Consider the following 60,948-nt stretch of genomic DNA (forward strand, 5'->3'; position numbering starts at 1 on the left):
TATATTAGGCAAGTCTGGAGCTCAGAGCCAGGGGTGTGCAAGAAAGGCATGTGCAGGACCCTCCATGAAGGCCAGGAGTGGGAAACCGAGGGAAAAGCCCCTGGCCAAGGGGCTGGGCGCCCAGCTCTGGGCTCTGGCACCAGCTGTTATTCACTGGACTCACCATGTGACTCTCCATAAGTCTCCAAGCCCATGCTCCCAAGGCTGGAAAGTGGAGGGTGATAAGGCTGCTGGGGCTGTGCCAAGAACCAGTGCAAGAGAGACAGTGACAGGAAGCCCTCTGCAGACCCAACAGCACCACACCGAGGAACAGCGATGAGTGGATGCCCAGAAACTTACATGGAAGCCTCAGAGCTCCCTGAATTCTGGCCTCTGGAAGCCTCTCAAAACTTTAAGAAGCAGAGCTAGTCTGGAGGAGTTGAGACCTGAATGTCAGATAGCAACCCCAGAGAGAAGACTGTGGCCTGCAAACCTGCTCATCAGAGGGCACACAGTCTGGCTCTGCCCTGACCTTGCACAGCATGCAAGGCCCATCCCACTGTGAGTATCTGTTTCCTACTCTGTGCTCTAAAAGGCTCTGGCCTGAAGAATGCAAAGGAACCTCCTCTAGTGTGTGAGGGCAGGGGTATTGCCATACTGCTTTCCCCAGCAGGAAGCCCCGAAGCTCTGACAAAGTGGAAGGTGCAGGAGCTGGGCAGCCCATCTGTGGACACAAGCACCTCTGCCTCCCTGCTGGGGCCGAGGTGACCCTTTGAAGCAAAGACAATGCCATAAAGGAAACTTGGGACCTGCAAGGCTCCAAGAAGCAGCTCCCTGCCCCAGACACAGGTCACCAGGCCACAGCACTGGCCCCTGGGGAAAGTCCAGTGACCAGCCTTTGGGAGAAAGTAGATAGCTCTGGGCTTTCTAGAGAAACTCCACCTGCACTGGGGTATTTTTATCCCCACCATCCCATACATCCATTCTAGGGGCATTAACATCACAGGTGAAATTAGCCACTCACCTTCATGTGGGTCCAGCAGGAACAACCTCAGGGACCCTTGTGGGGTGGGGAAATGGAAAGTGTCCCTCGTCCAAAGTAAGACCAGGTGTTCACTCTGCTGCAAGTCACCTCAATGAAAAATGCATTGTTTTCTAAAGAAGAAATCAACACACACATATATTTTTCTTCACTATTTGTTGTTTAGGCATTTTTTTCTCTAATGCCTGGTGATACAGTATTTGAGACTATCTTAATATATAAATACATTTTTGCATGAATATTCATGTTTTACATTAATATATGACCTCCATTTTTTACTTGGTTACTTAACAATCTACCATAAATACTTTCTCCTTTTTTAAGTTTTTAATTTATAAGGGCAGCCCCAGGCAACCAATCTCTGAAGTTGGGTGTTTAATTGTTTCTGATGTTTTGTGTACTTGCCAATGTTTGTAGGGCTGTTGGCCTCCCTGAAGCCACTTTATATCAAATAACCCTAAGTGAGGTGACCAGACAGACTGGAGTCTGCAGGACGGGCCACCTCCTCTGCCATGTGGCCTGAGGGACAGTCTCAGATCTCACCCTGGCTCCCGCAGGGCCTCACCCATGTTCTCTGATTCCCTGGCTGCGTCTCTCTCCTTCCCAGGAGCTCCCGCCTCCTCATCAGCTCCCTCTGACCCTCTCTGTCCTCGCTGCCCCAGGGAATTTTCCAGTTTTTAAATTATGGAACATTTCAAATGTACACAAAAGTAAAGAGGATAATACTACAAATGCCCAACTTCAGAAAAATTGCTTCAACTATACCTCAAACCACTTATCCATACACTGCATTACTTTGAAGAGGTCCCAGGCGTTGGCTTTCATTCATAAGTATTAGTGTAGGTCTCTCTGTACGGTAAAGCCTCTTTTATCAACATAATGCTACTATCACTTCTAAACAATTAGCAGCAATTCCTTAATATAATCAAATACCTAGGCAGCCTTCACATATCCCTGGTTGTCTTATAAATTTTTGCTGGAATCAGGACGCAGAGAGGGTCTACATGTGGCATTTGGTCAATGTGTCTCTAGCGTCTTTTAATCAATAGATCTCACCTGCCTTATATTCAACAACGTGTTTATTATACAAATTGGCTCTTGTCCTGCAGAATTTTCCACAAATTTTTCCAATTTTCCTGGATCCTGCCGATTACTCCCTTATGGTGTCATTTATCTGTTTCCTCTGTTCCTGTTCTTCCTGTCAGGAGTTAAATCAAGGTTTAGAGGCTTGTTCTGTTGAGATTTGGTGTTTTGGCAAGAATACTTCCTGTATATTTTCATAGGTAACCCAGTAGCAATTATTGTATTAAGCTGTGATTTCATCAGAGCCTTGAAAAGTTATAATATTCTGGTTTGCCTTCCATCTTTATCTTTACTTTTAGAGAAACCCTCCTTTATCAATCACTTGGTGGCTTGGACTATTTGGTACAGTTCACATAGCAGAGTCAGGCTAAGTTCTCAACCCTGGCCCACTTCTCAGGAGAATGAAGCTGCTCCCTGAGTCTTGCTAAGGGACCATGGAATGCTGTCTGAGCTGTTATTTTTCTTAGTAGTGTTATGAACTCATGAGTTCAACACATTGCATGTGTTTTCTATCCATTCCGGTTTTCATCCCTACTGATGTACACACTGTTCCATCATCTTTCCTAGTGGGAGCCTCCCAAAGTCAGTTCCTTGGCTCTCATCACATGATCCCAGGAGATTTTCGTAGCCTGCTTGCCTTTCTGGTGAGGCCAAGGTTCCAGACTCTTCTTACACATTTTCTGTTCTTTTTAATGAGAAATGGTATTTAGAGACAAAAATCTAGGTACAAAAGATGCTCATTACTATTGTGTTGGTTATGGCTTCTAGATCTTATCAGTTAAGAAATAATGTTTTAAGAGAAAGTAATTAAGAGTTCATATTGATATTCAAATGTATGCATAGAGTTTTACTTAATATTTTGGTTTTATATTTGCATCTTCTTTCTCTAACACTAAAAAATCTTGCTTTGAATGACATGAACATACTTACCAATTTAAGCTAATCCACCACATTGGCTTCTGACAAACCCCTGTTCCAGGAAGTTCTCTAAGATTTCCTATTTATCTGTTATTCTTTGAGATAGAGCGGGAGCTGACTGTAAATCCTGCCCTTAGGTCAAATAACATTGATGTTGTCACACTTCAATTGTCTTACACATCCCTCCTGAGCCACCCCTCCCCTGTGGTATATGAGCCCTGGGTCTGGGGATAGGGGCACAGGGATCCATCATCTTGTCTTGTCACCACCTAAGACATAGACATGCCTTCTGTTTATAAGTCCCTATTAAATATTTCTAAGAATAAAAACCCATACTTGCCTATTTGCTCTATCTGTCATCTATCAATATTTCTAGCAGTTTAAGATTTTATTTAAAAGTTCATAATTTTGTGTTTGGGTATATTCCCATTATGGGTTAAATCAAATTACTTATTTGAAAAGCATTTGATATAATTTCCTTTTGTGAAATCATGCCACCTATGCATTAGGTTCATTTGTTTCATTTTGCTCTCAGTTTTTAGGTGCGTCTTTTTTAAATTTTTTTATTTAATTTAGTTTTAAAATTCTGGAAGGTATGTCATGGGTCCAAGTCAAATCTACCCAAAAAAAGGGTAGATTGAGGGAGACCTAGCTCCTTTTCTTTATCCCACCAGCCTGTTTTCTTTCTTCCCCATAATCATTTTTTAATTATTCTATGGTTTTCTTTTAACATCAGGAAATCCATATAAATAGGCATATATTTATAATCTCTCCTTCAGTGAATGGTAAACACACTGTACCCATGTTTCTCCCCCTTGTGCTGGGAATTACTTCCTGCAAGGATGGAGAAATGGTGTTCATTCCTTTCTACAGCTGCGTAATGCTGCATGGCAAGGAGGTACCCAGCTTCTTGGTCCTCCACTCACCGCCTCCTCAGCCCCAAGCTCCCAAGTTCTCAATCATTTCAGACCTGCTATTGCCCTCCAACCCAACCACGAGAGAGCCAAGGCAATCACAATTATGACAAAATGACTTCATTAGCTTATTGTACCTACCCATACTAAGCACCTGCATCATCCCATTTAATATTTGCAACAGTTATATGACGTAGGTACCAAATGCAGGTTTGGAGAAATCAAGTCATATGTCCAAGGTCACACAGCTGGTGTGAGGTAGATCTGAGAGTGCAATGCTTAAGACCCTGCGGCCAAAATTCACCAACTTAGCAGCTCAGCTACAGACTCTCCTGGCTGTACCACCTGGAGTTCTGTGTGGCTCTGCCCAGCAGCACACAGAGAAGTGGAAATAGATGGCTGGACATACCTGGCACCTGTGAGCCATACCCAAAGGCTCCTGGGAGGCCAGACCTCAGAGAGCAACAAGGCAGGATGGGAACCCACCTGAGCCAGGTGCCAGAACCCCCTGCAACCAGCCCAAGCCCCACCTGTGCCTTGTTCTGTGACCTTGAACCATTTATTCAACCTCTTACGCTTCAGCTCTCTTGCCTGTAAATCACCTCAGAGATGTAGTGAGGAGAAAAGGAGGTTACAAATGAGAAAGCAACCAGAAGTGCCTGATCCACAGGAACTGCTCAGTAAATATTTGTTGAGTCAAGTTGAGTAGAAAGCCACTCTTGAACAGCAGCTCCCAGGAAATCATCCACAGCAAGTGTGGAAGAGAGTCAGTGCAGCCTGTCCAGAAACAGGCGCTCTTTCTTCTCCAAGGGTGGCCCCTGGACCAGCAGCATCAGCATCACCTGAGGACTTATTAGAAATGCACACACCCAGGCCCCACAGAGGACCCACTGAAGCAGGAACTCCGAGGGAGGGCCCCAGCAATCGGTGCTTCCTCCTTCGGGGGACTTGAGAACCACTGCTCACACTCATTCATTGCACATGAAGTGCACAGAAGAACGTGAGGCAGGCAAAGTAGATGTCGTCTTGAAATTGCTTTCTGGAAGAAGGGAGTGCATAGACAGAGCACATCCCAGGAACAAAGAAGTGGGATGGTTTCTGTTAGTGATCATGACCATGAAGAATAGAGTGAGGGGTGTGACAGAGGTCAGCTGGGGTCGGGGTGAGGGTCTCTAAATGGGATAGCCAGGAAAAGTCTCTCCGAGGAGGTGACACTTGAGCTGAGGCTTGAATGGTGAGAAGGAAGCAACCATGTCAGGGTCGGGGCAGAGCGCTCCAAGCAGAGGATCCGATAGGCAGGTGCAAAGGCCCTGGGGCAGGGTGGAGCTGCATGTAGAGAGGGGCAAGGAGCCCATAAGGCTGGAGCTGGTGACTCTTACCTTGGTCCATCTCTGAAGCTAAAACAATCCTGCACCAAACCCTGCAGCCACAGTGGGCGTGGGACAGGTAGACAGTGGTCTTCCTCTCCCTGCTCCCTGTTCTCTTTAGGGGAAAGAGAACAGGTGGCACCTGGGGTGCAGAGTAGCAACAGCACGCCTGGGCTTACATTCCAGCCCTGCCTTGAGAGTCTCTTTCCCCTCAGCCAGGCTGCTCTATGGAATCCCTCCTCTGCCTCTGCACTGGACGGGGAAGCCCCTCTTCCAAGAAGGCCCTGCTTCCACCAGCGTGTTAGTGACATGGCACCAGGGAAAAGAGTGGTCTGAGGAGAAAGGGAACCCTGACTTTGACACCAGCTCTGCTGCCAAGTATATAATTTGGGGTGAGGGACTTCACCTCTTTGACCTCATTCTGCATCTGGAAATGGAGCTAAGAATGCCTGCCTCCCAGAATGGTTGTGAAGATCCAATCTGCACTGTGTATGAGACCGCTAACCCAGCATGCAGCTTCTGGAGGTGCTTGGAAAATGGCAATGCTCACAATATTTTTCTTCATGTGCTTAAAGTCTCATTTTAAGGCCCAGTAAATTTTAGAGACAATGGTGGAGCAAATAGGAACAACAATACCCATGATCTAGGAATACACTTGTGAAAGTTTCTGCTTAACAACTGAACTCAGAGCAATCGCAGTGAAGAAATTGAAACTCTTTCGCCATGAGCAGCTCAGCTCTGATCCCAAGTCAAGTCTGGCCTAATGGACATACCAGGCAATAAGGGTGAGGGTCCGTGACCAGGAGCAGAGCCCAGCACTGTCCAGTGGAAATACAGCCCACACCACATATGTCATTTCAAATCTTCTAGAGCCACATTCCGAAAGTAGAAACGTGTGAAAGTAAATTTTAACAATATATTTTATTAAGCCCAGAATGTCCAAGGTATTATCATGTCAACGTAATCAATACAGAATATTGTTGAGATATTTTCCAAGGTTTTCTTTGTGCTAAGGAAATCCGGTGTGCATTTTACACTCACAGAACATCTTGATTCAGACCAGCCATGTTTCAAATGCTTATTAGCCACATAGGGTTGGTGGCCACTCAAGTGGACAAAGTGGCTCTAGGGCAGAGGTCGGCAAACTGCCCATGAGCCAAATCCCTGTGCTGTCTGTTCTGGACAGTCCTGTGAGCTAAGAGTGGTTGACACACTTCAATAGTTGGAGGGAAAATGTCAAAATAAGAATATTTGTAATACATGGAATTGTATGAAAATCAACTTTCTTCTTTTAAACTCTGAAGCTGAAGTTTTATTTACTGCGTTAGTCACTCCTATTTGTGTAGGGTGTCTCTAATTGCTTTCATGCTACCATGGCCTAACTGAGCATTTTTGACAAAGACCCACTGGGCTGCAAAGCTGAAAATATTTACCATCTGGCCTTTTGCAGAAAAAGTTTGTCAACCCATCCTCTAGGGAGTAGCTCCTCTTAATGCTGGGCTTCCAGACCTCTCTGAGTGTGGAGAGATGAGCAACTACACCCAGATCCACCAGGAAGCTGACCTCCCAGCTGGTTGCCATGGCTTTGTTGTGAGACTTGGTAGCACTTTAATAAACTGGATTTCCTTCACAGATTCTGTTTCTTATGTCTAAGTCTTCCATCGTAAAGTTCTAAGCAAAGAATCCTAAAGGAACAGGCTTGAGGAGAGGCCTCAGCCAGGGTGACCCTCAGTTGAATGTGACCATCGCCATCCCAGCACCAGGCTGGTCAGATGGGGAGAAGGGCAGCCCTGTAGAAGGGGCCTCGGCAACCTGGGCTTTTTCAAGCTCTGAGCTACAAACAGGGCCCTGCCCCCATAACTCTAGCCCCTCTGAGCTACACATTAGCAGGCAACACCCCACCAACCCAGCGCTCCTGCAAGAGAGATCCTCCTGCTCAGGCCCCTCAGCAGGCAGCCAGCCCAGCTGGGCCTGAGCCCCTGAAGTGAGGGCTCCTCCAGTGAGGCACCATCTTGCCATCAGCCTTGGAAACACACTCGTGCTGTGCTCACAGTGGGCACGGAATCCCCATAACAAATCAGTAGCTAAGGAGGTGCCCTGCAGGCATTGCCCTCTCTGCAGGGAGAGGCAAAGAGGCAAAAAGGTGGCTGTGTCCTGCACTTGGGCTGGGAGAGTACTAACTGGATAGGTGGGCAGGTGAGCCCTTGTCTGCATCCTCTGTGCTGCTATTAGCTGTGGCATCCTGGCACCTCTGCAAGCCTCAGTTTCCTCATCCTTAAAAAGGAAACATTAGCTGCCATCGTACAGGGAGACTGAGGATTTTGTGGAACAAAGCACAGAAAGTGTTTTCCTGGCACATAATGAGTTCTCAGGAAATATCAGTTCTCCATATCTCATCCTTCCCTAGCTCCCCAATGGATAGCAATTCATGGGGACGGGACAACATGCAGGGACCTATGATCAGGAGTGTATGGGGTGTGGGTTAATTGATGTGAGGACTTAGAACCATGTGGTGCACAAAGTAAGCGTTCTATATGTGCTGGCTAGCATTTTCACTTTGCTATTATTATTATTATTATTATTAAGCCATGGAAATGCACCACCTTCCTGAAGAACTTTACGGAAATGACTCCTAAGGAAAGCTGGGTGATAATAAAGAAACTTTCCCCGACAGGAAGTCACATATAACCAGGACGCAAAGTTAAAAGAATCAGGTGAGTGGCTTCCTGTTATTTGCAGGGATATGAGCTTCAAATACCCAGAACCAGAAATTGGCCTGAAGGACCCATTCTGCACTGCCCTTATCACCAGCTTTTGAACATTTCTAATTAATACCAATACAGAGCAGATTAAATTTGCTGCAAAATTAAGTTAGCAATCACCACATGCGGCAAGGCCATAACTAGACCGTTTTTTACCCACGCTGTTGGGTGTGTGTGCTGCCCTCACAGTGTTCCAGAGGCCTTGCTGAGGGGTGCAGCCAGTGAAGCCACTGCAAGGATGGGCCACCACAGCACGCCGCCTGAGGACAGCTTTATTTATGCTCTTGCAGAATGTACAAGTGGGCCTTGTTTTTCTGGATGGCTAGGGAGCACACTGGCTCACATAGCGTCCATGGTTCCACATTTAGAGTTGTGTCTTCATTCACATTCTTTCCATGCAGCTCACAGCTCCTGGACTGGATGACAGTGGTCACTTTGCCTGGGCCAGTCCCCCGGACAGATGCCAGCTCTGGGCCATGCAGACCCTGAGTGTTTTTGGTCTGGAGCTTGGGCTCAGTTCTGCGGCTGTGTTTCCGGCTGGGGATGGTCTGCATCAGGATACCCGCTGTAACTGGCACAGACATGGAGTCTATTACATGGGGCAGGTGGGGGGACATCCAGGAGAAATTAGATTCTGCAGGTGTCAGCTATGCTCAGGCTTGCTGGATGGAGCCTCCAGCCAAGCTCTGAGGGCTGCCTGCTCCTAGGACAGGCTCTTGCTGGGTCAACTGTGTTTTATTATTCTCTCCCTACCCCTCCTGCTGACGTCATTGACAAAGCTACCCGCCACTGCCCGGCCCCCGGAACATTCCCCAGCCATCCCACAGTGCTCTTTCCTCAATCAGCCACTTCAAGCAAACACCATTCACTCCTGCTGCAGAGCAAAGCTTGCTGTTCCTAGGATCCTAAACAAGACATGAGGTCATGCTCTCCACCTGTGAAGAATGAAACGTAAGCTGGGGAAGGAAGGTGCTGAGGAGGGGAGGAAAGCAGATTAGGAAAACCAGGGGCCCTGCCGAAGCTTTCAGCTCATGTTACTCATACGCCAAAGCGAACTCCTCCATAAAATGAGATTTAGTAATGCAACATTTTCTAACATCTGGAACAAAATGATTTGGGTCAAACAGATGACATATGAACTGACTGTAAATTTGTTTCAATGCATAATGGGAGGGAGGGAAATTAATAAATATATCAAATCCATGATCTATTAAGTATTGTCGTTTTCCATAAAGTTCTTCTGTTCAAGAAAAAAAGCAAGTCAATTTAAATTTTCTTTAAAGGAAAATAGTAAATGTTGATACAGATGGTTGAGATGTAGCAAAAAGCATGGGAAAAAATAACAAATAAATGACTAACATTTTGGGAAGCTTTGCAATAGACGAGCATATTCATGTACATGAGCTCCCCTGACCCTGAACCCCACAGAGCACAGGCATTCTCTCCACTTTAGAGATGGGTAAACTGAAGCTCAGGAAGGGTAAGTATGTGACATGTCAACTGACTAGGAAATAATGGAGCCAGGGCTCAAAATCCTGTGTACTTTTTAAATGTTGCCTCCCATCTCAAGTTGATGGTTTTTATCTGCCCTTTTGGCATGTGTTTATTTTGGCAAACAGGGGAGGTAAGGAGGTGGGTGGGTAAAATTGAGGGGTTCACTTTGGGCCTCCCTCAAAGCATCTCTGAGTGTGGAGCAGCAAGTAGTCATCCCCACAGTGAGGTTCTGAAGCTCTCAGGGCAAAAGGCAAGTCTTGAGGCTCCCAGGAGGAGGCGGGTCTGAATGCTCCTGCTGGTTGGGGTCTCACACCTTAGTCTGCAGGGCAAGGAGGAGCTGTTCTTTGTGACTTGGTTTAGACAAAAGTACATAGACCTGGGTCCCTGTGGCCCTGGCTGTCAGCCGGTTCAAGGCTGGAGGTGGTGCCAGGCCCCAACTTGGGGCTGGGACACAGGTTGCTGCCCTTGAAGAGCCCACAGGGGCAGAAGGGACAGTCTGCAAATAGACCCAAAGACACAGCGCACTGCAAAGTTGCAGAGGCTTTCAGGGCTGCACAGAGCAGGACACCCAGCGGGGGCCAGTCATCTCCGCTTTCTCAGGCCACAGTCAGGGAAGCATAAAAAAGAATCTTGGAGAGAAAGGGGGAAGAAAAACCACTCTTGCATTAAATCCTGGTAGCAAGCAGACTATCCTAGGGCCAGCTTGGGAGAGTAAGGAAGGCACTCTGGGAGCTGGCATGGCACAAGCCAAGGAAAAGCCAGTGGAAAAAGTTGGGGGATCTGCGGGCAGTTTGGGGAGCAGGTGACCCCAGGCTGAGACAGCAAGCAGCCATTGGGAAGGCAGGCATGAGCCCACCTCCGGGGTTGCAGGGAGGCCAGCCCTTCCCAGAGGTGGAGAGGGGAGCCTGGCAGAACGGGACTTGTCCACTAGTGCTTGGACTTTGCAAACAACTGGGCTTGCTGTAGCCAAGCTCACCAAGTGGACACTTACCTTGCCTCTTCCCCGATTATTTCATATCCTTCTGTAACTCTCACCCTGAGACCCAGCCTGGCCTTCCCCCAGCTGCATATTATTCTGCTCCAAAAGCACAGCAGAGGACGGCTCCTTACTCGAGGAATGCGGGCGGCGGTCGTCCAGAGCTGATGATGAAACGGGCTATTTCTGCCCCGGGACATCAGCAGGGCTCCGGGCTCTGGCTCCAAGGCACACACTCTCCTGTTTTTAATGTTTCCCTAAACAAATGTTTTCCTTCCCACCTCGGGATATTTTATTTGACTCTAGGTGCTGGAATAGCTTTAGCAATCATTCTGGATTGAAGTTGGAATCGTGGTTAGGGTCCGGCTAAGCGGCAAGCAATTTCTCACTCCCCAAGTGATCTGTTACTCGTGGCTGATTTGGAAGTAAAAATAGCAGCTGAGGCTGTTTGTTTAATCTGACTGTTACTTGACACCACGCGGGTGTTGCAGTGCGGACTGTTTGCCTCTTCCCCACCAAGAACACCATTTGGTTTCCCCCGGCTGGGTCTCTATTTAGGTAAGCTTCGCGGACTTCCCGTGTCTGGCCCGCTTCTGGACACTGATCTTCCTCCGGTGGGTAGGTTTGTGAGCTAGAGGAGGCTTGGGTCCTGAATCCACTCTCCTATCACCTTTCGGCAGCCTGGCTAAAGAGGAAAGAAGAAGTCTTGGCTGCTGGGCAGAGCCGGGGCTCTCTCCCATTCCCGAGGAGGCCTGAGCAGCTGGACACGCAGAGAGCGGAAGGTACAGCCCAGACACTTGTCTGGCTCCTTAGCGTGGGCAGGGAGGCTCAAGCTCATGGCGGAAGGGACGTTCCCGCTGGGCCGATGCTGTGCTGGGAAAGTAGTTCGGTGCCAGGGTGCTGTGCAGGGTGGTATGTGTGTGCCGGGAGCCCATTGGTGTTGGGGCTGAGGTTCTTGGTGTGCTGGATGGGCCTCGGGGACCACGTACCCGGAACCGTGTACATGTGTGACTTTGTCCTTAGGTGTCATCTGTCAGGGATCTCTGCTCCCACATGGCTGAGTGCATAGATGTGCCCAGGCCACTGCGCTGTCAAATGGGGGGCACCCCATGGTCCCAGGTTTTCAGCATTCAGTGCTGAGGGAGGCTGGCTTTCTTAGCTCCCCAAGCGCTGGGCCAGGCAGGGTCACATCAGCTGTAACAAAGAGAAAAACTGGTGACTGAGACGTTCTGGCCTGTGGGCTCTGCGAGCATGTGTGTCCCCAAAACAAAGCCCGCCACAGGCTGCCTGTTCTTACACACCCTGGGAGGGCCTCCACCAGACTCCCACAGGGTAGGCTTGACTGAGTCTAAAATTACCTCTTTTATTTTCTGGTGGAGAAGAATTGAACATTGAGAACAGCAGTGGTCAATGTGTGTGGAAAGCTAGATAGCGTTAAGAAGAGTCATTGTGTGGGCCTTTCGGGTAGCTCCATAAGTATAGGAACCTGGGCAGCAGATTAAACAGATGTGCGTAGTAAATGAGGTCCTGTTTTCCAGCATTTGAGTTCCCTTTACAGTAGTGGCTGGTAACTCTGGTCTGTGGTCTGAGCACCTGGTTTTGTAAATAAAGTTTTATTGGCACACAGCCACGCTCATTCATTTGCATATTGTCTAAGGCTGCTTCTACACTCTATCAGCAGAGACCATATGGCCTGCAAAACTGAAAACGCTTACAACGTGGCCCTTTACAGAAAAAGTTTGCGACCACTGTGTTACAAGAACACTTCTTGAGATGGGTCAATTTAATACACACACAAAAAAAAGCAGTGAAAGTTCTTGCTGTTAGAATAGCTTGTAAGCCAGACCCTTCAGGACCAGTGGCTGGCTGGTTCTTGAGCCTCCTGCACCTTCCAGGGCCCACTTTTTAGGCCTGGCTGATACAGGAAACATCCAGTTTGCTATCATGGTGCAAGGAGGGTTAGCTTAGCAGTAGAATCACCAGACACACAGCGTGTCCATGTGGCCTGGGCCGAGCAGGGCAGATTGTGCTTATCGGGGTGATTTATAAATAGACTTCCCCGGGTGACCCAAGTCCAACAACATCTGCCCCTGGGTCTCTGGGAACAAGTTTGTCTGCTCTTGGATGACCAGAAGCTCACTGGGAAGGGAACAACTGTGTGCAGTGGGTAGGAAGGGGGCTGGTGGAATGCTGTGTCCTGGAGCAGAGGGGCTTAGGTCTCCTGGAACCTGGGGAGAGAAAGCTGTTGAGAGTAGACAGGAAGGCCAGAGATGGCCATGCATCCTCCCACCTTGATTTCTTTTTGCCAGGACAGAAGTAAGTGTCTTTGTCTTTTCCTGTCTTCTCCAGGAAGCCCTGGAGACCCTCACTGAAGAGGGGAGGCCTCATGTCTTGAAATAGCCCTATTCCTCCAGTCTCTGCCAGAAATCTCAGGAACCCAAGCCTGCTGGTGGCACCAGGACTGGGCCGTCTTCCTCATTGGCTCTTGGGATTTTACTCCATATGCCCTGGGTTCCTGGAGGGAAGCAAAGGGCTTCGAGAGAAGACCATGCTACAGGGGCATACAGGGCTGCTGCTCCCCAACAGGGCCCATCGAGGCTGGAGTGGATTTGGGTTTTATTCTTAAACCTCATTTCACAAAATCCAGCCAGTCCATAGTCTTTAACTCAATCATATGCTTCATTTAGTTAATTGGAAAAATCTCAGACACCCCCTCATTTCTACTTGGTTTCCAAGGGTTGCATGGCATGAGCTAGTGGATGGGACAGAGCGGGAAGGACAAGGGATCAGTGGAGGCCTATCAAGACCCAAACATGGCGCATGTAGAGCACATGCTGATGCTCAGATGTGTCACCCCCAATGTAAGTCATTGGTATCACTCTAGAACATTCCCTGGAAGGGGCTGCCTGTGGGAAGAATACAGTGTGATTAATCCACAGCCTCCTAAAGTCAAGGGGAGGCAAGAGCATAACTCAGCTGACCTGGGTTCTCAGGGGAAAGACTGAAGCCAGCTCAGTGCAAAGTGCATTCCCTTCCAAGCCCAGGTCAGACAGCCTAGGGAAAGTCTGACAGAAAGAAAATCCCAATCAACCATGAATAGCTTCCTCTCCAGACCTAGAGACCTCCTTGTCTTAGATGAAGGGGAAAGGGACGTTCTTCTGGGCCATGACACATGGCAGATGAGCAGGCCTTCCCTGCGTCATCCATTCTCTGCTTGGCCAATCCCAGGGGCTCCTTTGGCCCACCCCACTCTGGGCTATCTTCCCTTGCCTTGGTTGGTCCCTTCTTTCACTACTAACCTTTCCCAGGTGGGCTTGAGCTGCTGAGGGACTGTAAGGCTGGCTGGAGGGAAGGATTTCATATGGGATATCTCCCACCTCAAAGCCTTCACCTGAAGCTTGAGGAGGGCAGGGGGAAGGGGAGGCTCTCCAATTTGCTTGGGAAGCCTCTGAAGGAATTTCCGAGGCTCTCTCCCTACTCCCCACTGTGTCAGGAGGTTGGTTCCAGACCTGGCACCATTGAGCCTGCCTGCGAGGGCCGGGTCATGCCAGGTCATATTGGAGCTGCCCCTTGGCTTGCCCTGTCCCGGGTTGCCAGGCCACAGTAGCACCACCAGCTCATCCTCTCACCTGGCTGTGTCTGCCACTCTCAGAGGCAGATCAGCGGAAGACTTCAGAGGTCAAGGGGTGAGAGCTCAGGCCCCCTGGGCTACACCCACTAGATGCAAGCCATTTCTTGCCCTCAGTTTGCCCACCATTTCCCCTGTGGAAATCATTGGCTGCGGACCTCCAGTGTGCAAAGTTTTGGAGTATCTGGCCTCATTCTCAACCATCCAGCACGGTAGGTCTTGTGAGCCCCCTCACAGAGGCAGGCGCCAAGGCTTGGAGAGGTTAAGTAACTTGCCCAAAGATGCACAGTGAATGTGGGCTTGTGATCTGAATGCAACGCCCATGTCTTGTACTCACTGCCTCCTGATACCCAGAGCTCCCAATAGATTCTCTAGAAAGGAGGCCATCCCATCACCAGAGTCAAAACCTCCCTTAGGAAAGCTGAGTATGCCTAGAGAGGTGCACAGGCTTCACCCCAGCTCCTCAGGACTTCGGGAAGTTGCCCAGGGTGCTGCAGGGATTCCACACTGCGCTTGGAAGCCTGTGGCTCTAAAGGGGCAACAGGACAGGCAAATCTGGGTTCATAGGTCAGCCCTGACACTTCTCAGCAAGCCCCCTGGACCTCAGCTTTCTCCTCTGTGAAATGGGAATAATAACAGCTCCCACATCAGTCCTGCGAGCACTAACTGAGCAAATGTATGAAAAGTTCCCATCACGTGGTAGAAATACAAGAACTGCTCTCCTCACTCCACTGTCCTATTTAGAGATTTTTTTTTCCCACTTAAACTCCAGCTTGGGCCTATACCTTCCAGATTCACCAAGGAGAAAGTCCTGTGCCTCAGTTCAGCCGGTTCATGCTCACAACTCAGCGGGAGAGCAGATAGCACCATACAGGACTGACCCCAGCCCCATGGTGACCACACATGGTGACCACTTCCCCTCTTGTGTGGAAGAGGTCATGGATCTGAGCACCTTCAGCACAGGGGGTGGGTGGGAGGTCAAGCCTGAGTGGGAAAGTAATATTCCCACCTCTGAACCAGTCTCAGGACAAGGGCAGACACGGCACAAACCACAGCCACTGACAAGCATCAGACCCGAGTGGCCCAAGAGACTATGACTTGTTAGTACAACCTCCCTGAAGCAGGGGCAACCTCCCGTCGCTCAAGACCCAGATCAGCTTTCTCCAGGTGTGGTCTCAGGGCCAGCAGATCTCCTGAGTTCTGAGCGGGATTAAGCGATGTTAAGCCAGCCCCCAGGGCATTCTGAAAAGCGTGAGGATGCTTCCTTAAGAAGAGAAAGGGGGGCAAGGGGCTGGCGCTGTTCTCAGACACAACAGGAGATGCTCCAAGGAGCCAAGTTTTTCACATCAACACAGCCATAGGTTGAAATAAACATGGTTGTTAGAGGAGCATCTTTCAGCTTTAAATTTGAAAAGGAGAACCAGGCTGGCCACATCTGAATGGCTTTCCTTGCCATGAGGAAGTCCATGAAGCAGTTGGGTGTTGGTCAGCTCCTTACACTGCACTGCAGGAGCCTGTTCTCCCCTTTTCTTCCCATGGCTGAGCCACCTCACCCCTGCTGTGCTGGTTGGAGAAAGGACAGCGGTCATCTACCAGCTACTTTCCAACCTCCAGCAGAGACATGAGGACAAGGCCAGGCACAGCTTCAGACCTATGTGGGAGGCTTAGGAATTCCCAGGGGTGCTCTGTGTGAGGCCCCTTTCTCCTTATCCCAGATGCACACAGCTTCGTGGCTTCCAGGCCAGGGAAGATGACCTCTGCAGGAGACCCAGGTCCTACACATGCCTCCTCTAGCTTTACTAAAGCAAATGCTCCCTGATGGGACCAGATGCAGAGAGAGATAGCTGAGAATTTGCTAGGAGAGAGGTTGCTACCCACTCCTCACCCTGCACGAACCTGTGGCAATTAGAAGACCATCTCATCTCTTGACTCTCTGCCTCACTGCATTCTGCAGAGACCTGGCCCTGAATCCTGGCTCTGCTGCTCTCTGGCTGTGTGACCTTAAGCGAGTTCCTCAACCTCTCTGACCTTCAATTTCTCCACCTAAAATTCCTTTTGCATCAGCCCTACTCAATTTGCCAGTTGTTGCACCCATTGAGTGAGGCCATGGATATAGAGTGAGGGAAAGGTGACAGGAGCTCCATCAACAGGATGGGTGCCTGGGACTGCCAGGGGGCTAACATTTGGTGACAGCTCTTCCAGCTCTGCTTCTCTGCCTGCGTCACGCAACCTCATGGCACCAGTTTACATATGGAGAACCTGGTCTAAAGATGATGCGATGGACTCTGTAGAAACCCTGCCCTCCCATAGTTCTCTGGAGTCCTGCCTGAACCTCCTCTCTCTGCCAAGCCTGGCACCCTCCAGGGCTGCTTTCAGGGGGTTCCCCTCCCCATAGTGCCAGGCTCCCTTCCCAGGGGCTGGAGAAAGGACAGTTGCTGAGGGGATACCCCCATCCTAACAAAAACAAATGTCTCTTCCTCCAGGAGCCCTCAGGTGGGCTTCTGTCTAGACAAGGCTCTCCAAGGTGGAATCTGTTCATAGGTTACAGTTGTCCCTTCACCACCCACTTCCTGATCTGTAAGGGGTTTCCACAAACATCAAGCTGCTGGGTCTGCCTTTCCATTTGCCCCAAGGTCACCAAAGTGAGACTGAGGCTCACACAAGTTGAGTGGCAAGTCCTAAAGCTGTCTGATTCTGAATCTCTTAACTGGAGAGTTATGTGCCCCAGTAAGTAAGGGCCAGGGCGGGGTTTCAAGTTCTTTGCACCCCATGCTATGGAATCCCAGATGTCATGGGATATGGGGAATAGAAGGACATCTTATGGCCATAGGTCTCAAGATGAGCTCTAAGGAGACCTGTGGGTTAGAACCAGGAGTATGGAGGCTGCAAGGTAGCCAGGAGCAGGTGGGTCCCCAAAGGCACAGTATGGTGCTGAGCAGAGACTCTTAACCTGTAGCTGGCATTCTAGAAGCTGCTAGAGGAGGCTCTCTAAAGACAGGTGAAAGGGACCACTTCTCTGGCAGCCCTAGGTTCCAGCCCCACACCACCAGGTGTTAAATTCTGCACTACACACGTTTCTCCTCTGTAAAGAAAAAGAGTAACTCCTGTGCTCCTGTGTAATGAGGCTGTTGTGAATACTAATTAAATAATAAATATTTATAATACTAGGTGATAAAGTACCTTTATACCAGGTGCTCATTCCCCACTCAGTGGATAAGAGAAATTTCTCTCACCTACTCATTCACTCACTTGTTTAGCAAATAAATGGCCCCATGCTAGGCATAGGCACGTGTGGAGACTGGAAACATAACCTAGAGCAGAAAGGCAAGGCCCAGCCCATGGACCCGCCACCAGGGGGTGGGGTCTCCTCCCCTCCCCAAGTGAATCTGATCAGTCACTGTGTTTGGGCCTTGGGTCTCCAATTCTCCATCCAGATGAAAATCTAGCATTACCAGAAACAGGGCACCCATAAGTTGGGCATAATTAGGGATGCCTAAAATTTCTGGTCACAGAGAGTTTTTTCTGAATCACTATAGATTGTAAGTCATTATTGAGTCCTAAAATCACTAAGTTGTGAAGAGGTTTTTTAAATGAAAGAATAGAACAGATTAGATTAGGATGAAGCAGTACATACAAGAAGGGTAAGCTTTGCTTTGTCCAGTTTTCCATGATACATATGTCTCCAAGCATGTTCTGTGCCATGATGTAAATGCATTTCTTATTACATGTAGAGGAGAAACCTCTGCTCTGTGGAGACACGGAGAGGAGGATATTCATGCCATTCATTCGCTCCCTGTCAACCTGGCAGGTGAGGCGCGGGGCTGCAATGGTCAGGGCTTTCTGAACCTCCTTCTAGTCCAGGCGTCCTCCCTGCTGTGGTAGGGATCCAGGACCTGGTGGTTTGGCTGACTCCAGCATCGAGAGACTCTCAAGCAGTGCCTGCCACAGGGACCGATTCCATGAAAATTCCTGTGTCCAGCATGGGGAGCAACCTCGGGAGTGGGCAGTCCCGGGGCAGGCACAGCCGGGTTGATTTTTATTATCCCTTTTTTCCAGGTATAGCAGTTAAGTGACACCCATGACAACAGCATTTTAGAGCTGGGTCTCTGCTCTTCCCACTGCCGATACTGCCTATTTGATGACTCTCATGTCAGGTCCTGCCATTTCCAGAATCCAGGGCAAGATGTTCCTAGGAAATGTGGAGGGGAAGAGCAAGTGAATACATGAATGAGTGAAGGCAGGAAGAGCCTGGTGCTGGGCTAGTGCTCCCTCTCTGATTCTCTAACAGCAGTTCTCAGCCAGGGGTGATTTTGCCCAAAGATTTGGGCAGCGCCAGTGATGTGGGGACTTAGAAAGTCTATTGGGAGTACCTGTGCCAGGTGCATGGTGTGGGGTCCACTTGCAGATGAGAAAGGCTCTCACATGCCATGTCCCTCAAGCACAGTTGTACTCAGCAACCATGGCTAAAGGGCACAGAGCAGCACGAGGGGCTGTGCCCAGATCCCAGGGGGGCCCACCATTCACATGGCCCCTGCACTCCTGAAGGAGCCATGTGTCCCTCCTCCAGCAGCTGCCCTGGCTGGCCTGGTGGTGGGGGTGGCCCTGCAGTTTGGGTTGGGTACAACAAGGAGGTGCAAGGATAAGAAGGATGAGCAGCAGAACCATGGCTGCCAGGCTGACCCTGCTTTCTCCCAAAATCTCTGCCCCTCAGACAACTCACCTCCTGGGCAGTAGAGCAGGACTGGTACTCTGCCAGGCTGACCCTGCTTTCTCCAAAAATCTCTGCCCCTCAGACAACTCACCTCCTGGGCAGTAGAGCAGGACTGGTACTCTCCCAGCCCCGGGAGAGGAAGACAGGGTGAACAGAGTTGTTTGGGATCACATGCTCTCCCTTCCAGATCTTTCCTGCTCCTACTTTTACCTGTGATGCCAGCATGGCTGCTCCTATAAAGCATCTCTGAGCTCACAAGGAGACGCCAAGGGTACCTCTGAGCTCGCCAGGAGAAGCCAAGGGCACCTCTGAGCTCACGAGGAAGAGCCAAGGGCCCTTTGCTCAGGGAGCATCTGGCTGCTGAGGCTGGGCCCCTTGAGGTCTGCAGAGAACACCGGAGAGAGTGTCGTGGAGCAGCTGGCAGTGCCAGGCCTGAGCTCCTTCCTAGTGGAAGGGACTGTCCAGAGACTGTGTCTGGCTGAGTCCAGCCCATCTGGCCACCAGGAGCTCCAAGGAGTGATCCTCCATAATGCTCCACCTCCAGAAGCAGTCAGAAACTGCGCGAAGAGGTGCTGCTGACAGCTCGCAGGTTAGCCTTTGTGGAGTGAGACTCTACCCAAGTTTAAGCAGTGCGAGCTCCGGAGCCTGCTGGGATGCAGAGGCGCACTAGAGCCCCCTGCGCCCTGCAAGGCCCACTGAGCACACCTCATCCCAACTCTGCCTGGGATGTCAGGGGAGCAGCAAGAAATTAGCCAGTGCTACAAATCCAGTGCTTTTTGCCCCAGAGAGCTGGTTATTAAACATTGCTTGGTCTGCCCTGGTCATCAGGGAACAGGAACCAGGAGGGGACAGACTGTGGAAGACTGCTTGAACCCAGCCCCATTCTCCTCCTCTCTTCTTTTCTCCTATGACTTCTCATTTCTCCTGCCATAAGGGTCCCACCCTGGGTCTGTGATGCCAGGTGTTGGTCGCCCTCACGTCCTCGGTTAGACCAAGCCCGGCCTTCCCTGTGCCTTGTTCCCTGGCCTCTAACTGTAGGCACAGCCCTGGGTCTGAGCAGCACTTGGAAGCTTCTGGGGAATGACCCATCCAGACATGGCAGACTGGCTACCCAGACCAGAAGTCAGCTTCAGGCTGGGCTGAGCTCACAGAGAAAGCATCTCTCCTCTAGTCTCTCCCCAGAGGATAGCAGCCCCTACTACCCCCTGCTCATATCCAGATCTGTGGGTTTGACAAGCCCAGGCAAGCTGGTTTCTTCAACCACAACCTCTGGGGCATCCTGGACTTCTACCTGCTACAAGATTTAGAGGCCCCTGCACATGTAATGTGGTTGTAGAAGATTCAGACTTCCACCAGGCCAACACTGCCATCATGGCACCCAACCACATCATGTTCCTGGGGGTGGCCCAAGCCAAATTTGTTCTCTCCCAGGGCACAGTGGCCTCAGAGTCAGTTTGAGAGCCTTTGGCTTTCCCAGTCTATAAGCTGAGTTTTGGTCCAGTCAAGCTAGGCCAGGCTGCAGGCTGACACCCCTCTCCCATGTGCCAAATATCAGGCTAGTGGAGCCAAAATGGCCAGACTGGATGTACAATGACCCTTATGCAAATCAAATCTCTGCTTTACACACATAAGAGGCACTGCCCAGTGGAAGCCAATCTAAGGCAATCAGAGGTAATTGCGCTTTTACAAAGCAATAACTTCCCAGGATCCATCCAGTTATGCGAGGAGAGGGCCCGGGTCAGCCTTGCACATGGCTATATCTCCAGCACCAAAACTGGTGACATGAAGCAGGTGTTCAATGAGTAGTTGTTGAATGGATCAATACATAAATAAGCTTCAAGTCATGCTTGAAGATCTTCTTCTAGGAGTCTAAATGAACTTAAGCTTTCTTCTAGGAGTCTAAATGAACTTATAATTTCTGATTTCCAAAAGTCAAAAGGGGTTACAAAGACACAGCAAGCCCCACATGCGAGGAGCTGAGGAGGCATCATCCTGGGACTGGAGAGCAGGGGACTGAGGCCGAGGACTGGGCGAGGCCCTGCCCAGCATTCCCAGGCCTTAAGCAAGGGACCAGCAATTGACCTAGCCAGTCACAGCTCAGTTTCATCCGCTGTAAGATGATGAGGGGAGCCTATCATGCCGAGTGTTATCAAGGAATAAGTGAGCACAGGCAGGTGCAGGGGTCGACCTACTGCTTCACAGACACTCAACACATGTCTGCTGCCCTCACCTCAAGGACTTCAACTGAGGAAGTAAATTTTGCCATTTCATTGTTGGCTGCTATGGGCTGAATGTGTGTGCTCCAAAATTCACTGAGATTACCCCAGTGGAATGGTATTAGGAGGTGGGGCCTATGGGAAGTAATTAGGTCATGAGGGTGGGGTCCCTTGTGATAGGATCAGTGCCCTTATAAGAAGAGACACAAAAGGGCTTGCTTATACATGTGCATGCTCACTCTCTCTCTGCCTTATGAGAATACAACAAGAAAGTGTCTATTTACAATCCAGGAAGAGGGCCCTCACCAGAAACCAGGTCTGCCAGTGCCTCGATCTTGGACTTTCCAGCCTCCAGAACTGTGAGGAGTAAATGTCTATTTTAAGCTTCCTAGCCTATGATATTTCAGTTCAAGCTAAGACATTCTCCTTGTAAAGCATAGACTGTAGACAAGGACATTCCCCTCTAAAGCAAGAGGGCTGTTAGAATTGCACAGAGAGGTCAAGAGCTTGGCCCAAAACTGACCAGCAAGGCGCAGGTTCAGAGCAAGGCACCCTGTGGCGTGGGGTGGTGGAGGCTGTGTTTGCTGTGCATCTGCGGGTGGAGGACCATCTGTGAGCAGGGCTCCAGGCTGTGCATAGACAGGGAGGAGTTGTCACACTTCACTCCACTGAACTGCTTGTCAGACATGCCTGATTTGATGACTCAGAAAACCAACCCAGAAAGAAGAGCAAGAGGAATCAATTCCAATTTTTTAGAGCCTTCTGGGTGTGAAAAAGCCAACCCCTGCCATCTCCACTGTCTTCCTGTTTCCCCTTCTCTAAGAAGTGAAAGCACCATTCAATTAAGGTAATTAAATTCACCCGAAGATCTTGGGCTCAAAAACCACACTACCAGCAAGTGGTCAAACCCAGCAACAAAGCAAACCCCAATGGCTTCCTGTGGAAAGACGGGCAGGGATGAGGAGGAAAATGGAACATATCTTCAGCAGCTCAGGGGTGCCCCTTGGGCCTGCAGGGGAGCCCCCAGTTCTGCAGAGCCCAGCTGCCTGAGCCTCCCGCAGCACCAGAGCCCTCCCCAAACCGGAAGGACTCATGTTTACAGGCTGAATCAAAAGTTTCACTTCTGTGGATGTCTGGGAGAACTCAGCTGAGAAGATCCTTAGGACATGACGTGAAAGTGAAATGAAACCCTCGTTTTCTCCCCCAGAGCCACCAATTCTCCCATGAACTCCAGCCCATGAGCCATAAGCGGGGCTGGCAACACCTCCCAGGACACGCCTAAGGAAGCCTGGGTCCACAGGCCAGAGGTTCGGGGTTTCATCCTGGAGAAAGCAGAAGGTGGTAAGGTAGTGAGCCCAGGCTGACTCATCCCCAGTTCTTCCCTGTCTTTACATGCTGTGTGGCACTGAGCAACATCCTGCACTTCTCTGTGCCTTTGTTTCTCAACCTAGAAGATGGTGACAAGGCCACTCAACCTGCCTCAGAGGAGTCATGAGAATGAAACAAGATCACGGATGCTGAAATGTGTCATGAACTACAGGGTGATGCATACACATGAGCCGTGACTGTCACTGTGTCATCCCAGTATTGACTCACTGCATTGGCTTCCTCTGATGGTGATCAACTTTGAGTGCTAAAAGTTGGTGAGACTCTCAGATAGCCAGATGATGATGATGATGATGATGATGAAGGCGTCGTCATCCAGTGGAATTTGAATTTCAGATAATAATTTTGTTAGTATGAGTATATCCCACATATTGCGTGGGATACACTTACACTAAAAAAAGTATTTATTGTTTATTTGAAATTCACATTTCACTCAGTGTCCTGTCTTTTTAATTTGCTCAATCTAGCAGCCTGACCATGCCAGACCACCAACTGTTCCCCCTGTGCAGTGTCCCCAGGACCACCAAGACCCGGCCCCAAGCCCACTCTGTCACTCACCAGTTGTGAGACATGGAATATCTGGGTCCTCCCTCTGAGGGTGCTTTGTCTCACCTCATGGGTGATTGTGGTCCCTGAGTTGGGCCCCCCAGCGTCACCAAGTGGGGCTCTGGTCCTGTGGACCTGACAAGCTCCTCAGTTATGTGAGGGACACCTGCAATAGGGCTTGGCATGTAGGAGTTGTGAGTCTTCTCCCCTACACTTCCTGTCCTTATAACCTGGGACACATGAGCGTCTGGGATACATCAGCAGAAGTTAGACTGCATGACCTTCTCAGGCCTGGATTGGCTGCCAGCCAGGAGCCCCGAGGAAAACAACATGGACCTCTGTCCCTCTGCACAACGCAGTAAACCTCTGTCATCACATCCCAGGGTCCAAGAAGTACACTCAACAACCAGAGCTGAAAACATTTCCCAGTGACCAGGGTGCACCAGGCACCCTGTAGGTAAAAGATGAACCAAGCCAGGGACCTCACACCAAGGATCTCAAAGTCTAGTGGGAGAGATAGATTCACTGCAGTGCAGGAAGAATAAAGCAATGTAAGTGATAAAAAAGGAAGAAAAGATTATACAAGAAACAGAACAGAGGAGGAAGTTGTCAGCAGTTGTGGCCAAGGACAGAGAGAGACATTCCAGGCAGAGGGACTACTACTTGAGGGATCTAGTCCAGGACACATGGGTCCTGCCCCTCCCTGGCACAGGGCACCACAGGCCTGGAGGAAGGAGGGTGTGGGAGCAGGCAGAGCTCCCCTGCCAAGAGGGACTTGGGGGTCATGCATAGGCATTTGTAAAGGATTAGGAGGGAGAGAGAATTGTATCCGCAAAAAGCAGCACATCCCCAGTCAATAATAACAGCATCATGAGGCGTGGCATGGAAAAAAAGCACCATGTGAGAAAACATTTTGGAAGAGTTAGAATTTAGCAATGACTGTGCAAAGGGTATTTCGGTGCTTATCTCAAGGAAAAGCTGATTCATGGGGATACATGTTCAGATTGAGTTTGTTTGATGTATTCTGATTCAAAAAGACCCTACAATAAGGAGAAGAAAATACATATCCTTGAGTGTAATTCTCAGGGCTCCAAGGCTACAGGGCACTACCAATTCGCCCGTGCGTATATTCACAGTGGGCATGGCAGACCCTTCGCTCTTCTCCAGGGGCTCAAATAGGGAGTCCATTTTTAAATTCCTGCCCAGGGATCTTTTTTCCCCTAGTGTGCTCTGGTGTTTTGCAGAACCTTCTCCACCTGATGCAAGTTTGGCCTTGGTCAGTGGAGGAAGTGCTGGAGGTCTGCAGAACATGGCGCTGTTGAGTCCTGCACAGTTGCCTGGAGGCAGAGGGCAAAGCCAGCATTTCATCCACTGACCTTATAATTTAGATAACGCATCACTTAATGACCATTCACACTGTGGCTGTAAACAGAGCCCCAGGTAATGTACTCAACAAAAGTTAGCTGGACTCTGGCCCTCCGGAAGGCATCAAAGCCACTCCCCAACTTAGAGCACTGAGAGCAGTGTGAGAGACCAACTGGGAAATGGCGAAGTCACAATGAAGTCTCTTTTCATCTCCCACTGATAGAAACGCAATCCAGACATACACAGTACATGCCACGCTGCTGAGGGACACCTTCCCTGGAGCCAGTTTGTCAACAGTCTCTAAGAACAATCCCGTCCACCTGCTTCCATCTCTTACCATGGGGGACTTTTACATATTTTAGGGGTTTTGAATCAAAAAGTAAATAAAATCCACTTGGATTCAAATTCACTAATTTGAAATTTGTGATAATTCTGCGATTATAGGATTATAATTGACTGTCAATAAAATAAGTCCTGCTAAGCCTGTCAAAAGTGTGAGTAATATCATGACAGGTGGAAGGGTTTTCTCATTTATTTAACAGATATTGCTTGCACTGTGCACTATGCTGCATGAAAAAGAAACAGATGTGGACCCCGCCACCAATAAACACTCAGGCTAGCAGGAGGGACAAACATTAAACAACAAATCACCCAGTTAAATGCTTAATTATAATTATGGTAAGTGCTGGGTATAGCCTATGATAAAAGGATGTAACGGGCAGACTTGGAATAGCCTGAAGAAGCTGCATCATCAAAGGGACATGTGAACTGGGCTCTGAAGCACATGTTGGAGTTAACCCGGTAACGATGAAAGGATGGAAGTAAAAAAGTCCAGGCAGAGGGAACACCATGAGCAGAGGCCCTGAGGCAGGAAGTAGGGTGGCATGAAGCTGGAAAAAGACAGGGGTGGCTGGAATGCCAAGCATGAGGGGAAAGATGGCGCAAGGTGTGTTTGGAAAGAGAGGATCTGTGTTAAGGAGATTGATCTTCATTCCTTAAAACTGGAAAGCCATCGAGAGATTCTAAGCAAAATGTCGATATGAACAAGTTTGAGCGTTGAAAACTGCCTCTTGGTGCAGGGCAGGAATGGGCTGCTGCAGTGGCCCAAGGATTTGAGAGAGCAGCTTGGTCCACACAGTGACCGTGGAGATGGAGACTGGTGTGTAAGGAAGAGAGCTTCGGAGATGAAACTCATGGGACTAGGAAATGGATGTCATAGGGAAAGGCACAGGGAGGAGAAGGAGGGGGAGGAGGAAGTCGAAGGTGACGTCAGGTTTCTAAGGTCCCCAGGGAGAAAGCTGGCTTGCAGAAGGCTCATGGACTCTGCTTTAAACATGTGGGTTGGAAGGGCTGTGGGACAGGGGCACCGAGTTTCCTGGTGGGTGGGCAGAGGCGTGGACTGCAGCCAGGCAAATGGCCTGGCCTGGACGCCGCCTCAGTGTGTAGGTGCTTGTGGGGACCATGGTGTGGGGACAATCGCCTGTGTGGTGACTGTAGAGTGAGAAGAGAAGAGGCTCCAGGGCTGGGAGCAGAGGAAATCCAGCAGTCAAGGAGAGGAAGAGACTAAACAGACAGGGAGGGGAGAAGGAAAGAGTCAAAGTGAAAGAGTATCTTAAGTAGACAGTGGCCACGAGTCTAGATTGCAGCCTAGAAGTTCAGTCAGATGAGGAGCAAAAATGTCATCAGAACATCCATCAGGAAGGAGTAGGGGCCAGACATTAAAGGCCGAGTAAAATGGGTAAGGAAATAATGGAGGTAGGGGGGAGATCTGAAGCATTTAAGAGAACAGTCTTTGAAGGCCACAGACACAAATAGGAACTGACCAGGTCATGATTAAATATCAATGTTTATTTCTATGCATTCATGACCACGTTCCAAGACCTTGTTTAAAACATGGCCCTGCCATGTGCACTGTATCCTCCATCATGCTGCCTGGAGGGAACACACCTTTTCACTGGCAAAGTGCTCTATGAGCAAGAATTTTCACCAGTTCAGAGTGGCTTCCTTCAAATGGTTCAAAGTGGTGAGCAAGAGAGTTTTTTCACTGGCATCTGGAAAATTCATTCCAGCAGCAATGTCAGTGAGTCCATGAGGCAACTGCCTAGGGGGAAAGCCCAAGCACAGGATGAGGGGTGCCCTAACCATTCACAAAATAAATGCCATTATGTCGTTCTGCACCTCCGTCTCATCCATGTGTGGCACCAGATGGGTTTCATCCTCCTCCCTAAGTCAGATCTCAGTAGAGCTGTGGGCAGGGGAGTGGCCTTATTATTTAGAGATGCAAATGGATTGATCTGAGTTTTTTGGAAGGCCATAAGACCCAAGGCCAGGAGTCTTTCTCAACAAAATTCCTATTATCTTTTCCCTTCTTTTCTGTGCCTCAGTTTGCCCTCCAGGAAAAAAATCAGAATAAAGATAACCCAATTCAGAGCATTACCATAAACAGTGATTGAGCTTCTATTTATTGAGCTCTATATACAAGACTCCCTTCCTTGATTCAAGGAACTTCCTTTCTAGTGAGGAGAGAAAGCAGCGATCATCAGTTCCTGAAACATATGGGTCACGATGTATGAAGTGACAACACGGCTGAGCTATGGAAAAGGTAAACCCAGTATGCTTTGGGAACACGAAGGAGGCCCATCCAAGCCAGCCTGGGGAGTCAGGGATGGGGCCTCACCGTATGGTGGTAGACACAGAGCACCTCTCTGATTCTCCAAAGAAATAGACGCCACAAATTCAAGCTATTATGATTATTAATATTATTAATAAACTACCTTGAACTAGATTAATATCCAGGAGTTACAAGCTGGGAAAGGTCTTATGGAAACCCCAAAGGTCTGCATTTAAAATGTGCAGAGTGGATTTATTTTAATTAGTTCACTCTTCATTCTGAGCATTCTGAATATCCTCCTGGGCAGCTTTTTGGTTCTTTTAGCTGTCGGAAGACTCAAGTCTCCTGCCAACGATGAATCTAACACTGTGCTGCCACTTGCTGAGTGGACTTGACTTTCACTGCTCCAGTTCTCTTTGTGGCAAAACCCAACTTATCAGTTCAGTGGGAAAAGGGCCTTGGGTCAGATTTTTTTCTCAAAAAATAATTCACAACTGGGTCAATCATATTAGAAAACTGAAAGGCTTAAAAGAGGTTTCTAAAAATGTCTTGGGCCATGGACAAATTAATGGATATTAGAAGGGATATAAATTGACCTTATGGTCAAATATGCCTATTTTTGGAACTTTGTTGAGCTCAAGTATGGATTGTTTTTCGTTTTTGAAGGCCAACTACGTTGTTGTATAACTGACATTTAAAGATACTTTGGGTCAGGCGTGATGGTTCACCCCTGTAATCCCAGAACTTTGGGAGGCCAAGGAAGGCAGATCACTTGAGGTCAGGAGTTTGAGACCAGCCTGGCCAATATGGTGAAACCCCATCTCTACCAAAAATACAAAACTTAGCTGGGTGTAGTGGTGCACACCTGTAATCCCAGCTACTTGGGTGGCTGAGGCAGGAGAATTGCTAGAATCCAGGAGGCAGAGGTTGCAATGGGATGGGCCAAGATCACACCACTGCACTCCAACCTGGGCAATAGAGCAAGACCCTGTCTCAAAAAATATAAAAGATACTTTTCCAATAAACTTGTGCTTGGCCCTTTGGTCAGTTGGGTTCCACTGAAATTATTTTTCTTCTTTCTAGATGGGCAGGGATGACACCAAATATAAGCATAGAAAGACGTTTTGAAACTACAGATCCTGAAACCCAGCACGGCAGGCACCTGCAGCTTCCAGTGCTGTAACAGGTATGGAACTAATCTTAGAGCAGGCATCTAGAAACACCTTCTGTTTTTGGCCATTATGCTGAAAGGTACCATGGGGGCTGGGGGTGGGGGGAGAATGAGGTCAAGTCTCTGACTTTCCATCTGACCCCAGGTATATCAAATCAGAACTGAAGAAATTATCTGAATAAAGCTAGCAAGGTGGGGAGGGAGTCTCTCTTTTTCCTGAGGCAGAAGCAACGTGGTTATTTTCTGAATGCTCTAAAGATCAATGAACATCCTTCACCACTGTTTAGAATGAGGATATAAACCCAGGATCAGGTAGGGAAGCAGAAACTCAACAAATGAGGCAGAAATTCATAGTATTAAAAGAAAAATGGAGGTCTTGTAGCCTCAAGGTGATGGCTAAAGTTCCAGGCCAGGAAACATCAGGGGCCAGGCATGTCCCAGAGCATAGTGAAAGCTCTACCACCAGCAAGGAAGCCTGAGCACACTTCCGTCCTCGTGTGGCTCCAGGATAATTGCTATAGTCCATGGGCCTGTCCTCAGTCTCACACCTGCTCTTGGCCCTCGGGAGCCTCTGCAGGCACCTTGACTTTCAGCCCCACCAAGACCGAAAACCAAGGGGAGAGGAAATTTCCCACAAGATATCAAGTGCTTTTTGTCAGAGGATGCAAGCTGAGTATTCAAAAAACAAATAGTGAATACCTACTAAGACGAGGGTGTGTTTAATTGGGTAGAGACTGCTCGGTTGACTCTATCTAAGCTTCTAAATTTAGGTCTCCAACTAAGCTATTTTCATCTTAATGAAAACTATCTTATTTTCATTCAAAGTGTAGAAACCCCCAATATTACTGAGTTCAGCCATTGCCAAGATCGGAATCCCAGCATTTAGGACATCAGAAGACTCCTCACCGTTTTGATACAGAAAACCTGACTCATAGTAGTCAAAGCCACTCAGATTCCATCAAAACTCACATTAGCCTCAATAACATAAATTCAAGTGGGATGGTGCTGCCACAGGCTCATGGCTTAGCAGTGCTGGCCAGGACCTGGGCTCTTCACCTGTCCACACTGCCATCCTCTGCAGGTTGGCCTTCAGTGGCCATTGCTTGTCTCTCAGGGCTGCAAAGTGAATTCAATGTTATGGTTGAATAATGCACCCCCTAAAAAAAATCATAACTCTCATTATCTCAGAGTATGACCTTTTGGAAATAAGGCTGTTACAGATGTATTGTACTTAAAGACAAGGTTATTAAGGTGGGCCCTGATCCAGTATGACTGATGTCCTTATGAAAAGGGAAAATTTGGGCAGAGCGCAGTGGCTTATGACTGTAATCCCAACACTTTGGGAGGCCAAGGTGGACAGATTACTTGAGCCTGGGAGTTCAAGACAAGCCAGAGCAACATGGTGAAACCCCATTTATACAAAAAATAGAAAAATTAGTCAGGTATGGTGTAATGCACCTGTAATCCCAGCTACTTGGTAGGCCAAGATGGGAAGATCACTTGAGTCCAAAAGGTTGAGGCTGCAGTAAGCTATGATTATGCCACTACACTCCAGCCTGGGTGACAGAATGAAAAAAATTTTTTTAGTAATTGGAAAATTTTAAAAAGTTTTAAAAAGGAAAAATGTGGACAGAGACAAGCATAGAGGGAAGATGATGTGAAGACACAGGGAGAAGACGGGTGTCCTCAAGCCAATGAGAAAGGATAGGATCGATTCTTCCTTACAGCCCTCAAAAGGAACCAACCCTGCGACACCTCAATTTTGGACTTCCAGCCTCCAGAACTGTGCGGCAATACATTTTTGATGTTTGAGCCATCGTTTTTTATGGCAGCCCCAGCAAAGAAATCAAGCAGTTTCTGGCTTCTTGTCCGCATTCAAGGCAGGAAGAAGAGCACTGACAGAGTGGAGACAACAGGAATTGCTCCTTTGATTAGAAAGGCAGGAACTTTCACAGACTGCTGGCTGCTTCCATCCCTGTGACCACAGCCATGTCCTCTGGCCATGCTAGCTGCATGGGAGTCTGAAGACCGGAGCGTGTGTCTTCTACTGGTGAAGGCATGGGCTTGGCCAGCCCTCAGGGTCTCCCTCACCCATCACATGGGCTGATGCTCTCCCCTGGTATGCAGCCTTCTAAAAAGCGTATGCTGTCATGAGTGTGTACTTTCCAGGGAGCCAGCAGCCTGCCTTTCAAGGTAGGGCTGAGGAGCATGTGCAGAGAGGCCTTCCCAGAGCAGGTCAGTAGCTACTCATCAGCTCATTCAGTCCACTAGAACTCAGGTCCAATCCTTTCTCCAGCTTAGTTCTGTCTTTCACAGAAACCAGTCAGTCTGCCGATGAATCAGCATTGCTAACTCACCAGAGTATTGTGGTCAAGAGACAGAAACAACAGACCCCAATGAAGCCTGGCCTCCAGGATGAAAGACAAACATTACTGACAGCCCAGCAGCTTTGAGCCTATGCCAGGATGCTACCCCTAACCTCCTGGAGCCTTGCAGTGAGGCCACATGATCCCCACTCTACAGAAACAAAGAATGGTTGCAAACTCACAGCACAGATGCAGATGAGAGAGATAGACTGAGGCTGCTGGTGGCCAGCCCATGGTCACTCAGCAAGGGGATGTGGAGCCAGGCAGGATCTGGGGCTTCTGACATGTGGCCAGGCCTCCCTGATGGGAGTGCCTTCACCATCCATCCCCTGGAGCGCTGGCAGTGACTAAGGCCAGCCAAGCAAGGAGGGGAGAGCATAGCCTGCTCAGCCCTGCTGCTGTGAATGGGAGTTCTCTGGCAGTGTTCGATCTGCCAGCTGAACACTTAACAGCACCCTGCCAGATGTCCACTCTTCCAGACACCCCTCACTTGCATGCACTCTGGGGTCAATACTTGCTATTTTGTGTAACTTTTTATGTACTCATTCTCTTATCCCCTCCCCCAGGCCAGGCAATGTTCTAGGCAATGGGAGGTATGTGTCCCAGGGGAAGCCGTAAGTATTCCAGAAGGAAGCAGCATCCTCAGACAGGATCCACAAGAGAATGTCGTGTAGCACCATGCACCCACCAGGATGGGTACTATCAAAAAGAAAAGAAAAAAGCAGAAAATAACAAGTGTTGCGAGGATGTGGAGAAACTGGAACACTTGCACACTCTTGGTTGAAATGAAAATTGGTGCAGCCACTATGGAAAACAGTCTAGAAGTTCCTTAAAAATTTAAAAATAGAACAACCATATAATCCAGCAATTCCACTTCTGGGGTTATACCCAAAAGAATTGAAAGCAGGGTCTTTGAGAGATATTTGCACACCTACATTTATAGCAACATTAATCACAATAGCCAAAATTTGGAAGCAACCCAAGTGTTCATCAATGGAGGAATGGATAAGCAAAATGTGATATATATATGTACACACACACATGCTATATATATATATACACATACGTGTGTGTGTATATATATATATGTATATCACACACATATATAGTGGAATATTATTCAGCCTTGAAAATGAAATTCTAGCACATGCTATAACACAGATAAACCTCAAGGACATTATGCTAAGAGAAATAAGCCAGTCACAGAAAGATAAATACCGTATGATTGCACTTTTATGAGCTTCCTGGAGTCATCAAATTCATAAAGACAAAAAGTCAAATGGTAGCTTCCAGCGGGGAGGGAAAATGGGAAGTTGTTGCTTAATGGGTAAAGAGTTTCAGTTTTGAAAGATGAAAGAGTCCTGGAAATTGATTGCACAATCATACGAATATACTTAACACTACTGAGCTGTATCTTAAAATTGATTCAAATGAAAATGTTTATATTATGTGTATTTTGCCACTTAAAAAAAAAACGAAAAGGAAAGGGCTATAACAGAGGTAACGGAGAATTAGGGAGACCCCAGGGATGTAGAGTTGGGCACAAGGGGCATGTTGCCAGAGCCCAGTCAGAGACTGGGGGAGGGGCCATAGCTGTAGAGGACTGTGGTCCCCATGTCACAAGCAAGGCAGGAGGGGTGGAGAAATGCCAGGGACGCTGGCTCCCCCTCCCTCCAGGCTCCTGCCAGCACCTCTACTGTCCACCCCCACAGGCTGGTCCCAAAGGTAAGGGGCCCAGATGATGCAGACTCTGGGGATCGTATCCTCTTAGGGTGGTTGTGGGATGAGGGGCAATGAGCGAACAGACAACCCAGCAGTCCCCACATGCCTGGCACTGACAGTCTAATCATGGGATAGGCCACAAAGATGTAAACTTAATCTTCAATCATGCTTGGTACCATGAAGAAAATAAACCATGCACAGTGAGAGAGATGAGCAAGGAGGGAACATCCATGGAATATCAGGGAAGGACTCTGCAAAATCACCACTGAACTTCAGGCACTGTATGGGTCTGATTCTGCAGAAGATCAGAACCAATAGGATATGTGGCTATAGAGAGGGAGTGACTTATTTTAACAAACTGACTGGAGTGATTGTGGAGGCTGGCAAGTCCAAAATGGGAATAGCTGGAGACCCAGGAAGAGTTGATGACACAGCTCCAATCCAAAGATGATCCGAAAGCGGAAGCTCCTCTTCCTCAAGGGACTGTCTTTTTTTAAGCCACTTTATTGAGGTATGATTGGCATACAAAAAGCTATACATATTTAATGTGTACAGTTTGATGAGTTTGGAGATAAGTATGCACCCCATGAAGCCATCACCACAATCCATGCATAAACCTATCCATCACTTCCAAACATTTCCTCCCACCCCTTTTATTTATTATTTGTGTATGTGTGATAAGAGCATTTAACATAATATCTATCCTCAGCAAATTTCAAGCACATAACACAGTATTGTTAACTTTAAAATTTCAAGCACATAACTACAGACACCTGCTGTACATCAGATCTCCAGAACTAATTCATCCTGCATAACTGAAACGTTACGTCCTTTGACAAATAACTCCCCCCTTCCCTGCTCCCCAGCCTCTGACAACCCCCACTGTACTCTCTGCTTCTATGAGTTTGACTGTCTCAGATTCCTCACGTAAGTGACGTCATGCAGTATTTGTCTTTCTGCGACTGGGTTGTTTCTCTTAACAAAATGTCCTCCAGGTTCAACCATGTTATCACAAATTTAAAGATTTCCTGCTTTTTAAGGTTGAATAATTCCATTGTATGCATATACCACATTTTCTTTATCCATTCATCCGTCAATGGAAATTTTGTTCGCTTTTCTGTCTTGGCCACTGTGAGTAATGAACATGTGGGTGCAGATACTTTAAGATCCTAATTTCATTTCCTTTGTGCCTGTACCCAGATACAGGAATGTTGGATCATATAGTAGTTCTAGTTTTAATTTTTTGAGGAATCTTTATACTGTTTTCCAAAGTGACTACATCAATTTACATTTCCACCAACAGTGTACAGGGGTCCCCTTTTCTCCACATCCTTACCAACACTTGTCATCTTTTCTTTCTTTGATAATAGCCATCCTAACAGGCATGATGTGATATGTCATTGTGGCTTTGATCTGCATTTCCCTGATGGTTAGTGATGGTGAGCACCTTTTTATATACCTGTTTGCCATTTCTGTGTCTTCTTTGGAGAAATATCTGTTCAGTTCCTCTACCCATTTTTAAATCAGAGGGTTTGGGCCTTTTTTCATTTTGTTTTGTTTGTTATTCAGTTGTAGAAGTTTCTCATGTATTTTGGAATATTAACCCTTTATCAGATACGCAGTTTGAAAACATTTTCTTCCATTCTGTAGAAGACCTTTTCATTTTTGTGATTGTTTCCCTTGCTGTGCAGAAGCTTTTGAACTGATGTAATCCCACTTGTCTATGTTTGTTTGTGTTGCTTGTGAACTCAGTCTTTTTACTCTTAGGGCCTTCGACTAATTAAATGAGGGCCACCTGCCTTATAGAAGATAAACTGCTTTACTTAAAGTCTACTGATTTGAGCATTAATAACATCTAAAAAATACCTTCACAGAAACAGCTAGACTGGTCTACAGTCTAGACATATAGCAAGCTAGCCATGTTTGACACATAAAATTAACCCTCATGGGCGCCATTTTCCACCTGGACCAGCACATATTCTTGTGTAGAGCTGCATACCTTGTTCACATCCTGCACCTTTTTCTTTTGCAGAGAAAAAAAAATATCCCCACTTTGCAGTTGCATCTGGTCAATGAGAGGCTCTAGTTTTGGGGAAGAGGGAAACACCTAACTTTGACAGAATCATCACCAGAGACACCTGCCAGCTGACAAAGACAGCTTTCTTGGAGCCAACAGATGATGCAGGGAAACAAGAAGTGCACAGACGGGTTCAGCGACTCCTCCAGCATTGGCAGCGTGTTGGATGATGCAGACAGGGAGGTGAGCAGCCTAACAGACCGAGCATTCCGGAGCTTGTGCATCTCCGAGGACACATCCTTCCATGACTCCTATCTGGCCGTGTCCCCGGATATCACCCGACAGGTGTTTGGGACTTTTCACCAGAGAACAGTGAGCCACACCCAGAGGAAAAGTGGCATTTGGAGCCAGTTACCATCACAGGGCACGGAACATTCAGGCTGGGCAGCCACCTTCCAACAGCTACCCAAGTACGTTCAGGGAGAGGAAAAGTGCCCCAAAACCAGCCCCCCACCAACACCAGTCCAGAGGAGATTGGAGGTGCCAGTTTCCGGCCTAAGGAGCAGCAACAAGCCTGTCTCCAAAGTATCAACACTAATTAAATCTTTCGACAGGACCGAGAGCCAACGTTGTGAGAGCAGGCCCACTGCCAGCAAGCCTCCGGCTCTGAAAAATCCCCCCAAATTCGCTCCTCTTCCAGAAAACAGTGTCAACTTCTGCTTTGATTCTGCCTTTCTGACAGTCAGGAGGGTGCCCGCTGAAGTTTCCAACACCCATCAGAACAGCCAGCAGCCAGGCAGGAAGCACGGGGAACAGGAGTCCTCCAGGAATCCAGAAATGGCCTGTCACGGCTCCAGCAGCTTCCTCCCAGCAGCCAATGACACGGCCACCTCATCTGAGTCAAAGTTCCCCTCTCCACACCACAAGCCAGCCACGGGAGAGCCTGGGAGAGGCAAAGGCACCTTTCTGCACAGTGAAAATAGTGCTTTTGAGTCATGGAATGCCCACCAACCAAAGCTGCTGGAGAGAAAGGACATAGCTGGAACCGTCCTAGAAAGCAAAGCTCCCAAGCACTGTGGGGACATGACCTTGCTAAGAGAACCCTGTCCTCCTGAGTGCACAATCTCTCCCTGCCAGGTCCAGGCCAGCTGCAGTCAGGAAGAGAACAGACTCGCAGCAGGGGCTCTGTCCACATCTGTACCTTGGGGGTGCAGGGATCCAGGAGCCCAGGTATTTGCTGTGGAAGGAAAAGCTCCCAGCTCACAGCCTGATTCTCAAGAGAAACCAGCCCAGCCCCCATGGAGGAAGCCAAAGACTGGCAAAAAAGGGAAAGAAGGTCTACAAGATACTTCAGAAGAAAAGACACAGACCAACAGGAGAGGCCCACCTTTGTATACAAAACACAACCCCCAGGGACAGTTTCCAGAAAATGATGCTCTTGACCTGCCTGTGGAACCCAATGAACATTATGATCCCCCCTTTAACATCAGTAAGCTCCTGACCCCCATCATACCCAGCAAAAATGCCCTGGATTCAGCAGAGAGCCAGCCGGCAGAGCAAACCCCATCACCCCCAGGACAGCTAAATGGATACCAAGAGAAGGAGCCCAGTGAATGTCAGTCTCGAGACAGCTACAAGTCCAAAGCCCCTAGCCTGCTGTTCAACCTCAAGGACGTGCGGAAGCGTGTTAAGAGCACATACAGTTCCTCACCTCTCTTGAAAGGGCTTGATGAGAAAACTAGAGGTAAGGTTGATGGAAAGCAAGAACCTGTGAGCAACGGTGTCATCCTCCCCAATGGGCTTGAGGAAAGCCCTCCAAATGAGCTTTCTAAGGAGAGACCCGCTGATGACCCCACTGCATCACATATCAATCCCCAGAAGGACCCTACAGCTGACCCCAGTGAGCCCTCTGCAGACAGCTATCTAACTCTTAACACAGCTCCGACTATCACCAAAGCCCCCTTCTATGTCAATGGGGAGGCTGCTGAGAGAAGCAGTTATGAGAACAAGGAGGTGGAAGGAGAGTTGGAGATGGGTCCCACTGGATCCGGCTGGTGTCCAGACTCCAGGGAACACCGCCCCAGGAAACATCTCTCCCTGAGGCTTTGCAATAGGGATCTTGAGCCTGGAGAAGCTACAGAGAAAATGAAGACCCACCAGCTAGAGAATGGACTCTCCAGATCTGTGTCCCAAGAGACAGAACCTGAGAGGGAGGCAGGACTTCAGAACACACATTTGAACCAGAAATTCTCCCCAGGGCCCCTCTCTCCTGAGGAGGAAGATGTGTTTTACAGTGACAGCCAATCCGATTTTATGCCAAGCCTCAAAGGTAAGGCCAAATTCAGCACCAGCTCTTCAGATCAATCCTTTGCCTCATTTGATGATCAGCAGAAGATGTGGTTTACTGAAAACCAGCGGGAAGACAGGAGGAAGGACGTGAGTGCAGGTGACAGTCAGAAGGATGAGAAGCAGAATGTGATGGGGAAGGATGAGTTGCACTACTGTGCCTTAAGCAATGGGCATGCATGCCTGGAAGACCACAGCCAGGGGGAAGCATTGCAAAGAGAAGGGGAAAGTGTGTCTGGAGGAAGAACCAGGAAGGCATCGGCAGAGGAAGCTAATTTCAGAGGCTCTCGGATTGGGGAAAATAAGAGTACGACCTTTTCACAGGCCAAAGACCTTACTCCCTCACTATCTTCTGCTTCAAAGAGGCACATGCTGTTTACAATTAAAGACAACACCCTCAGAGCCACCCCGATAATTAAACCTATCATGCTGCCTCTCCTGAGGACCATGTCCTTGGAGGACTCCCTCAGCAGTAGCCACAAAGAGGAGGAATTGCCAAGGCCAGAATGGGGTGAGGATCCTGGTTTTTGTGCCCCCACAAACCAGGACATTCTTGGTACATCGACACCCACTAACACACGGGGCACACGTGTGAAGTGCATGGCCAACGAGGTCATGGAGGACCCTGGGCAGGGGTCGAGCATGGCCAGGATAGAGCCCTCTCAGCCAGCCCCAAAGGGGAATTTCCTATCTATGCCTCTGGTAGGAGAGGGGGACAGGGTGAAGCCACCACCAGATGCTGCACATGGCCTCGTGGCAAGCAATTGCAAGAGCGGTTCTGCAGACCCAGGGAAGCTGGAGGCCCCATGGCACATCCCCACCATTGCTTTACCCGAGGGCCACATAGAAGACCAGCCACCCCCATGGCAGCCCGAAACCTGTTGGGAAGAGCAGACACCAGGTTTCAAGAGTCACTTTTTGTCCACACCCAGAGCAGGGCCCCCTGGCAGAAGACTGGTCCCCAGTGAGACGGCGAATTCCCCCAACCCCAGCTCCCCGGGCGAGAGTAGTGCCTGCTCCCCTGCTGCCAGCAACATTTGGGAGGCTTCCCAGGCCCCCGGAGGACCAGAGCTGCTGCCCGAGGAGCCTCCACAAGCCAGCCCCTGGGCCAGCTCCAGTCCTGCCAGGGTCACCCGGAGGGAGGACCTGACCCACGCCCTCGTGTGGGAGGGCGGCTCTGACCCCCTACTCGAGCTGTCGGCAGAGGACCTCCGGACCCTGTCTCCAAGAGGTTCATTGCTGGATGTGGCCACCAGCCCAGCAGGCACCCCTGGGAGACTTGAGCTTCCTGCACAGCTAGAGAGGACAGCAAGCAAGCCACCTGCAGTCCCACCCAAAACAGAGAAAGCCCTGCGGCGGGCGAAGAAGCTGGCAAGTAAGAGGAGGAAGACCGATCAGGCTCAGGAGAAGCATGGCGAGTCACAGGAGGGAAAGCCCTGCCCGGAGGACTTGGAGCAGACACAGCAAAGGCCACTGTGCCCCAGAGAAAGGCTCCGACACAGTTTCCCCATGGTCCGTTCCCTGCCCCCTCCCGTGCACCGCCACTCCGTGTCCGGCTTCTCGGAGCCCGTCAGGAGGCGGCCCGGGGGCCCCCAGTCCCTCACACCCCTGCCCGCATACCCCGCCACCCAGAAAGTCCTCCAGGATCCGCAGTCCGGAGAGTACTTTGTCTTCGACTTGCCACTCCAGGTGAAAATCAAGACCTTCTATGACCCAGAGACGGGCAAGTATGTCAAGGTCTCCATCCCGTCCTCCGAGGGGGCCTCCCCAGAGCCGCCCCCACCGGACGCCCTGGCCGCTCCCTGTGTGCTGTACCCCGGCTTCCAGCCAGTGCCCGTGACGGCCTTGATGCCGCTGCGCTGCTCCTCTCAGCTCTCCGCACCCACCTTCCTCAGGCAGGGCCCTCGTGCCTCCGCGGCCCGCGCCAGACCCCAGAGTGCCCACGAGTCTGGACTACAGCTGGACCCAGGGCCTCACGGTGACTGCACCCCGCACTCTGCAGGCCAGCGCCCTCATGGTCCTCCCCAGAGCCCAGGAGAGGAGGGTGCAGAAGCTCCAGGCCTGGGCATCATCTCCACTGACGACCTAGAGGACTTTGCCACAGAAGGCATTTCTTGAGTTACTGCAGGCTGTCCCCCACCCCCAGATGAACCCAGAGGAGCTTACTTCCCCCTCCCCCAGAACAAGCAACACACACACACACACACACACACACTCTCACACGATCGTCAACACATACTTATCCTTTTTAGATCCGTAAAGTACAGAAGGCAGTAGGGATCCCAAGACGACCTCACCCAAAGGGCTCCCTGGCTCTCCTCTGATGGAGGGGCGCTGCTCGCTTGGCCCGGTCCCCTCCGTGCCAGTTCCCAGGTGCACTCCAGCCCTTCTCCCTCCCTCCCTTCCTCCCTCTCCTGGCCCGCCCTGCTCTTCCTGGCCCTGCCAACCAGGTGGGTGTGGCAAGGGCACCACCTGGTCCCAAGGGTCCCTCTGCACCCACACCCACCCACTCACTTGTAGGCTTCTTGATGAGCAAACCCCTGAGGCCCCCGGCTCAGACTCAGCAGGCATTCAGGTCAACTCAGGCAGACTGGCTAATGACCAGCCCAGGGCAATTTTGCAGAAATGATCATTTGCATAGAATGGGTTTCCTTCACAGGGAGAAACTTGCCTCTGAAAGCTGTTTTCTGATCAAGAAAAGGCCCACTTTTTAAAAAGTGAAACAAGTTTGCAGATACGGTTCTGTCCCTGGACTCCTGTCTTCCTTCTCTGGGCAGTGGGGGTCAGGGCTGACAGAGCCACCTCCCCGTCTACCACAGTCTGGCGTCCCACGTTGTCCCTTCAACACCTGTCCATGCCTTCGCAGGGCCAGGCCCTCCAGTGGGTCCTGACTGCCCCAATTTAGTGACCAGTACCTGTGCCCTCCACTCAAAAAGAAAGTGTGTTCACACCCTCACCCCTCGTCAGTTCCTGACCTTTGGGGATTTGGAGGGAAGTGTCGGGATTAACTGAGGAGTTTGAGAGTTTTACCTAATGAAACGGGTCCACTGGCCCAGCACAGTATAGCCAAAATCCACACTGAGGTTTGCAGTGGGAGAAAGGAGGGTGTTTATTTGCAGGGCACCAAGCAAGGAGAATCAGGCAGCTCACGCTTAAAACCCGACCTCCCCGTGGCTTGCAAGCATGGATTTTTAATGGCAAGGGAAATGTTCAGGAGAGCCGAAGTTACAGATGAAATTGTAAATCAACACATGGAGGGTACACATTGGTTTGGCCTAAAAAGGCAGGATATCTTGAACCAGGGACTTACGGGTCATAGGGTGGAGTCAAACATTTTCTGAATTGCAATTGGTTAAGGAAGAGAAGCTTTGTTTTAAAATTTGGGTTAGCAGAAAGGAATGTGAGCTCTGGCTTGTGGGTGGGACTTCCCCCAGGCCCCCCAGGAAGAAATTCAGAACAAAGAGCCGTGCTCAGAGTTCAATCCTCAGCTCCCTCTTCTCTGAGGTCTCTGTGCTAGTGGATCCATTTGGTGGAGGTCTGGGTTTCTGAAAAACAACTTGTAGTCAGAAGTTCAGATGTTCTCTTTAATTTCCAGAGGGAACCAAACATCCCAGGACTCTGGCTTCCTTAGCTGTTGTTTTAGGTTACTATTACCTTCCTGCTTATCAAGTTGCTCATTGGCTTCTCAGGGCTAGCTAGGTGCCTGGAATTTCCCTTGAGGGAAGCCAAGATTTTCCTATATTTCCATGGTTGGGGAGGGGTCCTCGCTCGATCTTCAGAGCAGGTGCCCTCTTGCAGGCAGCCGGCTAGGAAGGAAACCAGCACCCAGGGTACTGATAGGTTTCCACGCCACGGCTTCTACAGAAGCCTCTTAATTCTTGTTCTACTGGAAACACAGGGGCAAAACATGCCTCCCTCTTTGTTTAGAAACCTCAGCAGCTGCCAGGACTATGCCGCCCAGGGCCCAGGGGACCATGCAAGATGCATTGTCCTTGTCCTGTTGGCAAAGGCGCCATTTCCACACTGGGAGGATGGGGAGGCGTTCAGTAAACCAAGTCCAAGACTCACACGAATACAGGGGCTTTGATTTGGATTCATGATTTTATACCTTTTTGTTTTCCCAACAAGTGCAGCCACACTTGATTTTCACTGTGAAAATACCACACAATGCCCCCTCCTTTCCCCCCACCCAATGCCATTCAATTTGGCCACACCTGTTGCCAGCCAGGCAACCAGCCAGGAGTGCAGGCAGATCACTATCCCAAAATCTGGTTCCCATGAGTCACTCACTGGGTACAAGCAACAGGAACAAAGTTGCATTTTGGCCTGCCTCCAAATCACCTCAAGCACCCTCTCCACTTTGTTTTCATCTCACTAAAACATGAGAAGGAATATCTCATTTTGCAATTCTCAGGGCCCGAGGAAAAGAATTGTCTAACAAAGGAAGAGTCCCTCTGTTCAATAAGGACCACGGTTATAGTAACTATGTCCCCACAGGAGAAAATATTACTTTGGGGAACTTATTTTGGGGAAGCAGTCTTCTTCCTTAGAACCAATATTGGCAGGGCTGTGGGTAGAACTGAACACATAAAGACTTGCTCCCAGCAAGTCAGCTAGAAGACGCCTCACTCCCTTACAGCAATAGGCCTGTGTTCCTGAAGCAGATAATGCCTCCAGGGAACACAAGCAGAGAGTCTCCATCCAGTGAAGCCCAACTCACTAGCCAGTGACGTTTTCCTCTTTCCATTTGCTCCTGAGGGAGGTCATGTATGCCTCCTTCCTTCCTCACTTCCTCCTTCTCTTTCTCCCTTCCTTGTTTCCCTCCCTCTCTCCTTCTCTCTCTTCCTTTCTTCTTTCCTCCCTCCCTTTTACAAACATTTGCACTGTGCCAGGCACTTTGAGGGGCGCTGATGGTACCATGACAATAAGATCTGGTCTCTGCACTCAAGGAGTTAAAATCTAACAGAGAAGAAAGACAATTACAATCCCACATGTTACGTAATGTAATAGGTTGCTCTGAGGAACACCTAACTTGCTCTGGCTTCAGGGGTTGGCACCTGAGCCAAGTCAAGAAACACAAAGCTGTCCATTAATTTATGAAAAAGTTCAGAATTTCCCCAGCTTTAATCTATCAAAGATGACATTGATTAAATACTAATAGATTTGTCTTGCCATATCAAAGTGTATTAATTTAGCTAATTGTTCATCAGCATTTCTAATCAGCACAAAAGCTGAACCAGTGTAGCCTCACAGGATAGACCTTGGTTGATATGTCCTTCAGCTTCTGAACTGATATTTCACTCACAGGGGTTGCCCAGCAAAACCACTATTTCTGCCATTGTGTTTAGCAGGACAGTGGTGAGATTTACGAGAACATGTTGTTTGTGGAAATTACAGATGTTGTCTGCATCTTCTGTGTAGTACCCTGGCCCTTTTCTATGAGTATGACCCCTCTAAATGTCTCCTGGGGAGAGGACATGGAGGTGGAGCACCTCCAGGAAACAGTTGAAGGTCCCGGGTTGTTCAGCTAAACATGACCAAGGGCTCACATTGTCAAGCATGTACCATGCGCTGGCCCATGAGTGGGGAGCTTGAGCCTGGACTCGGTCCTCCCAGCAAACCCATGAGAGAGGCCCTTATTAGCCTCATTTTACTGTAAAGGAAACGAAGGTGCCAGGATGGGATGTAACTGCCCACAGTCACAGAGCCATTAAGTGAGGGGCCATGCCAGGGGCTTGGGCCCCTCTTACTTCTAGGTGGACTCTTTAATACTCAACCAGTACTTCATAAGTGCGGTCCCTGGAGCAGCAGCCTCCACATCACCAGGGGCTTGTGAGAAGTCCAGAATCCCTATCTCCGTCTTCACAAGCTTCCCTGGGTGGTTGATCCATTTGTGCATTGAATTCTAAGTGCTGTCAGCCTCTGCTTAGCCTGGATAAATTTTGGGGAGGTGCATTGGATGTCTTCATGTCTCCACAGCAATGTCTTGTGCAAAGGAAGAGAGCAGCACATCTAGGTGGGGGAGTTGCAGGGAGCTGATTGACACTCAATGTGAGAAAGGCATCACTGAGGACGAGCATCATCTTTTTTTTTTTTTTTTAATTTGTGACAGAGTCTCACTCTGTTGCCCAGGCTGGAGTGCAGTGGCTCGATCTCAGCTCACTGCAACCTCTGCCTCCCGGGTTCAAGCAATTCTCCTGCCTCAGCTTCCTGAGTAGTTGAGATCACAGGTGCGCACTACCACACCCGGCTAATTTTTGTATTTTTAGCAGTGACGAGGTTTTGCCATGTTGCCAGGCTGGTCTCGAACTCCTGACCTCAAGTGATCCACCCACATTGGCCACCCTAAGTGCTGGGATTGCAGGCGTGAGCCACCACATCCAGCCACTAGCATCATCTTGACATTACGTCAACTGCTAGGGATAGATGAGCTCCCTGCCACTGGAAATGTACAATGGAAGCTGATGACCCCTTTCCTAAGACAAGGATGGATTCAGATATCAGAAGGGACCTAACTATCTTTTGGGACCCCAGGCTAATTTTGGGGCTCCGGTATGCAAGTGGCAAGGATGCAAGGTCTCAACAAGGGGTGACCATAGGCACACGATGGAAAACATTTGCATACAAAAGGGGAGCTCTGTGGCAAAACCTGAACTCTGTGCATGTAGGAAACATTTTGGCCCAGATACACCATGAAGTTGAACACACCTGTTTGTACAGGTCTTCCAAATCATTCAGATGGGAAGTCCAAAGTGAGTGGAGCAAACTCGGAGCCACATGCCCGAGCTTGTCACCACCAGAGTCTTGTTTAGGCTTCCTCAGTGTCACCTCACAAAGCCGCCTGAACGGAGGGCTCTTCCCTTCCACCAGGTGGATGGGTGTGCTTCTCCCTTAGCTGCTGGCTTCTAGCAGAATGTTCCAGCCTGCCTAGGCCTCAGAATCATCTGTGCACTTGTTAACACTTATTCATCCCAGTCCTATTTCCAGTTCACCTCATCAGATTCTCCAAGTGTGAGAAAGAGTCACTGTAGAGGTGCAAGTTCCTGGGAGGTTCTGGTTCAACCAGTCTCACAAATGCCACTCCAGAGCAAAGTTCCACATCTGGGCCCCCACATACTGGCCAGGCGCTGCCAGGCCCAGAGTTCTGCTCAGAGGACACCCTCCTGTGGAAGATTAGGTGGAGGTAGGACCTGGGGCAAGAAGAACTCAGAGGCACTACTTTCTCCATGTGGAAGCGGTGAATGGGGAAAGGCATGACAGCCCTCGAGGGCCACCCAGTGCAGCCTCCAGCCATGCCCAGAGCCACCTGGCCTGCTTCCTGCTGCCACACCTTCCTCTCCTCCTCCAGGTGTGCTCCAAAGCTCTATCAGAAGGCTACTCTTCCACAGAAGGGAGGAGGGACATTGTTAGAAATAAAGACTTCCCTTTGAAGGAAAGTTCAAACTTTCCCTCTGAAGGTTCCATGATTGAATCTGCTGAGATAAACTGACAATAGATAGATTAACCAGAGAAAAGGCCTACAAATTTATTAACATGCAAGCCCAGGGGAGCTGCACGAAGTGTGAAACTCTAAGAAGAACCAGATGGTTGAAACTTAAATATCCTCTTCGTAGAGGAGAGGGAGTTGGGGGTTGCAATTCTGAGGAAGAGTAAATGATTTTTTAGGGAAGATAAATGGGCCCAAAGAACAGACAATGGCCTAGAGCAAAGTTCCCCTGGGTCCAGGGTGTGGTATCCACTCCAGTCTTCTTTCCAAGCCTTCTTTCCTGTAAGTTCATCTCTGTTTGACAAGCTAGGGAGGGGAGTCCAAGACAATTGCATTCCTTCTGGAGGAACTTCCCTTAGTCAAGAAAGCCCCTCCTTGCCCTTTGGGAGAGGCAAAGAGGCGTGGGACAGGGTCTAGAGAAGGTCAGAGGGATCTTGGTTCTGGGGCTGCCTCTTCAGTTCAAAGTATTCAGCATGTCAAGGCACCACACTTTAGGGTAACACTTTAAACTGGGTGAAGCCTGGGGCTCTGACCAATGCACATAGATGTATGAGGATGAAGGTGCTCCGCTGACCACTATCCCCAAACAGGGAGTTAACCTTCTTGTGCTCATCATTTGCCAAACTGTGGTTTAGTTTTTAAGTCTTTGCACTGTCTCAGAATTTTTCTCGAGCCTCAGCTTGCTCCAGGCACTGTCACATGGATGCCATTTCCCTGGGTCCTTGTCTGGCAACAGTCCTATTCCTGGATCCCAGCCCCAACTCCCATCCCTTGTGGCCATCCTTCCTGAGCTTTAGAGCCCTCCCTTAGGCCCCTTCATGAGAACGTTGTCAGCACCTGCCTTCCTGTCATTCGTGATCATTCTTCTATTTTCCTCTGAATTTGGAAACCTTTGGCTCACGTGGTCCTCTTCCCCATTTACAAAGGCCATATATGTCGTCAGTCTCCTTCAGCATTCCCGTGCTTTCACCAGCCCATTCCTCCTCACTGATGTAGCCTGAAAGAGTCAGCAGGCCAAGTCAATAGTTAATCGAACAGTTGGCTTCTAGCAGAGACTGCCAGCCAGTGCTGACAGAAGTGGAGACCTCGTTGCTGCTTTCTTGCACTTGTAGTCCTCATGTACTTGTGTGACGAGTGACCCCTGCACAGAGCAAGGTGATCACAGTGCCCCTGCCCCCCATCTGTCCTGACTCACACACAGTTTCTACATCTCCATGCACAGGGCAAGTTGATCTCAGTGGGCGCCCCCATCTGTTCTGACCCACACACAGTTACCACATCTCCACTGTCCAATGTGCTGGTTTCCCAAAAGGCGGATACCTGTTGATTGAAACCTTTTGACCAATGCTCCACACCACTAATCATTAGGGAAATGTAAATCAAAACCACAATAAGATACCACCTCATACCCAATGGATGCCTACTATCAAAAAGAAAATGGAAAATAGCAAGTGTTGACGAGGGTGTAGAGAAATTGTACACTGCCTGGTGATCCAAGCCATAGTCCTGGTTGCCATTCCCCCTGCTCCCAATCTCTTGCCCCCAATTCAGTTAGGCCCCAAACCTGTCAATTATACCTCCAGGTACTTATCAGTCCATCATCCATCTGCACCCACCATCATCCCTCACAGGACTGTTGCTGGCATCTCTTCACTGCTCCCACTTCTATTATGACCTCCTTCCCAACTGCTCTCACAGGGTAGCCTGAGGTCCTGATTAATGCACCTTCCTGATCCAGGAAATGCCAAAATGTTCCTGCTCACCTCAGGATAGAGCTGGGCTCCAGGGCACAGCGTGCAAGGTCATCATGCATTGGAGTCTCCATCCTCTCCAGCCTCATCGCCTGCCTGTCCCTACAGCTTCTTTACACTTCGGCTTCCCGGAGCTTCTCCAAGATGACCAAACAGACCATTTCCATGCCCTTTCTTTCCACATGCCCTTTCTTCTGTGGCTGTGTTAAACTCCCCCTGCCTCAGAAGGTGAGAAACTTTGACCCCCTCCGTCAAAGGTGGGAAAACACCAAGCCACTTCTGCTGGTCCCCTGGGATACACACTCCTGAAGTCCCAGTGGTCACAGAGGCAGTCTGTGTATCCTAGGTCACTCCACCATAAGGAAAGTCACATCAGCCCATATGGAGAGATGGTCTGGAGGAGCCCTGGGACCATATGTATGAGAGGGTATACTAGGCTGGTTTTATGTGTGTGTTTTTTGGTTTTTTGGTTTTCTGCTGTTGTTTTTGTTTTTGTTTTGAGAAGGAGTCTCATTCTTTGCCCAGACTGGAGTGCAGTGGCACAATCTTGGCTTATTGCAACCTCCACCTCCTGGGTTCAAGCGATTCTCCTGCCTCAGCCTCCTGAGTAGCTGGGACTACAGGCAGGGGCCACGATGGCCAGGTAAGTTTTGTATTTTTAGTAGAGACAGGGTTTCACCATGCTGGCCAAGCTGGTCTCAAACTCCTGATCTCAAGTGATCCACCCGCTTCACCCTCCCAAATTGCTGGGATTACAGGTGTGATCATTGCTATAAAGAAATACCTGGGGCTGGGTCATTTATAAAGAAAAGAGGTTTAATTGGCTCACAGTTCTGCAGGCTGTACAGGAAGCATAGTGGTATCTGCTTCTGGACAGTGGGGTGGGGGATCTAAGGAAGCTTCCAATCATGGCAGAAGGCAAAGCAGGGGCAGGCACATCACATGGCAAAGGCAGAAGCAAGAGAGAGAGTGGAGGGGGAGATGCCACACACATTTAAGTGACCAGATCTCACAAGACCTCATTGTCATGAAGACAACACCAAGCCACAAGGGATCTGCCCCCATGACCCAAACACTTCCCACCAGGCCCCACCTCCAACACTGAGGATTACAATTCAACATGAGATTTGGATGGGGACATATATTCAAAGCATATCAGAAGGAGAGGTGGCCAGCCAGTTTGGCATGCTCATCCATACTGTTTCAGCTCCATCCATGGGCTGACAGAGACCAGGTTCCTGACTCACAAAGCTGTGAAAAGCAATGAAGACTGTTGTTATTTTAAGCCACTAGGTTTTGGAGTGCTTTATGACACAGCAACAGATAACCAGAGCCCTCGCTTTCTCCCAGTCTCCCTTCCCTCTCTACCCTCACACAATCCCTGAAACCTCACCTTCTTCCAGCCTTCTCTTGTCCACTCCCTGTGGGTCCTGATCTACAGACTTCTCTTGACTACTTCCTGTGGGTCCTGACCTACAGCCTTCTCTTGTCTGCTTCCTGTGGATCCTGACCTGCAGCCCCCTCTTGTCCACTTCCTGTGGGTCCTGACCTAAAACCTTCTCTTGACTACTTCCTGTGGGTCCTGACCTACAGCATTCTCTTGACTACTTCCTGTGGTTCCTGACCTACATAGAGCCTGCTCTTGACTATTTCCCTTGGGTCCTGACCTACATACAGCCTTCTCTTGACTACTTCCTGTGGGTCCTCACCTACAACCTTCTCTTGACTACTTCCTGTAGGTCCTGACCTACAGCCTTCTCTTGACTACTTCCTGTGGATCCTGACCTACAACCTTCTCTTGACTACTTCCTGTGGGTCATGACTTACAGCCTTCTTTTGTTCACTTCTTGTAGGTTCTAACATACAACCTTCTCTTGTCTGTTCCCTGTGGATTCTAATCTACAGCCTTCTTTTTTCTAAATTCTATGGATCCTAATCTTACAACTTTCTCTTATTTACTTCCTAAGGATCCTAACTTTATAGCCCTCTCTTTTCTACCTCCTGTGGATCCTAACCCTACAGCTTCCTTTTGTCTAATTTCTACACATCCTAACTTTACAGTCTTTAATGTCTTATTTCTACAGATCCTAATCTTACAGCCCTCTCTGACCTAATTCTTATAGATCCCGACCTTATAACCTTCTCTTGTCTAATTCCTCCAGAATTTAACCTTGCAGTCTTTTCTAATTTCTAGAGACCCAAAACAGATAGCCTTCTCTTGTATATCTATTATGTACCATAAAGTACCCTAATTAGATGCCGTGTCCCTCTAGGAGGCTGTCCCTGATGCCCTAACTCCTAACCACTCACCTCACTTTCTTAGTCCACCAGCACTATGTACTTCTCCCATCATTGGACATATTGTCATTGCCTATTTAACTGTTTGTCTTCCTAACTCAGGCAATGGTCAGTTTTGGAGGGAGAAATTTTGCCTGTCCACATCATGTTGTATCCCCAGAGGCTAACACAGTGCCAGGTACAAGGTAGGCAACTAGTAAACATCTTTCAACTCTTATGTTGAGTTTTTATTTTCTTATTTTAAATTGTTGGTTTGAAGCCAGTAAAAAGAATTTTTTGGAAGAGCAACAAATGCCATGTTGATTGTGTTTCTTCACTTTTCCCAACTAGCTATTGGACACCATGTAGATGAGCTCCAATTCCAAGTCACAGTGAGTGCTTTCCCCCAAACCCCCATGTGGTTTCTAGACTGAACCCCACAGACGGGATCTCAGGTATCCAAGAACAGGCGTCCTGCAACGTAACCCCTACATAAGTACTTAATCTAACTAATGTTCTTTGATGAGAAATGTCATGCCTGCCAAGAAAAGGAGGCCAAAAGTCTGGCCCAGCACTCACAACAACATCCAAGGCTCAAATTAGAACTGAAGTATTATTTGGTTTTGTTATGATGAAATGATGAGGACATTAGGCAAATTGTATTAAGTGAAAGTGGTGGATATGCCTGAATTCTGTGTTTATTACCACAGGGATAATTCAGCTTCAGACTACAGTCTTCATTGTGTTTGTTTACCAAGTGGGAAGGCCAAGTTAGTACAGATGTGCTTTTAACTTTTAAGTCACCTAAGAAAACACAGGGGTGCTATTCTTCAGGACCAAGAGGGTAAATTAATTAGTTATTTTATTTCTCTTCTCACTCAATCCAATGAATCTGTCTAATTTTAGTTTCATAGATGGAGAAATAAATATTATCACAGGAAAAAATGGCTCCAAAAGATAAATAACATCACTACCCAAAACATCCACACATCCATGTTTAAATCTGTGGGTAGAATTTGAACATTATGAAGCACAGAGGAGCTTTCAAAACTTCTAGAGCATCTAAAGGATGCTTTGCATGTTCATATCTCAATCAATTTTTCTATGAGTTTTTGAAACAGGTGGCTTTACAGGTCAAATCGGGTGGCTCTTAGGAAGTCAAATTAGCCACTAAGAGTTTTTTAATGTCCCAGAAAATTCCAACAGCTTCCTTTGAGCATGTTCTTGAGGCTCCAAAAACTTTAAACCAGCTGACCCAGCTAAATGAATTTGTTGAAGGAACCCAGACCATTCTGTGTTCCTACAGCATATTGTCATCGCTGACAGGGATGGCCCACCCAGCTCCCACACTCTGCAAGGGTCAGGGGTGGGGCAGAAGCCACCAGAAGCAAAGAGAAGGTAGGAAGAAATTCCCTCCAAAAAATGCCCACATCATATTAGAATCTAGTCTCAGTCCTCCAGGCTGTTGGCAGAAGATGCTAAAGCCTATGGTTTGATTATGGCCCCCAAAGTCCATGTGTTGGCAACTTATTGCCCAATGCAACTATGTTGAAAGGTGGGACATTTAGGAAGTGATTAGGTCATGAGGGCTCTACCCTCATGAATGGATTAATACTGTTACCTCAGGAGTGGGTTCCTGATAAAAGGATGAGTGTGGCCCCCTTTCCTCTATCACACACATGCCCCCTGAGCCGGGTGATGCCTTCTGCCATGCTATGATGCTGCAAGAAGGCCCTCAGCAGATGCAGCCCCTTGATCCCTAGCCTCCAGAACTATGAGCCAAATAAACTCTATTGTTTACAAATTAACAAGTCTGTGGTATTTTGTTATAGCAGCACAAAATGGACTAAGAAGCTAAGGGCAAGGGTTTTTCTAAGTAAACCTGAGCCCTGTGTTGATGGCTGTAGAGAGGATTTACTAGGTATGAGACTTTCCTCTCTGCCACTTAGGCAGGGACTCCAGCAACCCAGGTGAGATGTGTCCTTTCAAGGTATCATCATCAGTAGACCCATAAAATTGGGTCATTCTGATTTACACCAAAAGCCTTTTCAACTTTTAGTGGGAATTTTGTATCAAAAGGATATGAATAATTTTATCATGCTCCATGAATAAGCTCTTAGCTGAATTTACCAGTCACTAAAACTAACCACCAAAACTAACTGAACTATACATCATGAAGGCATGTCTCTTCTGTCTTCCCTTCCTTCTGCGTGAAAAAACTAAACAATTTTTAGATATTGGGCAATAGGCAGCATAGGACTGGAATCCTGAAGAGAGGGCACAAGCACAAGGTGAGTCCCAGGATTTTACCAGCTTATTATCTGAAGGAAATTTTCAGGCTGCGATGCAGTGAGGGGAAACCCAGCAAGAGCCTGGTGGTTTGTCTTTGTAGCCACAGAGATCAGAGTTTAAAGAAACCCAAAAAGCCAGAATCTGCAGGGCAGAATACTGGGATGAAGGAAGCATCACAGAAGGAAAGCTTTGGAAGTGTGCAGAGAGGTCTCCTCAAGTCTTGGGCTTAGTAGTGATATACATATATGTGAGAAGAAACTGCTAGGAAATGAAGTACCAGTAATGCATATGCAGAATAATCCCCAGGGCTCATACAAAGCTGAGAATAGTTCACGTCCTACCCATCAGGGTGGAAATACCTCACAAGACACAGGTCATTGGGTAGAATCTTCAGAAGGGTACCACTTTGGAGTGAAGCTAAATAAGTCTTAGAATAAAGGCTCACTGGCTCTACCTTTTAGAAAGCTTGAAAGCAAGCTTGAAATTCGCAGTGTCCTATAAGGTAGCCACTAGCCAAATATGGCTGTTTTAAATTAAATGAAATTCAAACTTTAGTTACTCAGTTGTACTAGCTAAGTAAAAAGTGTTCACAAGACACATGTGAGTAGTGGCTATCCTTCTGGACAGTTTATAGAACATCTATCAAAATAAGTTCTAAAGGATCCAACTAACTTCAAGTAACTTAGTTGTTCACCGTACAAAATATGACTCCATTTAGAAGAATACAACAAAATCCAGCAATTTTCAGTAGCCAATCAAATATTACCAGGCATGTAAAAAGCAGAAAAACACAACTCATAATCAGGTAAAAGAATTCACTCAATAGAAACACACCCTAAATGAAAGAAATAATAAGCAACCAGACAAAGGCATTCAAACAACTATAATAAACATGTTCTATACATTTCAGAATGTAGAGAAAAACATGAGCATGATAAGGAGACAAATGTAAGATATAAGAAATAATCCAAATGTAACTTCTGGAGATAAATATTACAATATCTGAAATGAAGAATATACTGGATCAAATTAACAGCAGATTAGACAATTAGAAGAAAATGCCAGTGAACCAGAAGATATAGCAAGAGAAATTATATAAAATAAGACACATAGGAAAGAACTTTTAAAAAGTTAATAGCAATAGTGGCTTGTGGGACAATATCAGTGGGTTTAATATACACTTAATTGGAATCAAAGTGAGGAAGAAAGAGATAAGGGAAAAAGTTCAAGAAATAATGGTTGATTTTTTCCAGATTTGGTGATATAGTTTGGATGTCCCCTCCAAATCTCATGTTAAATTGTAATCCCCAGTGTCGGAAGTGAGGCCTGCTGGGAGGTGATCATGGGGCAGATCCCTCATGGCTTGGTGCCATCCTCACAGTACTGTGAGTGAGTGAGTACTCATGAGATCTGGTTGTTTAAGTTTGTGGCACCTTTCCTCCCCCACTCGCTCTTGCTCCTGCTCTTGCCATGTGATGTGCCTGTTTACCTTTTGCTTTCCACCATAATTGTAAGCTTCCTTAGGCCTCCCCAGAAGCCCTGCAGATGCTGGTGCAATGCTTCCTTTACAGCATGCAGGACTGTGAGCCAAATAAACTTCTTTTCTTTATAAATTACCGAGTCTTAGGTATTTCTTTATAGTGATGTAAGGATGGCATAACACAAATTTGGTAATAAATATATAACCAGAAATCCAAGAAGTTCAACAAATGCTATACAGAATAAATCTGAAGACAACCATGCTAACCAGTGATTAAGAGAAAATTTTTAAAGCGGCTCTAGGAAAACAAGACATATTACATTCAAAAGATCAAAGATAAGAATCACAACAGACCTATCACCAGAATCTATGCAAGTAAGAAGACAGTGTAGCAACATCTTTAAAGTATTAAAAGAAATACTCTGCCAGTGTGTAATTGTTTGGCCAACAAAAATGTCATCCAAAAATAAAGATTAAATAAAATCAGACAAAAAATTCTAGGACAACTTATCTCTGGAAGATATGTACCTCAAGAAATATAAAAGTAAGTTCTTTAGGCAGAAGGAAAATGACATATGATGGCAAGCTGAGAATCTGAATATACACTAGAGATTAATGAACCATAAAAACGGGAAATACGTGGGTAAGTAAAACAGCCATTTTTTACATTTAGCATATTTAAAGATATTTGTTTAAAGCAAAAATAATGCCAGTGCATGTGGGATTTATGTAAACAGAAACAAAATATATGTCAACAATAGCACAAGGGATAAAAGGAGGTAGACAAAAATATTGTAAGGTTTTTATAAGAAGTATGATAATATTGGAAGATTGTTTTAAATTAAGGATTAAATTGTAAATTCTAGAGCAACTACAGAAAAAAAAAACATGAGATTAAACCAACAGTGGAGTGAAATGAAATTATAGAAAATAATGTTTTCAAAAGAAGAGAGGGAAAGACAGAAAAAAGAAACAAAGAGGATACGAGACAAATATCAAGATGGTAGATTTAAATCCAAAATAGATAACTATATTAAATATAAATGAGAGACAAAGCTGGTCAGATTAGATTGAAAAAGAAAAACCCAATTATAACCTATCAATAGACATTCAAATTCAATGTAAAGTCACAAACAGTTTCAAAAGTAAAATCATAGAAAAAGACATATTATGCTAACACCAATAAAAATAAAACTAACTTGCCTACATCAGAATTGAACAAACAAGCTTCAGAGAAACAAAGATTACAGAGTGAAGGTGATAACATAGTTATAGGGGTCTTAAGTAAAAACAAAGCTTCAAAATACATGAGGTGAAAACTTATAAAATGACAAGGAAAAATTTAAAAAATTTTAGTAAAAGTGTATTAGTCCATTCTTGCACTGCTATAAAGAAATACCTGAAGGCTGGGCGCAGTGGCTCACACCTGTAATCCCAGCACTTTGGGAGACCGAGGCAGGCAGATAACTTGAGGCCACAAGTTCAAGACCAGCCTGGGCAACATGGCCAAACTCCATCTCTACTAAAAAAAATAAAATGCAAAAATTAGCTGGGTGTGGTGGCACGTGCCTGTAATCCCAGCTACTCAGGAGGCTGAAGCACAAGAATCACTTGAACCCAGGAGGCAGAGGTTGCAGTGCGCTGAGATCATGCCACTGCACTCCAGCCTAGATGACAGAATAAGACTCCATCTCAAAAAAAACAGAAAAAAAAAAAAAAGATGTACCTAAGACTGGGTAATTTATTTTTTAAAAAAGGGCTTCAATTGACTCATGGTTCTGCAGGCTGTGCAGGAAGCATAGCAGCTTCTGCTTCTGGAGAGGCCTCAGGAAGCTTCCAGTTACAGCAGAAGGCAAAGGGGAACAAATGTCTCACATGGCAGGAGAAGGAGAAATAGAAAGGTTGGGGGTAGGTACTACACACCTTTAAACAATCAGACGTCATGAGAATTCACTCACTATTCCAAGAACAGCATCAAGATAGTACTAAACTGTTCATGAGAAACTGCCCCCCATGATCCAATCACCTTCCACCAGGCCCCACCTCCAACACTGGTGATTACAATTCGACATAAGATTTGGTGGGAACACAGATCCAAACCATATCACAAAGATTTCAACATCAGTCTCTTAATAATTGATACAAGTAGACAGAAAATCAGTAATGATATAGAAGACTTGAAAAACACCATTAACCAACTTGATCTTATTGACATTTATATAGCACTTCAACCAACATCATAAAAATATTATTTTCAAGTGCACATAGAATATTTACCAAGATAGGACATATTCTGGGGCATAAAACAAATCTCAATAAATTATAAAGGGTTCAAACAATAAAAAGCATGTTCTCCGACCAAAAGAAAATTAAATTAGACATCAATAGCAGAGATGGAGGGGCAGAGCAAGAGAGCAGAATAGAAAGCTCCACCAATCATCACCCCTGCAAGGACACCAATTTAACAACTATCTACACAGAAAAAAACACCTTCCTAAGGACCAAAAATCAGGTGAGCACTCATAGTACCTGGTTTTAACTTCATATCACTGAGATAGACACTGAAGAGAGAAAAAACAGTCCTGAATTGCCAACACCACTCCTCCTCCACCCCTGGCAGTGGCTTGGCACAGAGAGCCTCTCTGGGCCCTTGGGGAGGAAGAACATAACAATTGTGAGGCACTGAACTTGGGACTATTCTGTTAGAACAGAAAGGAAAACCAGACCAAACACAGCTGACACCCACCCACAGAAGGAGCATTTAAACCAGCCCTAGCCAGAGGGGAATTGCCTACCCCAGCAGTCCAAACATGAGTCCCTGCAAACCTCACTACTGAGGGCTACACTACTCTGTGCCTCCAAGTAAACTTGAAAGGCAGTCTATGCCATAAGGACTGCAACTCTTAGGTGAGGCCTGGTGCTGAACCAGACCCAGAGACAGTGGCCTGGCGAAGCATGAGACATACTGAGACACCAGTATGATAAAGGGATCAATTTAGGAAGAGGATTTAACCATTTTAAATATATATGCACCTAACACAGGAACATCAGATATATAAAGGAAGTATAATATGAGCTAAAGAGAGAGAGAAGCCCAATACAATAATAGCTGGAGACTTCAACACCCCACTCTCAGCATTGGACAGATTATCCAGACAGAAAATCAACAAATAAACATCAGACTTAATTTGCACTACAGACCAAATGGATCTAATAGATATTTACAGAACATTTTATCCAAGAGCTGCATAATACACATTATTTTCCTCAGCACATGGATCATTCTCAATAGACCATATGTTAGGTCACAAAATGAGTCTTAGAACATTCAGAAAAATTGAAATAATATCAAGCATCTTCTCTGACCACAATGGAATAAAACTAAAAATTAGTAACAAAAGGAATTTTGGAAACTACACAAATGCATGGAAATTAAACATGCTCCTGAATGGCCAGTGAGTCAATGAAGAAATTAAGAAGGAAAGTGAAAAATGTATTGAAACAAATGATAGTGGAACCACAACATACCAAAACCTATGGAATACAGCAAAAACAACACTAAGAGAAAAGTTTATAGCTGTAAGTGTCTCCTTCAAAAAAGAGGAAAAACTTCTAATAAGCAATCTAATGATGCATCTTAAAGAATAAAAAAACCAAGAGCAAACCAAACCCAAGATTAGAAGAAAAGAAATAATAAAGATCAGAGCAGAAATAAATGAAACTGAAATGAAAAAATATAAAAGATTAATCAAACAAAAAGTTGATTTTTTTGAAAAGTTAAATGAAATTCACAAACCTTTAGCCAGACTAACTAAGAAAAAATAAGACAAGATCCAAGTAAATAATGAAAAAGCAGACATTACAACCGATACTGTAGAAATTCAAAGGATCATTAGTGGCCACTATGAGCAACCATATACCAATAAATTGAAAAATCTAGAATAAATGGACAAATTCCTGTATACATACAACTTACCAAGACTAAATCAGGAAGAAATCCAAAACCTGCACAGATCAATAATAAGTAATGACATCAAAGCCATAACAAAAAGTATCCCAGTAAAGACAACCCCAGGATCTGATGGCTTCACTGCTGAATTCTACCAAAGAGTAAAGAAATAATATCAATCTTACTTAAACTATTCCAAAAAATAGAGGAGGGAATACTTCCAAACTTATTCTATGAGGCCAGTATTACCTTAATACCAAAACCAGACAAAGACACATCAGAAAAAGAAAACTACAGGCCCATATCTCTAATGAATATTGATGCAAAAATCCTCAACAAAATACTAGCAAATCGAATTTAACAATGCATTAGAAAGATCCTTTATCATGACCAAGTGGGATTTATCTCTGGGATACAAGGATGGTTCAACATACATAAATCAATCAATGTGATACATCATATCAATAGAATGAAGGATAAGAACCATTTGATCATTTCAGTTGATGCTGAAAAAGCATTTGATGAAAATTCAATACCTCTTTATGATAATCCAAAAAATAAGGATAAATGGAACATAACTCAACATAATAAAAGCCATATATGACAGACCCACAGCTAGTATCATACTGAATGCGGGAAAACTGAAAGCCTTTCCTCTAAGATCTAGAACACAACAAGGATGTCCACTGTCACCACTATTACTCAACACAGTACTAGAAGTCCTAGCTGGAGCAGTCAGACAAGAGAAGGATATAAAGGGCAACCAAACTGGAAATGAGGAAGTCAAATCATCCTTGTTTGTAAATGATATGGTCTTATATTTGGAAAAACCTAAAGACTCCACAAGAAAACTACCAGAACTGATAAACAAATCCACTAAAGTTGCAGAATACAAAATCAACATACAAAAATTAGTAGCATTTCTATATGCCAATAGTGAACAATGTGAAAAGGAAATTTAAAAAAATAATCCCATTTACAATAGCCACACATAAAATTATATACCCAGGAATTAACTTAACCAAAGAAGTGAAATGTCTCTATAATGAAAACTATAGAATACTGATGAGAGAAATTGAAGAGGATACAAAAAATGGAAAAATATTCCATGTTTGTGAATTGGAAGAATCAATATTGTTAAAACATCCATACTACACAAAGCAATCTACAGATTCAATGCAGTCCTTATCAAAATACCAATGACATTCTTCACAGAAATAGAAAAACCTAGCCTTAAATTTACATGGAACCACAAAAGATCCATAACAGCCAAAGCTGTCCTAAGCAAAAAGAACAAAACTGAAGGAATCATATGACCTGACTTCAAATTATACTACAGAGCCATACTCACCCAAACAACATGCTACTGGCATAAAAACTGACACATAGATCAAGGGAAAGGAATATAAAACCCAGAAACAAATCCACACAGCTACAGTGAACTCATTTTTAACAAAGGTGACAAGAACATACACTGGGGAAAAGACAGTCTCTTCAATAAATGGTGCTGGGAAAACTGAATATCCATATGCAAAAAAATGAAACTAGACCCCTGTCACTCACTATATACAAAAATCAAATCAAAATTGGTTAAACATTTAAATCTAAGACCTTAAACTATGAAACTACTACAAGAAAACATTGGGGAAAATCTCCAGGACATTGATCTGAGCAAAAATTTCTTGAGCAATACCCTGAAAGCACAAGCAACCAAAGCAAAAATGGACAAATGAGATCACATCAAATTAAAAAGCTTCTGCACAACAAGGAAACAATCAACAAAGTGAAGGGAAAAACCCACAGAATGGGAGAAAATATTTGCAAACTACCCATCTGACAAGGGATTAATAAGCAGAATATATAAAGAGTTTAAACAACGCTATAGGAAACAATCTAATAATCTGATCAAAAAATGGGCAAAAGATCTGAAGAGACATTTCTCCAAAGAAGACATACAAATGGCAAACAGGCATATGAAAAGGTGTTCAACATCATTGATCATCAGATAAATGCAAATCAAAACTACAATGATGCCTGGCATGGTGACTCATGCCTGTCATCCCAGCACTTTGGGAAGCCGAGGTGGGTGGATCACCTGAGGTCAGGAGTTTGAGACCAGCCTGGCCAATATGGTGAAACACCATCTCTACTAAAAATACAAAAATTAGCCGGGTGTGGTGGCATGCACCTGTAGTCCCAGCCCTACTCCAGAGGCTAAGAGAGGAGAATTGCTTGAACCCGGGAAGTGGAGGTTGCAGTGAGCCAAGATCATGCCATTGCATTCCAGCCTGGCCACAGAGCAAGACTTCATCTCAAAAAAACAAAAAAACAACAACAACAAAAAAAAAACTACAATGATGTATCATCTCACCCCAGTTAAAATGGCTTTTATCCAAAAGACAGGCAATAACAGATGCTGGCAAGGATGTGGAGAAAAGAAACCCATGTACACCGTTGTGAGAATGTAAATTAGTACCACCACTATGGAGAACAGTTTAAAGATGCCTGATAAAACTAAAAAAAAAGAACTACCATATGATCCAGCAATCCCACTGCTAGGTATGTACCCAAAAGAAAGGAAATCAGTATATTGAAATGATGTCTGCACTCCCATGTTTAATGCAGCACTGTTCACAGTAGCCAAGATTTGGAAGCAACTTAAGTGTCCATCAACAGATAAGTGCATAAACAAAATGTGGCACCTGTACATGATGGAGTAGTATTCAGCCATAAAAATAATGAAATCCTCTCATTTGCAATAGCAAAAGTAAATTTTAGAACAAGGAATAAACAGAAACATTTCAGAATGATAAAGGAACCAATTAATCGAGAAGACACAACAATCCTGAATGTGCATGTGCCTAACAACAGAGCTCTAAAGTTCATGAAGCAAATTAAAGTCTAAATAAAACAGCATTGCCTACCCATCAAATTGGAAAAACCATCAATTCTGACCAATTCCAAGTGTTGACAACAATAGGGAGTTATGGGAATTCTAGTGTAGACTGCTTGAGAGAACATTCATTCATACAAACACTGTATTAGTTATCTACTGATCCATCACAAAATACCAAAAACATAGTGGCTTTAAAAAAAGCCATCTTACTTCCTCACACTATCAAGGGTCAGGAATGCAAGAGTGGCTTAGCTGCATATTCTGGGTTAGGGTAACTCATGAGATTGAGGCAAGATGTCAGCTAGGGCAGCATTTGTTGGGGCAGCATTTGTCTGGCCTTCTTCAGTCAAGGGGTCTGAGAGAAAGTATCCCCCAATCACCACCTCTCACTGAAGGAGATCCCCAAAGACATGCAACATAAGCATGCCAGAGTAACAAACACTTACTCAACTCCTACTCCACGAGGCAGCTCACAGTCACTACCGAAAAGAGGCCCCACCTATGAGGAGCTAAGGCACAGGCTTAAAATCAGATTGCCTGGGTTCACATTCCCACTGGACTACCACTTACTCAGTGATTGGGCAGGCCACTCTGACCCTCAGTATCTTCATCTGTAAAATGAGGATCATTCTAATCCCAACCTCATACAATGGTGATGAGGATTAGGTGAGTTAGTATGCCCAGGGTCTGGCACCCACTAAATGTTCATAAGTGTCAGGTACTGTCACCATCACTTTCTGGTTCCTTTGGCCACAGGCCCTCACTGCTCAGCAGAGGTTTATTGTCCAGTGATGGCCCTGAGAGCCTAGCAGGGCTGAGTCAGGGGCAGGACCCCTCCCAATCCTGGAGGCTGAGAAGGTCACTGCTCACTGCACTTCCTCCCACAACACGGGCCTGAAAAAGCTGCAAGAAGAGCTCCAGGAGCACAGGGCCTCTCAGAACCCGGTGGAGGCTCTGGATTCTGCAGCAGCTGCAGTTGTAGCTCATGCATAGGGAAGGCCCAAGTTTAATAAAGGACGGAATTAGATTCAGACAACCAAGCAAATGAGGCTTAATTGGAAAAAGTTACTCCCTCCTTCCTAGCACCAGCTCCAAGAACATAATCTGGTGAAGCAATCGTGGCAGAAGTGGCCATGGCCTCTGAGGAGCATCTCTGCTTTGGGGATGGTGTTCAAGGCTTAGGGCTCGAACCCTGAGCAGAGAACCTCCTCATGTTGTCTGTGAGCAATGCTGGCTGTGAGATATAGGATGGTTCTCTGCTTGAAGCTCCCAGGCAGGCCCTGGACTGCATAGCACCTTTGTGAGAAAAGCCAGAGGGATTCAGACTCCTAGAGTTCCTGGCATGGGAAGTGTCATACCAGGCTTTGCAGTGGCCACCAGCATCCCCCACCCATGAGGGCTTCCCATTCCTCACCACTTCTCTGTCTCCTGTCACCCAAGTCTATCATCCCAGCACTGCCAGGCTCCCCTCCCCTATTCCTCTTCATTACTTTTTCCCCAGTGCTTGTCACCTGCCAGCATACCATGTGTCTTAGTTTGTGTTGCTATAACAGAACATCCGAGACCGAGCAATTTATAAAGAGAAGTTTATTTAGCTCACAATTCTGAAGGCTGGAAAGTTTGAAATTGCATGTCTGCATCTGGTGAGGGGCTTGGGCTGCTTCCACTCATGGCAGAAGGCAAAGGGGAGCCAGCCTTTGCAGAGATCTCTTGGTGAGAGAGGAAGCAAGAGAGAAGGGGAGGTGCCAGGCTCTTCAACAACCAACTCTTTGTGGGAATGAACAGAGTAAGAACTCACTCATCTGGGAGGAAGAACATTGACCTCTTCTTGAAGGACCTGCCCTCATGACCCAAACACCTCACATTTGGCTCCACCTTCAACTTTGGGATCAAATTTCAATATGAGGTTTGCAAGGGACAAACATCCAAGCCATAGCACCCCATAATTTCGGATTAAATTAGGTCTACCATTTATTGTCTCTTTTCTCTCAACAAGAATCCAAGCCAAAAAAGGCAAGCATCTCTGTCTGTTTTGTCCTCCACTGTATCCAAAGCACCTGGAACATAGTAGATGCTCAGTAAATATGTGTGGAAGACTGGAAGGAGAGAGGGAGGGAGGAAGGCAGGCAGAAATACAGGAGTGTGGATTGGCATCAGATGGTAGACCACCGGTCACAAAGAAGGGGTTCAAGGCCCC

At 47.0% G+C, this 60,948-nt stretch overlaps 1 protein-coding gene across 1 annotated transcript; it reads left to right on the forward strand.

Moving 5' to 3' along the window:
• Positions 1–11,001: 11,001 nt before the first annotated feature.
• On the forward strand, positions 11,002–39,364 carry C18H10orf71 (chromosome 18 C10orf71 homolog). The gene is made up of 3 exons (XM_030798457.1): positions 11,002–11,093; positions 28,082–28,184; positions 34,290–39,364. The coding sequence occupies exon 3, from the start codon at positions 34,434–34,436 to the stop codon at positions 38,736–38,738; it is 4,305 nt and encodes a 1,434-aa protein (XP_030654317.1). The 5' UTR covers positions 11,002–11,093; positions 28,082–28,184; positions 34,290–34,433; the 3' UTR covers positions 38,739–39,364.
• The last annotated feature ends 21,584 nt before the right edge of the window (positions 39,365–60,948 follow it).

This window comes from Nomascus leucogenys, chromosome 18, assembly GCF_006542625.1.
Source record: "Nomascus leucogenys isolate Asia chromosome 18, Asia_NLE_v1, whole genome shotgun sequence".
In the NCBI taxonomy this organism is placed as follows: domain Eukaryota; kingdom Metazoa; phylum Chordata; class Mammalia; order Primates; family Hylobatidae; genus Nomascus; species Nomascus leucogenys.

Excerpts from the sequence above, each read along its gene's own strand:
- C18H10orf71 (XM_030798457.1), top strand. The coding sequence starts at position 34,434 with ATGATGCAGGGAAACAAGAAGTGCACAGACGGGTTCAGCGACTCCTCC.